The sequence below is a fragment of the Monodelphis domestica genome, chromosome 4 (assembly GCF_027887165.1).
Source record: "Monodelphis domestica isolate mMonDom1 chromosome 4, mMonDom1.pri, whole genome shotgun sequence".
NCBI classification, from domain to species: domain Eukaryota; kingdom Metazoa; phylum Chordata; class Mammalia; order Didelphimorphia; family Didelphidae; genus Monodelphis; species Monodelphis domestica.
Genome location: NC_077230.1, coordinates 326,711,675 through 326,783,763, shown reverse-complemented (window position 1 = coordinate 326,783,763; position 72,089 = coordinate 326,711,675). Strand labels below are relative to the sequence as shown.

General features: G+C 36.7%; 1 long non-coding RNA gene across 1 annotated transcript; it reads left to right on the top strand.

Annotated features, from left to right (window-relative positions):
- The first annotated feature begins 23,497 nt into the window (after positions 1-23,497).
- Positions 23,498-60,424, top strand: LOC130453834 (uncharacterized). The gene is made up of 3 exons (XR_008911418.1): positions 23,498-29,606; positions 54,273-54,426; positions 56,353-60,424. It is a non-coding gene; the product is annotated as an uncharacterized LOC130453834 (long non-coding RNA).
- The last annotated feature ends 11,665 nt before the right edge of the window (positions 60,425-72,089 follow it).

The following is a 72,089-nucleotide window of genomic DNA, read 5'->3' as shown; positions in this document are numbered from 1 at the left end:
ACCAGTAGAAATTAATAGGTATGTGATGTGTGCAAACCTATGCTTGGGGATTCCACTTTGGCAGCGATAAGGAGAACGGATTGGAGCATGGGGAGAGTGGAAGCAGAAAATTCAATTTGGATTATAGGACTAAAAGGGATCTTATAGTTTATCTAGCCCATCTCCATCATCTTATAGATGAAAAATTGAGACCCAGAGATGCTAAGTGACTTGCTCCAAGATTACATAGTGGTAAGTGGGAATTGGGACTCAATCAGATTTTAGGCCAATATTAGCATACCACATTGAATGTTTCTTAGCACTGTGCTGACCAAACCAGGGGACAGATATGGGTAGTGGTATAGATGTAGTATAGACAAGAGTTGGCAATTGATTAAATCTAGGGGTGAGAGAGTAGACTGAAGAGTAGGAGATGGCTTCTTAGCTACAACTTTGAGTAACTGGAAGGATAGGGTATCTGACAGAAATAGGAACATAGGGAAAAGGAGTGCATTTTGGAGTAGTTGTAATGAATTCTGGCCTCACTTGTTGCTTTGGAGAAAATGACAGGATATCTTTTTTGGAAATGTCCATTGGAAGATGGTGTCAGGGAATTGGAACTTAAGAGAAACATTCAGACTAGTTACAGAGGTCTAAGGAATTCTATATTCTATTGGAATAGAGATAATAATTAGACCTATGAGAGCTGATGAAATCATTTAGCTTCTAGATTCAGAGAGAGAAAAGAAGAGGATCTCAGACAGAACCTTGGTTATGGTAGAACCAGCTTGAACCAAGCTCTTGAAAACCAAATACTGAATTTAAATGTGTCAATGTTCTGAATTTGATTTACTTTGTTAATTCTCTAGATATAAGAAAGTGATGGAGAAGATGTTAATAATGCAAATTAAACTCAAAAAGTATGCTCTGTGTATATTTCTTCCCCTTACTGTCAGTTGTTAATCTACCACCATACCACATATGCACAGTAAGAGAATGGAGAATAGTAAGAGAATTCAGTAAATGAGTCTGAGAAGGAAGGGCCAAAAAAAGAGGGAGGAGAGTCAGAAGGGAATAATGTCACCAAAATGGAATAAAACAAAATCTAATGAAGTGAATTTCTTCAGGAGGAGGGGGTAGGCTCAATACTGAAGGGGTCAAGACTGATGAGGGCTCAGAAGAGGACAATGAATTTAGTTCAATGAATTGAATTTGAATTTCAATAAATTCAATTGAATTGAATTAGAATTTTTTAATAATTAAGAGGTGTTAACTTCATAGATTGAAGTTGCAATTGAAAATGAGGTTGAAAGCCAAACTGTAAGGAGTGGAGAGATATTTCAATGAAGATGAGACAGAATCAACTTTTTCTCAGTCTGGCTATGAACAGAAGGATCAATGGATGGTAGCTTAAAAGTATGGTATGGTCAAATGAAGGTTGTACTTACTTTTTTTTTTTTAGTGGAAGGGGGTTGTTTTATTTTTTAGAACAAAGGAGACTTGAGTATGTTGGTTAACAGCAATAGAAAAATCAGTAAAGGGAAATACTGAAGATTAGAACAAGACAGCCTGATTTAAAATCTGAGCAGCTAGAAGAAATGGTAGAGAAAAGAATCAAAGTAAAAATTATTAAGATTGTCCCCACTGAGGAGAAAAGACAGTTCTTCTTCAGAGACTGAGGAAAGAAGGAGAGTATGGGGCATGTTGTCAAGTGGTTTTGAGATGAAGAGAAGAGAACTCACAATGCTAAACTTTGATTTTCTGTCATGCATGAGGCAAGGTCATCTGCTGAGAGTCTAAGGATGTTGTAGAAGGCATCAACAGAGAAGCTTTCAAGTAGCCAGCATGGATGGGGGATATGATGGAGAGTCAAAATATGGAAGAATAAAAACCTTTTCTTTGTGGTCATGAAGACCAAGATGATCACAGATTTCTAGAGAACTCAGACAGCATGAATGGTTCTGTTCCTCTGGTTCTATTCATCATTCCACAATAGAAGCAGGGACTTCTCATTGTACTTTCTTGTAGTTCTCTCATGTATGTATAATCAGCCTCTAACCACCTCTAAAGATAGCTGAATGACTTGGAGGAGGGAGATGACCTGCTGGATATGCAACAACCTAGATACGTTCCTAGTTCCACCTCTAGCCATGCCAGGATACTGGGGAGTTAAGAGGTCTTCTGGTGTGGTAGAGAATAAGTAATGAAAGCAAATGGGTTATAGGAGTAAGCCAACCTAAGCAGAGATATGCCCATGAAGTACAGTAGGGAGCTGTAGACACAGAAGTTATGACTGGCTTAAGGTCAGAACTGATTTCATGTTGTGCCCAGGTTCCACAAAGAAGGAAAGAGCCTACAGTTCTGGGATGATGAGAGCCCGCCGGAGAGCAGAATGGGGCCTGTACCCCATTTTATGTCCTAGCAAAACTGCTTCATCCCTTTCCAGCTATCCATCAAAGCAGCCATCTGCGTAAGTTTGTTTTCCCTTATAGGTTACTTTTAATTTATACTTTATTCATTTATAAAAACAAACAAACAAACAAATTTCTGCTTTTCCCAGCAGAGATTCTAGGCTATGCATTATATTTAATTTATTGCTTATATATCTAGATAAAAAGGAGAGAAGAGCAAAGGAATATTATTTATTTTAGAGCAGAGATTCTTAGATTTTGTATTATGGACTCATATGGCAGTCTAGAAAAGTCTATTGAACTTGTCTGAATACTGCTTTGAAATGTATAAAACAAAATACATCAGCTTACAAAGGAAATTAATTATATTGAAATTCTGTTGCCAAGACTTTAAAAAAGAAAAAAAAAAGATCCTGGATCCCAAACCCTTTTTCAGAGAGAGAAAATATTTAGAATATTATAATAGATCTAGATATGGCTGTACCATGGGGTAGAGTCATTAGGGCAAAGTGGCAGGAAAACCTTGAAACCCAGTTATCTGTAGTTTTGAAAAATCCCAAGTTTATCATAACTTTTGTCTGGGAGAGAGGAAAAGGAAGGCATTTTCCTTTCCTTGTGGGGCAGCCATCTGGCATAGAAAGTTTTAAAAGCGAGACATAATCCCTCAAAGGGAGAAGAAGTAAATTTCTTAAAAAAGAAAAGTCTCATTTCTGAAGGGTAGTGAATTGCTATAAGCTCTAGGGGGCACAGTGGATAGAGTGCAGGGCCTGTAGTCTGGAAGATTCATCTGTCTAAGTTCAAATCTGGTCTGAGACATTTACTAGCTATGTGACCCAGGGCAAGTCATTTAAGCCTGTTTGCCTCAGTTTCCTGTCTGTAAAATGAGTTAGAGAAGGAAATAGCAAACCACTCTAGTATCTCTGTCAAGAAAAGGCCAGATAGTCAATAAAAGATCAGACAGTTTAACTGAAGGTAAGTTCTATCCATATAAAGTTGGGAGGAGAATGTAAATTGGCAGATGACAGATACTTTGTCTGGTTTAGAGGATGATTGACAGCTCAACCTGTCTTGTTCTCTTGTCTTCTCTCTCCTGTCTTCTCTCTCATCTTTCCAGATGGTTATACAGGTATCATTTTCTATGTCACTGTATCTTCGTGACAGCAGGAACCCCATTAAAAAAAAAAACAACAACAAAAAACTTTGTATCTCTTCTAGGACCTCCTGTCTTAAATTCTCAGGACTTTGGTTTCCTCCTCTGTAAAAAGAGGAGGTTGGACTAGAGTGTCTTTAAAGATAATTCTAATTCTAGATCCCATGAGCCTTATGTGTTTATGCAAATAAAGTTCTAGCGAAGTGTGTGGTATTACTATTAAATGTCTTGGGAAAGTATAGTTAAGTGATGAGGCAAAGTCCTCTTCATTTCCCACCATCTACACTTTCTTAGACTGGGCTGCACTTTGACCACACTTCCGGATAAGCTCATTACTAGGAAACTCATCATCCTGTGACACTGCATTAGCTTTGGAACTGACCCCTCTGTAGTACCCTCAGGACCCATTGCCCCTCTGAATGGAAATCTGAAGGGGAAAGCAGAGAGCTCCTCCTATAACTTCCACTTAAAGGAGGATTTCAAGCTAAACCAACTCCTCCATTTTCCACAACTTATACTCTTTGGCCTGGACTTCCCTATGCCCTTGTACCTTTTTCTTCCCTTTTTCAGATTCCTTTTGTGTGTTATCTTCCCCAATTAGAATGTAAGCTGCTTGAGGGCAGGGACTGTCTTTTGCCTCTCATATGCTGCTTAAGCACAGTGCCTGGCTCATAGTAGGAACTAAATAAATGATTACTGCCTGCCTGATATGAAGTGCAAAAGATGAATATCAGAGGAAATGGAAAGTGTACAGCAAAAGTTGCATATAAGAGATTTAAACAAAACATGGTACAGTCGATGCTAAAAGAAGTAGAACTCAAACTAAAGTTAGGAAATGAAATCTTGAAAGTCAGGTCAAACCAACAAAAGAAAAGTTCTCTCTGCAGAGGGAGTGAAGTGAATCCATTGCACAGAAGTATTGCCAAATCCACTCCGAAGTCCTTCCTAGGGGAATAGCAGTAAAAGTCACAAAGTAGCTCAGACCATCTGCAGACACTACACTTCCACAGTCACAGGAATGGAATTGTGATGTGCAAGGATGTTTGCCACGCCAAGGAACCAGAGAAAGCATCCTCCACTTCCTTTACCCCCGAGAGGAGCGAGGAGCTGTTTCATTTGAGGAAGTGCACTCTGGAGAAGCTGACTTCCTAAAAGGATATGGATGATTAGATCCAATCTGATGCGAGCCCCTTTTCTCAGCTGGAACTCAATGGTTTTAAAGAGCATAGCTTCAACTTTGTTGGCTTAGCAAAGTGTGGCAAAGAATTCTGGTACCTGGAACTGTACCAGCAGGAAACGAAAAAAAAAATAACTCCTAGAATTATAATTTCTGAGGGAAATACACATATGTGGGATAGAGTTAAAAGCTCTACCCATAGATTTGTGTTATAATTGTGGCCTTTCCAGCCACTAGTTTGGCAAGTGACTTCACCTTTAGGTCTCAGTTTCCTCATATGTAAAATGGCACATCATTGACTGTTCTTTAAAGTCTTTGATTTTCTGGATTCTAATTTCCTTTCTGCTACTAATAAGCTATATTCAAAGCACTCTTCCAGTCTTAACATTCAATATTAAAAGTGTCTTCATTTATGAGATTCTGTGATTCAGATCCTTTAATGTGGCACCCTGAATGAGTGGAATAGAAAAATTACACTGTATTTTATTTATTTATATTTTAAAAGTCTTACCTCCTATCTTAGAATCAATGAGAATAAATAATCAATAAAGGAGAAGAATGAAGAGGGCTAGGCAATGGAGGTTAAATGACTTGCCCAGGATGGCACAACCTCATCTCCAGGTACGTTATATTTTAATTGGCTATATTATAATATAATGTTCTTGGTTTTATTTTTTTCTTTTTAAAGCTAAATATCTTCTTCAAAGGTAATAAGAATTTGCACATTACTAGCCATCCTGTCACATACTAGATTCAAACCAGTAAGAAGAAGATAAGATAGTATATGAGAAAGGTTGCTGACAGAGCTAAATGATCACCTGCCAGGTATATTAGAGATGGCTTCAAGGGTCCCTGGGTAGCTAGAAGGCACAGAACTTGAATTCCAGAAGAGCAGAGTTTGATTCCTACCTTTAGAAACATTCTACCTAGGCAACCCTGGGCAAGTTGCTTAATGTCTCTAGGCCTCAGTTTCCAGTTGCATAAAATGGGAATCATAATTCCCAGCACTTATCTCCTCAGTATATTATAAGGATCAAATGAATAAACATATATAAAGTGCTTTGCAACTCTTAAAGCACTCTAAAAATGTTAGCTATTATTATTCCATCTCATATTCTGTGAACTTGGCAGATTTATGTATTTGGAAGCTACCTTCACCTTCATCATCTAATGGTGATGATTGGGATATATATGCTGCTAATGGAATACAGCACAAATGGTGTGAACTAAAGACAGGACAATAAGGTTCTAGTCCAAGCTCGCTTTGTGATCTTGGGCAAATTTCTTCCCTTCTCTGCTGCTCAGTTCCACTGCTTGTCAAATGGGGAAAGAGAAGAATTGGGGAAAATGATTCAGTGATAACATGATAACACTAGTCTTAGGGGCATTTTTCACTCACTGGCATCCTTCATTTCCCTTACATGAAAGAAAGATTTGAAAGAGGCCAAACAGAAAAACTCATACAATAACTTACAACTACTTGATACACAATGGAATGTATGACTGTTGTATGGAGGACACCTGCCAACAGAAAAGAATATTTCCTAGATTTAGTGAATTAACTGTTATCAGCAAAGCAAGGATCCAGGTCAACTCCAAGGGGACTCATGACAAAAAAGACTATCCATTGCCATAGAAGAAATTGACAAAGTCCAAAATCAGACTGAAACATAGCATTCATCATTTTATTTCCTTCTTGAATTTTTCTATAGTAGAAACTATAATGTGTTTCATTTCATAACATGATAAACATGGAAAATAAGTATTGCATGATAGTATATGTATAATCTATGTCATATTATCTATCATCTTGGGGGAGAATGGGAAGGAGGGAGAGAACATGGATCACAAAATGTCAGAAAACTATTATTAACAATTGCATTGACATGTAAATTTTTAAAAAATCGATGAATGTTTAAAAATCAATTATAAATACTATTTCATAGATTCAGAATCTTAGAGCTAGAAGGAACTCTAGGAATCATCTAAATTGAGTTTTTGACCTTTTTGGGGGGGTCATAGGTACTTTCTCAGAATAATTTTTTAAATGCATGAGATAAAGTGTGTGAGATTACAAAGTAAATTAATTGCATTGTAATGTAGTTAACAAAGTTTTAAAAATAAAGTTCATGGACCTCAGGTTAAGATCCCCTAATCTAGACCAATGTACTCATTTTTAGGAGGTAAAGTCTAAAAAGGCTGGAGGTAAAGGGACCATAAATGATTAAGATGCAGTGATATAGTAACTGGTATGCCCAGAAAAACAATGGGCCTTATTTGGGGTAAAAAAAAAAACCAAACACTTCTAAGCTAAGGGTATATTCTACAAATGTGAAAATTTACTGTATGTCAGATATGCCTCTGGAAATATGCTGTGGTAGAGAGAATGCTAGGTTTGGAATCAACAACCTTTTTTTTTTTTAATCCCAGCTCTACTGTTTACTATATAAAAGAAAATGAATTGCCTTTGGAGTTAGAGGTTTTGCATTCAAATCCCACCTCTGACACTTACTCTATGTGGCCTATGTACCCTATGTGGCCATGGGGAAGCAGTTAACTTTACAGTATGTCATCTGTTCAATGAGAACATTAAATTGAAGTCCCTTTTAGCTCTACATTTTTTTTTATTCTATGGTATTTTCTGTGGGCCTTGAGTAGAAATTTAAACTCTCTTGGCCTTATTTTCCTTATCTGTTTCCTTAAGGAATTGGATCAGGTGATTGTTAAAGCCTCTTCCAGCTCTAAATCTGAGATTCTCAGTGGAATAAAGTTTTACAAATGAAGTGATATGCAAAGCCCAGGTGAAATGACTTCTATACAACTCTACTGATTGATATTTAAATCACTAAAGATCTTTTATACTCACTAATTTAAATGTTTGCTAGGTTTTTCTAGAAATTCTTGAGTTTTTCCTTGTACAAAAAGATTAGCCAGTGGTATTCCTAAGGAAGAGTTCATAGAATTTAGAGTACAGGATAGAAATTTCAAAAGTATAGACTTTTTTTCAATTTATTTCCCAAGTTCACACAGATAGCTTGGATTAGAATCTTATTCTCCTGATTTCATATAATCTCTTCTGTACTCCATTAGCAGTCACATCCCAATCATCACTATTGGGTCATATTTTCTATTTCCCAGACTCACAAAATGTGAGAGTTGGTATAATAATAGCTAATAGTTATATAATGATTTGAGGTTTGCAAAGTGCTTTACATATATTATTTCATTTGATTCTCATAACAACCTTGGGAGATAGGTACTATTATTATTCCCATTTTATGCATCTGGAAACTGAGACCTAGAGACATTGAACACCTAGCCCAGGGTTGTCTAGGTAAAGTATTTCCAAGGTAGGAGATTTTTTTCCCTCATAATTAGAACTGTCTAGAAGTATACTGGACTGCCTCAAGAGAGAGTGGATTTCCTATAACTACATGTAAGTTTAAGGAGAAATCATTTGGCCTCTTATGGGATATTATCACCATTGAGCTCTGAGGTTCTTCTCACTCTGTGATTCTGTGTAAGAGTCTATAAATGTCTGAAATTTCCTAAAATACTTCTTGATTTCAAATTCACAATTCTATTGTTACTGTAGCTTTATTAGCCAGAGGTATGTGAGAGAGGAGTTTGGAGAAGCTGGTTGATTACCTGTCAAGGGTGCTATATATAAAATTCAGCTTGGACCCAACAACCTTGGAGGTCTCTTTGAGGTCTTAAATTTTCTGATCCTCTTGATGACTAACATGGTGGCCGACATTATCAGTCCTATCTGGTTATGTATACTGAAAAATATAGGCCCGCTCAAGCTGATGAAATTTACTAGGATTCCATTATCTTTCATGGATTTGGAGAAGAAATGCCACAAGTTAATTGAATTCATGAATCATTTATAACACAACTACTATAATTCAAGGCTCTGTAGTGGATTCTGGAGATATAAAAACAACACAACATGAATTGAGTTTCTATGCACACATAAGTAGAGACAAGATATAACCAAAATATATGCAAGGTAATTCAGAGAGGAAGAGCTCTTGAATCTGAGGAGTGAGGAGGGTGGAAATCAGGAAAGTCTCCTTTGCAGGGATGTGAAGAAGTTTAAGAACCAAAAATAAGGAGTTGAGGAAAGAATTAACAAATAAAGCCTGTGCAAAAGAACCCAGAGGGGACATGGAATGACATGTACACACAAATGAAAATATGTAGTAATACCCATCAACCACTAATCACCAAGCATTTATTTGGTGATCTATGATGTGCCAGGCACTGGCATTGTGCTAGGACTGGGGTATAAAGACAATTAAACCTCTTTCAAGGAGTACATTCTACCAATCCAAAAATCCCTTATGCCTAGACTATTGCAATAGTTTACTTGTTGACCTCCCAGTCTCTAGTCTCTTTTCCTACTCTAGTCTATCCCTCACTCAGCTATCAAAGTGATCTTCCCAAAGTGCAGATCTGATCATATCATCCCTTCTTCCATTCAGTACTTTCTAATCATTTCCTATTATCCTTAGAATGAAAAATAAAATCATTTGTTTGGCTGTTAAAACCCTTCATAATTTGTCTCGTTCCCACTTTTATAATTTTCTTATGTTTTATTCCCCCTCTACCCCACAGAAGCTACTAATCCCCAGACCCAAATCTCCTTGTTATTCTTTACAAAAGACGTTTTTTTCTTCCAATTCTGTTCCCTTTCTGTGATTGTCCCCTGTGACTGTGAATGCTCTCATACTTTCCCTTCAACGCCTGACTTCCTTCAGGTGCCAAGTAAAATTCTTCTTTTTGCAAAGAAACCTTCCCTTATCCCCCTAAATGCTAATGCCTTTGCTTTGAGATTGTCTTCCATCTCCCCTGTATTTTTCCTGTGTTGACATTTTTGCTATATTGTAGTATCCCTTGTTACAACGTGAGAGAAGAGACTTTTTTTCCCTCCTTGCTGGCAGAGACTTTTTTGCTTTTCTTATATCCCAAGCATTGTGCCAGCAAGATAAAAGCGATTATTGACTGACTAAGAAATTTAAAGTAATTTTAAGAGAGAGAAAGCTAATAACTCAAGAGAATCACAAAACACTTGAAAAGAAGGTCGAGCTTGAGACAAAAAAGAACAGAATTACTTTTCAGGAGAACCCACAACCAGCATTGTCTTTCTGAGATGCATAATTGTGGGGAAAACCTTAGGATGAAGGCCTGTCTTCTTGTCACCTCATCATTTCCCACATGTCAGCTACACCTTCGTGCTCTATATCTGGCTGAGTCTGAAGATTTCATTCCTGCACAGGTGGGAGGAGACCTTGGAAAGGTTTCTGAATTTCCACTTAACATAAAATGTGTTTATTAGCACCGCAGTAGATGTCTACAATCTGTCTTCATATTATTGTCCTTTAAGGAGATTTCAGCCCCTAAAATTAAGTCTCTTCTTTGTATCACAGTCCCCTCTCAATACTCAGTTCTGTTGTGGTGGAGGGGGAGCAAGCTGCTGACTTGGAACAGGCAGTACCCATCAAAGTCTTCCAATTATATATGGATTCTGCATAAGGTGAAGGAGAGACAGAGTCTGCTTGAAGAGTCAGCTTGGGAAAAAGCACAGTCAATACTTAAAGTTCATCCAACCAGGGGATTTGACAGTCGATGAAAACCTCTAGTATGTAACCAAAATCAGACTGGGATGTTTCCCAAAGACTAATTTCTACCAAGTTAGACCCCTCATTAGCAAAGGAGAGAAGCTTTCTCAGAGCAGTCCAGAAAAAAAGTTTAAAATGGTTGGAAAAACACTGAGAGTTTGTGAATATAAATTAACTGCACACCATTTTATACAAATAGTGAAAGAGAGCTGTGAGATACCTGCTTTCCATTCTCTTTCTTTGTAAGAATAATATCACATAGGGCCCAGGTTCTTTCTGAGGGGTAGGAGAAAGTCATTTCTGGATTTCTTTTCTTCAAAGTCTACATCCAAATGATCTGGGAAAATCACTATGTGTCACCATCCAATACACTGACAAATTGTAAATATGTATTTAGTTCAAGAAATTAAACGAAGGAAGGTTTGTTGAAAGTTCTAAGAATACCTAATAGAACCCGTAGAAAACAAATGGACATCCCCTAATTAGGCATCCTTTCCTAAATATTAATTTAGATTCTCAGGAACTCAGTAACTTATAGCCCTGAATAAGCAGGTTCTTTTTTCTTTTAGCCCACAACAGGTAGCACCTCCCACACTTCTCCTGAAGTTCTTTCAGCAGGCATTGCCCCTTCTATCACTCTTACAATTCTCCATGATTCCCAAAAAATGGTATCAAATATAGCTCTGAGAGTAGGGCAGGACTACCTGCAGATTCACTTTTTGTCTTTCTATTGGGTAGAGTCTTCTCTATAATAGAAGCAAGGTTCTCCAGAGTCATCTCTATCTCTTTAGTGATGGAGTTGAGGACTTTTTCAAATTTAGGTCATTCCTTTTTATTATCTCTGAAATGAGAAACAGCATGGTAGAGGTCAGAGTATTGGGATTGCACAGGAGAGAAATCTGGGTTCAAATTCTAGGATCTAGAACTGGAAGGGATTCTTAAGGGTCATCTGGGCCAGCCTCCTCATTTTAAAGATGAGGCACTAAGGCTCAGAGAAGTTGTGACTTATTCAAGATCACACTGGGAGTAATAAGCGGGAGAGTCATGGTTGAAACTAAGACTCTTTCTACTGTATCATGCTGTCTTCCCCATCTAAGAAATTTACTAGCCCATTTTGTTGTGGGGGGTTTGAGGTGAGGATGGATACCCTTTGCAAAAATGCAAGACCCCAAAACTTAGCTTAAAAAGAAAAAGAAAAAAATATTAATTTAGAAGGTAATGTTCAATCTGGCTAGGAGGACAGAATTGAAGGAAAGCTGCCTCCCTGAAGAGATCAGTTCTGAGGTTTTTATACTCTTTACAGCAGGTGATATGGGACATGAGGAAGAGATTTTAACCCTATGATATTCGGTACATAACCGGAATACACACACACACACACACACACACACACACACACACACACACACACACACACACACATATATATATATATATATATATATATATATATATATATATATATATATATATACGTCCATCTTGAAATCTAGGGAAACATCCAAGGGGGATAATTCTCTCAAGGGTTCTTCTCTTTGCCCATGTTCTTATCAGGAGTTTTTTGAGGTTTTAGGGTTAGTATTCACAAGAATGCAAGGAAGCAGTTTTCCAGCTTACAGTTTGACCTGAAACCTTCTATAATTTTTGGGTGCAATGTCCCATGCCAATTTCACTTTAACTTTTTTTGCCTCAGTTGTTTCATCTGCAAAATGGAGGTTATGAATCCTTCAAGATCTACCTGAAAGGGTTCTTACATGAGATACCACAATGTTAAAAAAATAAAAGGTGCTTTGTAAATATAATCTTCTAATCACTTGTATTGGGTTCTGACCTGAAGGACAACCCTGTGAGGGGCTGCTTTTATGATATGAAAGCATAAAGAGTGGAGGCATTCTTCCTAAATAGCTGAGAGAAGGCTGACTCTGGCACCATGTACTTTTAGAGTTGAGAAGGGACTTCTTGAGACATTGTCGGAAGACTGGGAGAAAGGTGGACATAAGAGGGAAGAGTGAAGTTTTTAAGGACCATTGGGAGCCCTTGAAACCACAGTTACATATGGTATTTGGGCTCCAAGATTTCCCTTGACTTTTCAGCACTTAAAAACCCTAGAGACGCCTTAGAGTAGATTCCCCTGGTGCAATTACTCTCATTCTTTTAATGTGAACCAAAGTTCTTTTCTTTCTTTTTAATATTGCTTCTAAATTGAAGAGCTCTTTTACTCTTACACTTGCTTTTGTCTCCTCTGATATATATAATATCTCCAATGGCTATTTACTGATTACATTGATTTTTTTAAAAAGAAAAAGTAGAGTAGCTATTCATGATAGTCTTTTGTGTAATCAGTATTTGGTGTTGGAGTGAGGGTATGCTGAAGTACAAGCTAAGAATTAACCTCTCCCCATTTGAGAGCAAATGTGAAATTCATGCCAAGCCCCCCAAACTATCTCTGGGTTGCTTAATACTTGAAGTGTGCTCGATAGGTATAGAGAGAGTCAAGGGAAAGAACAGGCACTCAGCCATGGCCTCATCTTGCTCCCTACAAAGGCAGAAATAAAAAAAGACTCCCTTAGAAGGAAGTGGGCCAGTTCCCAGACTGTATTAATACCCTGTGAGCTGAGCCCTATTAACATTTAAACACGAATCATTTACATATATTTTATATAAATTTTAAATTCTATACAAATGCCAGTTACTTAGGATTTTCAGATCAGATGGTTAGACTTGCAAAGGCCTTTAGAGGTCATCCTATCTAATACTCTCATTTTAACAGATGTGGCATTGAGACCCAAGGAGGCCAAGTGACAATCAAGATTCCTCAGTTAGTGGTAGCTTACATGAGATTCAAATGTAGAACTATAATCAACATAGATAGTTTTTACTAAAAATTTTCTCTTAGGTAACCTGGCAGGATAATTCAAATGGAGTCATTTTCTGAGTTCTCTAGTATGCCTTGCCCTAGATGACAACATTCACTTTGACAGCTTAGCAAGGGGTATAGTCCCAGGACTGAATACATAAAAAAGGATATATTTTCAACCACATTTCTTTATATCTGGTGCTCTGATAGGCACAGAACATAATGAATTAGACCTAGTTTCTACACTGACAACTACTTTCCCTTCTAGACAGATGACAATATAGATGGAAAGAGCATATATATGCAAATGAGAAAACATTTTATATATATATATATATGTGGGGAGAGAGAGAGAGAGAGAGAGAGAGAGAGAGAGAGAGAGAGAGAGAGAGAGAGAGAGAGAGAGAGAGAGAGAGAGAGAGAGAGAGAGAGAGAAAGAGAGAGACAGAGAGAGAGAGAGAGAGAGAGAGAGAGAGAGAGAGAGAGAGAGAGAGAGAGAGAGAGAGAAGAGAAAGCCAGTGCAAAGGTAGATATGTAGATATAAGTTCCTTTTTAGGGTTATTTGGAACTGCTGCTAACTCCCACCCACTATCCTTGGGTCTTGCCTCTGGAGTAACATAAACTATTTAGTTCTTCCTCTGAATGATAGCCCTTCAAAGACTTGACAAAATCACAGAATTGGAATGGACTCCAGAGGTCATCTCATCCCAGCTGGTATTTAACTAAGAATCCACTCCACAACATTTTAAAGAGTTGTTTGTTGAGTCTCTGCTTGAGGATCAATATTGAACCTACTACCTGCTGAGAGAGCCCATACTACTCTAGGACATTATAATTGTCAGGAAATTTTTTTCTTTACATTTACCTTTCTGAAACTTTAACCCTTGGCTTGTATTTTTGCATTATAGGGCCAAGCCAAAAAAAGTTTAATTTGTCTTCTATTTGACAGCCCCTCAAGCATGCTCTCTATCAATCAATCAATCTATCTAGTCATCTATCTATCTATCTATCTATCTAACTATCTATCTATCTATCTATCTATATCTGTCTGTCTGTCTGTCTGTCAGTCTCTATCAATCAGTCTATCTATCAAGCATCTGTCTGCCTAGTTATCCATCCTTCTATCCATCTATCTATCCACCTATCTATCTATCTATCTATCTATCTATCTATCTATCTATCTATCTATCTATCTATCTATCTACCTGTCTGTCTGTCTGTCTGTCTGTCTGTCTGTCTGCCTACCTGTCTATCTACCTGCATGTATAGGCATATGTATAAGACACCAAAGTCATCCTACTACATCCTAGGCCATCACCAATTGTCCTGACTTTTATCTTGCCACTGAACTTTGATGACTCTGGAAGAGCAAATGAAGCTCATGACTTTGTACAACCCTGCCTCACTTAAATCAAATTCACTTGCAAGTCATGACACAACCCCGTGATGTCACTGATCTTTGAAAACAGACAAACAACATATGCCGGAGAACCTGGTTTCAAATTTGAATTCAGGCATTTGCTTGATGTGTGACCCTAGGCAAGTTATTTAACCTCGGTTACCTAGGTCTTGCCATATCTTTGCCTTGGAACTGATACTTATCAATATGTAGTATTGATACTAAGACAAAAGGTAAGGGCTTTAAAAAAGAAGGAAACTCCATGGCCTATGACATTTGTTCCAACTCAAAATTTGTACTTTTTTTATTCTTATCTTTTATGCACACAATTGATTATTTTTAAACCTAGATTCAGGATTTTATATGAACTCCTGGTCTTTGTCTGGGAAAAGAAAAGGGAATTAGGAAGGACTTGGGGCTGTTTGGTGAAAGATCATGAGGGGGATGGTGGAACCCTAATTTTTGTGCGATGAGAAAGCTTCTGTAAGTTTCTAAGAAAAGAAACTTATCCTGAAAGAGGTGAACTCTGGGAAACCCTGGGCTATAGTTTGAAGAATGGACTCAGGATACTACATAGTCTTCCATCATTCCATCTCCTTCAGGGGATTATATGTACTGCAGGGTGCCTTAAAAGTACCATATGAAAGCAATTGCGATAACTTTTCCATCCCCAGTAAATTGGAATGTCTACTTTCATCAGCCAAAAAAGAGGACAAAAATACTTCCAACAACCCAGCAAGCTTTATTCAAGGGAAGTATTTCTTCAATAAGCTACATAGATCCAGGATGATTCATAATTACAGTAGATGCTAGAAATAGGAATCCTTTTGTGGCATTACAGTGTGTTCGTACATTCAATTATTGCCTTTTGCATAAGATGCCTAATGAGTCCCAGCAGTTAATAGCTAATATAAAAAGCATAAAGCTACTTGTCACATTTTAAAAATATTCCATTTCTATTTGGTTTCTTTTTGTCATTTCTCCTCTGAAAGCAAAGCCCGACCTCTTTGTACCTTTTCTTTTTACCCACTCTAAGAAACTCATTTCCTTAGAGCTGTGACATCAGATCTAGGTGGATTCCCTGGAGATACAGTAAATCCTTGGTCAACCAGAGTGCTCCAGGAATAGACAGCCTCTTGTTAATTTAATTTTCTGGTGAGAAGAAAGAGAAAAATCTTTTGAGATTTCACAGGATTTAGAACCACAAGCCTGACTCTGCTTGTAAATGTTTAACAACCAACTCTCCTATAGAGAAGATGGTTCTTACAAAACATTTTAAATTGTGATTTGTACTATGACTATTTTCTTCCTCCCGTTCTTAAGGCTAGACAATCAACAAAACAATAAATCAAGATCCAATTTGTAGCATTTATTGATAACCAAAGGTAAACACACCAAAAATCTAGCAATTGGCTTTCATGAGGGTCAGAGTTGGTCCCAGGATCCCCTTGACCACAAGGATCCTCACAACAAAATCCCTTCATTTTGTAAATAAGGAAACTAAAGCCAAAGGAAGTGAAAGGACTTGCTCAAGGCCACACAAAGTAGCAGAATAAATATTCAGTCCCAAGCCTCTTGACTCCTCAGCTCAGTTTCAAGAAACATGTATTTGATGCCTATTATCTGCAAGGGACTGCTAGGCACTGAATGTCAGAAAGAGAGAAATAAAAGTGTTCCCTACATCAAGGAGCTTACAGTTTATCAAAACATTGTTGAAAATTGTTCTAAATTGTGGAAACACCAATTCATGCTGAAGTGAGTTAAGTGAAGTATGGTTAATTTGAAAATAAATACCTTTTTAGGATTTAGGACCTTAGAGTGCTTCAGTGTCATCCTATTGATCAACAGCTCTAATTGGCCAATCTCAGAAATGTCAGAGGTTGTGTGGCATGATGGACCATGTATACTGACCCAATGAGAGTATGATAGTTGCTTTTTTTGGAATATCTATAAGAAATTAGTTCAGCTTACTTATTCTTTAGCAGGAGGAAGGTCTTTTCCTGAGCAGCAGCAAGGCTAGTAGACAGAGAGCTAACTTTGGAGTCAACAATATATGAGTTCAAGTCTCATCTCTAACTCATACTAATTGAGTGGCCAAAACCATTTAACTTTCAGTGCCTTTGACAACTCTCTAAGATAGAAATTATAGAAGAGTTGTTGATCAGTTAAGTGGCACAGGGGTTAGAGCAATGAGCCTGGAGTCAGGAAGACCTGAGTTCAAATAAAGTCTCAGACATCAAATGTGTGACATTGGACAAGTCATTTAACCTCTCCACTTCAGGTTCCTCAGTTGTGAGGATAATGATCACACCGACCTGCCAAGGTTGTGGTGAGGATCAAATGAGATAATATGTGTGAAGTGCTTTGCGAACCTTAAAGCATTATGTAAAATGCTGGCTCTAATATAATGTAGAAGGTAGAGAAAATCAAGCTACAGCTGTGAAGTGTTGCTGTTGCTATAAATAGGCACACATTTCCTCTCCCAACTTTTTTCATGCAGGCTCTTCAAGGCTCCTAATTTCCTCCTTTTTTCCTCTCTGAGAAGAGATAGTTAATGTAAGGATGGCTGCTAATAGGGATCTAAGAATTATGAGTTAGTGTGATTGCTTGGAAAGCCATTAATCCTCCTTTTCCAGACTTATCACCATCAGGGCAAATTCTCCCCAGTGACTTGTTTCTTGAGTTCTAAATCTGAACAATGCCTGGCTCTCTATCTGACCTGATTCATTAAAGAGAAGTTTCATGAGGAGTATTGTTCAGATTTCTTCTTTGAAGAGTTAGAATTTTTGAGGATTCATTGCATTATACCAAATGGTGATGGATGTCATCGGTTAGTTTAGGAGACTACTTTCTGAAAATAGAGAACCTCCTTTTAATCCCCAAATCCTACAGTTATTTGTTTATTGTTTAAAAGAGAAGACAGATATTGGCATGATCTGGTACTCCTCATTACATTCTTTGGTGACTTCGGACTGGGAACATAAAGGAGGAGGTAGAATGGGAACACTTTAGCGCTCATTTTGGTTAGGAACTGACTTGATCCCCATGTTCTTATTTTCCTGCTCCAATAGATCAACCAACAAGCATTTATGGAGCACATACTATGTGCCAGTCACTGTATAGGGCAACAGGAATGCCAAGACAAAAATGCAACAGTCCCTGACCTCAGAATTTACCTTCTAATACATTCTAATAATCTATACAATCTAATCTATATCTAATACATTCTAATAATGTATTAAAATTTTCTTACTTCCTGCTGTCTCACCTTCCACTCCACCCCCAGTTCCTAAGGGAAGGTATAAAGAAATCTTTTTTCTCAAAATAAAGTTTTTTGGCTCAGTATTCAGCCTGATTGCTCTCCCTCATATAATACTCTAATTATCCTCTTTGTGCATTTGCACAAGATGTCTTCCATGCTTGAAATACACTTTCTTCATATCTTCTCCCTCTAATAACACAAAGTCTTCTCCAAATTCCAGCTCAAGCGCTATATCATACATGAGGCTTTTCCCTTTCCTGCCCCCTAATGCCAGTTCTCTCTGGAAATTATCAACTAAAAATCATTTTTCAATAAAAAAATAATCAATATACATTTATTAAATTCCTACTGTATGCTAGGCACTATATGGCTATTTTGTGTGTATATATGTGTGTGTGTTCTATTTATATTTTTACATAGATTCTATAGACTTTATATTAATATGAAGGTTCTATATTGATATATAAGCTCTCTATATTGATGTATAGGCTATATTTATATTATTGCTACATAAGCTCCATATTTATATATGTATAGGCTCTATTTATACTTATATAAAAGCTCTATATTTGTATATAGATTCACTTATGTCTATTTATCTTTGTTTATTTAAGGTTCTTTAAGAGTGCCTGCCATATAGTAGGTGTTTAATAAATGCTTCTTGATTGATTTTTGGTCTTAGTGGCCTTTGCCTATTACTCTTACCTCTTGCCTTGTGCTATGGGAAAATGGAGAATAAGGTGGATTTAGAACTGGTAAACTGGAGTGATTCTACCACCATTTGTGACAGCATCAGTGTCCTCACCTGTCAAGTGGGGATGCGATCTCACCAATTTCAGTATGCCTTTGATTCATATTAAAATAACCTGCCTATGTTTTAATAATGGACCACTTGAATAATAGCCTTTTGGTGGTGAGCTTCTTCAAGCATAGTTAGGTTGTCACTTTGACCTCTCTGGGAGCTGACCTATAAAATAGGGGTAGCTACCACTGAGAGACAGCCTAGCATTGCATTGGGTAAGTAGCTGGCAAAGTGGATAGATTGCCAAGCCTAGAGTCAGGAATACTTATCTTCCTGAATTCAAATCCAGCCTCAGACATTCACTAGTTGTGACCCTGGGAAAGTAACTTGACCCTGTTTGCCTCATTTTCCTCATCTGTAAAAGGAGCTAGAGAAGGAAATGGCAAAAACCCTGAATGGGGGTCGTGAAGAATTGGACACAATGGCAATGACTAAACAACAGCATAGCATTGCACAAAGCATTGTACTCTTTGTAATCAGGAAAATCAGAATTTCAGTCCAACCTTTGATCCCTAACAGATAGACAGAACCTATGTAGGTTGGTTAGCCTCTTGATATTCTAGAAATTCTCTAAGAGGAAGTGCTAATCTGCCTTAGTGGAAAGAAGGTCTTCACACAGGAAGTTTCTATACTAGTAAAATCACAAGTCTGGGGAAAACCATCAAACCTCTTTGGTTACAGACCTGCTGTGAGGAAGGTGATTTGCGAACTACAAAGTGCTATGGGCATGTCAGTCATTCTTTTTTTCTGTCTCTTCAATAACCTCAGACCTAGAAGTAGAAATAGCTTCATAGGTCATGTAGTCCAAGCTTCTCGTTTGGATAGATGAGGAAACTGAGATAGAGTTTATTAAATGACCTGCCAAAGGTCACATGAATGACTTGGAATTAAATCTACATCTTTCTACTTTAAACCAATACTCCAACTTTAAACCATTCTCCACGGTACTAAGCTACTCATCCCCTTCTGCCTTTCTCTGATATTTATAGGTGTTCTATGCCAATACAAAGATATTTTTTACTCTTTTTATGGCTAGATGTTTCTGGTAGATAAAAGATATGTGGGTAAGTGTTCACAAGCATCATTTAAAGTTCTGTAAAGCCAGACAAAAATGTGTACTACTTGCCTTGAATTCAGCCTACTAGAATCCCTTCAGTGTCATTTTCTCTTCAAAAGTTGCATCACCCAGGCAATATTTCACCTAAAAGAGGGATCCAGAGGGTAAACATATCCACCCATTCAAAAGGTTATTGACTATCTCTGCTGCTTGCCATGAAGCAATAGTTTGCTAGATGTGGAGAATAAAATGGAATTCTCAATTATAGCCTTTGGTTTATGAGCCCAATGGGGCAGAAAGTTTACTTTTGATGGGAATAATCACTTCTCAAATTGGACTTCTCAAAATTTTACCATGATTAAAGGTATAATCAATCCATAACTTTTCTCATTAATCAATTATTAGGGGTTAATTAATTAATCGCTTACTGAACAAAAGATACTTTCAATTAAACAATATGCAGTTATTAAATGCCTACTGTGTGCCAGGAACTGAGTTAAGTCCTGGAGGTTTAAAGAAAGAAATGATCCTGCCTTTCAGGATCTCACATTCAGTGAGCTTGGGGGACAGACATGGGATTCCATTATAAGACTCTAGGGAGTCAAGATGGCACCATAGAGGCAGCGAAAGTTCAGATCTCTGAGAACCCTTCCTTATGGATTAAAAACTAAATGCTCCTAGGGGACTGAAAACCAAACCTAACAACAGGACAGAGCCAAGGAATCCTCTTGCTGGACTCAACTTAAACGGTACGCCTCCAAAAGCCTGAATTCGAGAACACTTGGGTTTAAGGGGAAGGAAAAAGGAAGGTCCCAGGATGCCTCCCCCAACTACAGTACTGAGCCTCCAGCAGTGACTGGAATCTATGGGTGGGCAAAGGCACTAGTCTAGAGGGAGTACCTTGTGGGCAAAGCTGTGCCGGGCTCAGGGCTTTGAACACAGGTGGTAGGGAAACAGTTGGAGAAGAAGTGCAGAACAGGTAGCCTAGTCACAGCCAAGACACTCCATATTGCCCTTCCCCCCTTCCCAAGGTTTTGGCCTCAGAGCACATCCAGCTCTTCAAGTTCAACTCAGCTGGGTTTAATTTTATCAATCGTTCAGAGGGCAGAGAAGCTCAAGTTCCAATACCATTCCCCCACAGACTGCTCTGAGAGCCTTGCTAAGCTCCAAGGGTGAAGGTTGATAGAAAAGCCCAAACCCACAGATCCAACACATAATTAGAGGAGCAAGAGTGTAGGCAACTATAGGGGGGAAAATAAGGGTCAAATATGAGCAAACAACAGAAAAAGAAAAAAAGAAATTATAATCTACAGCTTCTATTCAAGCAGTGAACAAAGAACAAATGTAACAGAGGAAGATCAAGGAACACCAAGCAAAAACACAGAAACTCCAGCAAATTGGACATAGGCTTTGGAAAAACTCAAAATGCAATTCAAAACATAATTAAGAGAAGCTGAAGACAACAGGGAAAAGAACTTAAAAAGCAAGATAAGTCATCTGGAAAAGGAAAATAGTGTCTTGAAAGCCAAAATTAACCAACTTGAAAATGAGGCAAAGGAGATGAAAGATGAGGCAAAGAAGATGAATGATGACCTCCAAAGAAAATCAAGCCAGAATGAGAAGGATGACCAAAAAACCAGGGATGAAATTCAGTCTTTAAAAACCAGAATATATCAATTAGAAGCAAGCAACTTCTCAAGGCAGCAGGAAAATATAAAACAAAACCAAAAGAATGAAAAAATTGAGGAAAATATGAAACACGCTCATTCACAAAACAGAAGATTTAGAAAATTGTTTTAGGAGAGACAACTTAAGAATCATTGGTCTACCAGATAACCATAACAAAAGAAAAATCCTGGACATCATTTTTCAGGAAATTATCCAAGAAAACTGCCCAGACATTCTAGAACAAGAGGGGAAAATGGAGACTGAGAGAATGCACAGATCCTACCTGTACTTATCCCCAACTGAGAACACTCAGAAATGCTATAACCAAATTCAAGAACTGTCAGACCAAGGAAAAAATATTACAAGCTGCTAAGAAGAAGTCATCCAGATACCATGGAACTACAGTGAGGATAACACAGGATCTGGCTGCATCTACACTGAAGGACTGAAAGGCATGGAATATGATATTCCAGAAAGCAAGGGAACTAAGTCTACAACCAAGAATTAACTACCCAGAAAAACTGACTATATTCTTATAGGAGAAAGTATGGTCATTTAATAAAATAGAAGAATTCAAAGAATTTGTAAATAAAAGACCAGACCTGAACACAAAATTTGATGCCCAAACACAGAACCCAAGAGAATAATCAAAAGGTAATTAAGAAATGTGGGGGAAGAAAAACAAAACAAAAAAAACACTTTTTTAAGGAACCCAAAAAGTTAAAATGATATGTATCCTTATAAGAAAAGAGGATATTGGAAACTTTTAAAAATTGTTATTATCACCTGGGTAGTTAGAAGAATTATACTTAGAACAGTGAGAAACTGTATAGGATGAAATTCCAAGACATATATATATATATATATACAACTAGAGTTAAAAAAGAGAAGTTAATACTAAGAGAAATGGGAAAAGAAACAAGATGGGGTAAATTTATATGTCATAGAGAAGTAAATGGTGCAAGGGAGGGGTAGAACATCAATACACTGGAAGGGTAAAGAAATTGGAGAAAGGAAATAACCAATTCTTAAGTATATTGAAATTGACTCAAGGAGGGAAGAACAATCAAATACATTGGGGCAGAGAATTGATTTGCACCCTATAGGAAAGTAGAATGGTAACAAACAGACTGGTGAGGAGGGAAACAATACAAGGAAGGGAGAGGATGGGTGGTAGTTTTAAAAGACCGTAAAGAAAATAAGAGGGGAATAAGAAGGGAGAGGGGGTAGAAAGGGAAGTAAAATAAGGGTGGGAATTAGGGGGACCAATTAAAAACAAAACACTGGTGTAGAAGGAATTTGTGAAAGAAGAAAGTGCAGGACTAGGAGTAGAAATCAAAATACTATGAAATACAGAGCTGGTAATCATAACTCTGGATGTGAATGGAATTAACTCACCCATAAAACGCAAGCAAATAACAGAGTGGATTAGAAACCAAAACCCTAGCATATGCTGTATACAAGAAACATACACAAGGAAGGTAGACACACATAGGGTAAAAGTAAGAGAATGGAGCCAAATCTATTGAGCATCAACTGATAAAAAGAAGGCAGGAGTTGCAATCATGATATAGATATCATACAAAGCCAAAGTAAAAATAGATCTAGTCAAAAGGATAGGGAATGTAATTACATCCTGATAAAAGGAAGTATAGACAATGAGGAAATATCAGTACTCAACATGTATGCACCAAATGATATAGCATCCAAATTTCTAAAGGAGAAACTAGTAGAGCTCAAGGATGAAATAGATAGAAAAACTATACTAGTGGGAGACCTGAACCTTCCTCTATCAGAAATAGATAAATCAAACCAACAAATAAATAAGAAAGAGGTAAGAGAAGTGAATGAAATCTTAGAAAAATTAGAGTAAGTATATATGTGGAGAAAAATTGATAGGGACAGAAAGGAATACACCTTCTTTTCAGAAGCACATGTTATATTCACAAAGACTGACCATGTACTAGGGCATAAAAACATTGCAAACAAGTATAAAAGAGCAGAAATAATAAATGCAACCCTCTCAGACCACAATGCAATGAAAATAATAATTAGTAAGGATACATGGAGAGGCAAATAAAAATTAATTGGAAATTAAATAATATGATTCTCCAAAAATTGGTTAAAGAACAAATCGTAGAAACAATAATTTCATTGAAGAAAATGACCATGATGAGACATCCTTTCAAAACCTATGGGATGCAGCCAAACCAGTACTCAGGGGGAAATCTATACCCTTGAGTTCATATATTAATAAATTAGGGAGGGCAGAGGTCAATGAATTGGACATGCAAATTTAAAAATTAGAAAGTGAATAATTTAAAAATCCTCAGATAAAGGCTAAATTAGAGATCCTAAAAATCAGAAGAGAAATTAATATAATTGAAGTTAAAGAACTATTGATTTAAGAAATAAGACTAGAAGCTGGTATTTTGAAAAAACAAATAAAATAGACAAAGAACTGTTCAATCTAATTTAAAAAAGGAAAGAAGAAAACCAAGGTGATAGTTTCCAAGATGAAAAGGGAGACCTCACCTCTAATGAAGAGGAAATTAAGGCAATCATTAAAAACTATTATGCCCAATTGTATAGCAATAAATATGGCAATCTAGGTGATAGGGATGAATATTTACAAAAATACAAATTGTCTAGACTAACAGAGGAAGAAATAGAATACCTAAACAACCCCATATCAGAAAATTAAATTGAACAAGCCATCAGAGAACTCCCTAAGGAAAAAAAAAATCCCTATTTTAAGACTCTATGCTACTTGGAGATTCCTTCTGTTCTATGTATATGAGTTCCCTATTTCTTTTCCCACACTTACCCTTCCTTGCTTCTGTTTTCTTGTCCAGTCCCTACCTGCTCTTTCTATATAATACTATCAATCAAATTACCACTGAGACAGGGCAATAAAGTGATATAGTGTATTGAGAGTCAGGTCTAGAGATCTGGGTTTAGATCTGGCCTCAGACACTTTCTAGTTGTGTGACCCTGGGCAAGTCACTTAACTCTCATTGCCTAGCCCTTACTGATCTTTTGCCTTAGAACCAATACATAGGCTTTATTCTAAGATGGTAAGGTTTTGTTTTTTTTTTCAGTTATCATTGAGAGGGTAATCTTAACCACTAGAGCTATCCAAAATGAGATGCCTCAAAAGAGGCAGTAGGTTCTCCCTCACTAGAAGACTTTGGTTATAGTGGGAAAGACTATTTATACTCATCACTGCTTGCCTGACTTGTGGCAATAGTGTCCTACTTCATTTCCTTGTTTTTGGACTCATTAATCATTGGTATATCTTCCACATCACTTCTAGACCAAACTTCCTAAAATATGGCTTCAATTAGAATCATTTTCCCAGTCAAGTATCTTCACTGGCTCCCTGTCCCCCCAATATCAAATATATTCCCCAACTTGACTTTTACGTTCCTTCATGACCTGGCTTCCTGCTACATTTTCATCTTTTATGTGCCAGGTCAACTGACCTATCTCTTCCCCAACTCATATTGACATCTCTCACCTCTGCTCCTCTATATAGGTTGTTTTCCATGCACAGAATGAACTTCTTCACCTCCAGCATTTGCAGCTTTTAATATCCTATGAGGCTCAACTTAGCTACCATTTCCTATAGAAAGTCTCTTTTATTCTCCCTCATTGTTGGTGTTCTCTTATTTCACAAATTATCTTCATTTGCTTTTCTGTTTATATTCTACATCTCTCAATAGAATATTGAGATCCTTGCAAGCAGGATCTGTATTTTTATTTCTCTCTCTTTTTTCCCTCTGCACTTCACACAGTGCCTATACTGTACTATATACAAATGAAACAAAGTACTATACTGTATAATAAGTCTATACTGTTCATGGAGGGTCTTTTAGCAAAGATACTGAAGTGGTTTTCCATTTCTTTCTCCAGTGGATTAAAGGAAACACAGGTTAATTAATTTGTCTATGGTCATGCAGTGAGGAAAAGTCTGAGGCTGGATTTGAATTCACACCTTCCTGACTCCAGACCCAGTGCCTATCCACTGAGATATCTGGCTGCCTTGAGTGCTGTAGTTGCTTAAGGAATGATTATTGATCACTTGTCAGGTATTTCATAAAGGGAATTTTTGTTCACGTAAGGGTTGGACTAAGCAGCCTCTGATGTCCTTCTCCATTTCCCCCTTCTCTGTGTGTAACTTAACTTCTACCTTGAGGTAGTCAGTCAACAAGCATGTGTTAGGTTCATACTATATAACAAGCATGGTTCTAAGTGAAGACAGAAGTACAATATATCTTTAAGGTGCTTTCATTATAATTGGGGAAGACAATACATAAAAGGGAGCCAAAAAGAGTGCCTTGGAGGTTCTGGGAGGGATTGGCCAACCAGACAGTAAGTAGTTAGGAGTGGAGGGTACTTCTAATGTTAGAAGTAGTCTGGAGGTGGAGATAGTTTCCAGGGTTAAGAGGCTTCTATAGCACATTGGACCAGCTCTATGGGGATGAGTCACCAGGCTAGTCTATCTAGGAGGGAAAGAAAAGCATCTTTGGGCTAGAGTGTTCTCTTTAAAAGTCCTGTAGATATTGGAGGTCATCTAATAGGAATTCTCTTCAATTCCTCCTCAAAATGTCTCATTACATTTCCCTATTCTATCTTCCTTTCCTCATCTCAGAGTTATCTACTTGTGATGAAGGCAAATTACTTACCTATGTCTCAGATTCCTTTTTTTCTCACCTCCCTCATGGTCTTACTCCAGTAGTCATTGTCAAGTCTCTCAGACACTTTAAACTCTCTTGCTCCTTTCTATGTGCCAAAATATATATTTGCTTCTCTCTATAGATACATCCAAACATTGCTCCAAAGTTTTCCATAGCTACATAAGCAAACTTTTTCAGAAAAGAAACAAGATGCTTTTCCCTGTCTCCATTTCCTTTCTTTAATCCTTTGCTGTTATCTCCAGGGTCACTGATGACTGCCTACATCAATAAATCAAATGATTATTTTTATCTCTCACTCTTCTTTACATATCCACTGTAATTTTGGACACTTAACCATTCCCTCCTATCAGACCACAGCTCTACCTTTATTTTGAGATATCACACTCTCTGGGTCTCCTGCTACCTCTATAACTATGTTTTCTGTGTCCTTCTTTGACTCCTATGCCTCTTTAAAAAACCTTACAGTTTCTCTTAGAATCAATATTAAGTATTGGTTCCAAGGCAGAAGAGCAGTAAGGACTAGGCAATGGGGGTAAAGTGACTTGCCCACAGTCACACAGCTAGGAAGTGTCTGAGGCCAGCTTTGAACCAGCATCTCCCATTTCCAGACCTGACTCTTTATCTTTGCCTAGCTGCTCTGCCAATTCCTCTTCCTAATCCCTCAACATGGGTGTTACCCTTGTATCTATCCTTAGCCCTCTTCTTTCCTCTGTGCTTTCTCCCCTGGCATTCTCGACCTTGACTTCATATATCACCTCCATGTAGATAACCTCAAATATTATGTTTCTAGCTCTGTCTTTTCTTCTATGCTCCAGACCTGTTTCTCCAACTGCCTACAAGACATCTGCTACTTCTTCTGACTTCAGTATTTCCATCATAATTCACCAGTGTCTCATTTTGAAACTTTGATATCTTTATCTTTATTACCACCCACATATAATCAGTAAGTAAGTCCTGCTGACTTTATTTCTATTGAGTGAGCATTCTACTGCTAAAAGGGAACATGTGATGTTCTGGGAGGACTAGCACTTCTGGTGTGAAGACTTGTTGGGCCCTCTTCAGGGTTACGTATGCACTTTAGGTGTCCACCTTTCACCCAATTCTCACCTGCGGCTCCAAGAAGCCATAGTGTGCTCAGCAGCAACACCCTGGTAAGTGGCAGACTAAATCTCAAACTTTTTGGTGACTTAGGGAGTTGTTTACCGCAAGCATATGAAGACTTCCCCCAGAAGAATGGAAAGATGAGAACGGTGTTTTTCAATGACCATGAAGGCAACTGAAGCAGGTCCTATGGATGGCTTTAGAGCTTGGACAGACATTGCAGATACCAAGGTCATTCATTGCATCCCAAAGCCATCATCAGTAGTGCTGACTTTTGTTATGCCATTGGGTTCTAGACTCTAGAAATACCATTGAAGATACCATAGTCATTCATTGCATCCCAATGACTCTAGAAGAGAATGAAACTGATGACTTTGTGCAATTCTGCCTCACTTAACTTAAATTCATATACTAGTCAAGACATCACCCCATGATACCATGGGTCTTCTTTGAAAATGAAGAATGAACAACAATAATCACTGCTACTACTCCACAATTATAGACCCTTGTAACTTGTTGGGAATATTGTTCTAGCATCTAAATTGTTTCCTTATTTCTACTCTCTCCCCAACACCATCTTGGATACCAATGATAGCTTCATATTCCTATACCATAGACATGATCATGTCACTCTGATTTTGAAAATCTTTCATAGAATTGAATTGTTATGAATTGTGTTCTAAATGTAGAGAAATACAGTTCTAATTATAATCTCAACTTGTAGATGTCATTTTTTGATAGAGTTGAAAGCTTATTTTGTGCTAGAAAGTTTCCTTTCATCCTTTGTGCTAACTAGGATCTCATAGAACCACACATGACCAATCAAAAGATTTAAAACTAAGCAAACTGAATTCAGATAATGAATTGTATCGAACAATCCCTGCTTGGGAAAACTGATCATCAAATTCACTTCCCTCCTCTCTATAGGAAGGTGGAAGGCTTTGGAGGTTCAGTGGTATACAGGTTGTCACATAAGTTGTGTTAGTTGTCTTGAAGAAATACTTTTCTTTTTATAATGAATATTTTCATAGAAGTTGAGTTAAGGGAATCTGAATATATCAATGAAAAAGTAAAAATTAAAAAGGAAGAAAAAAGAAAGTATTCAGCACACCTGCTTCCCCTCTGAGGTAGCATGAAAGAATAGAATTTTAATCAAATAATATTCAATTTTCTCAGTGTGGCATGTTAGTTAAAAACAAGTGAGCACAGTAGTGCCTAATTGTTAGACTGACATCTCTTAATCAAGGTACAGAGAGCAACTTGAATTACTAGCAACAGAACAGTCTGTAGTCTGGCACAAATACCCAGTAACCATCCAGCCAAGGTGGTATCAATAAAGATGACTATATCTGCATATTTGTATCTGTATACATATATGTGTGTAAGTATATATATATGTGTATATATGGACACATATGTATATGTATATGAAATAGAAGAGAAGGCTTCTGAAATGGTGTCTCTTTGGTTTGCTAGAAGAGAATGAAAAGTAGCAATAGCAGTGATAGTATACATATTTCCTTCTTTCAAACTCATAATAGCTATTGTTATTTAAAACAAAATTCTTCATTTAAGATATAGGATTTGAAGTCTTGGAAAAGAGATGGCAGTGATGATTTCATGGATGCCCTCCATGTGTTATTTTTGATTGGTAAAAATCACTTTTTTTCTGGGTCCTATTCCTGCTTGTTCATCCTATACAGGCAAAATACATGTTTTGGGGGAAGAGCTGTGGGTTATACTTTGATGCTCAAGTGTCACTTCTCATCTCCATCAATTTTGCAAGTGAGAATAGTTTAATAGTGGGATGCTTCAGTGAGGGTCAGTCCCTACAGCATGGATGAGATGGTTTCCAGAAATGAGTGATGGAGGGAGCCATTCCTTCCCTGATTTAGAGATTATCTTATGACTGTTTCCCATTTGCTTATTATGTGGTAAGAAAAAATCTTTTACTTGCACTGAGTGTAAAAAGAAAATCCTCAAACAGACAGAAAAAAAGTGATTCCTCTCTTTCTTGGCAGCATTAGAATGAGAAAGAAGAACTGCTGTAGGATTCTCCAGGTGAGAGGAAAGTCAGGACCATGCTCTCCCCTTGCCTCTAAGTGGTTATGAATACATGGTGCTATTGGTTTTCTCTCAATGTTTTGTTTATTTTTTCTTGATTTTAGTTAAATGAGTTTCTAAGATGGAATGGAGTAGGTGATGACATATTTAGATCCTAAAGTTTGGAAGAGCCACCAGAGGTCCATCACCTGTAGTCTCTGGCAGAGATTTCCAATGAGGAATCATCCTAAGGAGCAATCTGCTTAATCTGCTTGATTAATAGTGGACCAGCCAGGAAGGTGAAGTGCCAGAACCTGCAAGAAAACAGGGGACTCTTTCATGGATGTCTGCCATCTGATGCCATGGATGTCCCAAAGTGAGTTTTGTTGCACAAATGTTTGAGTGGCCACTTTATCAATTGTGAGTCCATTTTCCCCAGGAACCAATGTGTAGCAGAGTGTGCCCCACTTTAGCAATATAATTTTGTACTTCAGATCTTGGTATACATTTTCAGTAAATATCTCTTCTGAAAAACTAACTGATACTAATTGGTTAGTTGGCACTCAATAGTGATCAGTGGTCAATTTTGACTTTTGGGGAATCAACTGATTGAATGATATTGAGGGAATATTCACTCTTGAGTAACAATATTGGAAAAAAACAGGCCACTAAGACTATTCCATATAACTGAGGAGAGATCCAGCCATGCTCTAGGGGGCCTGATCTGCCAGTCTGATAGGAAGGGCATGGAGGAAGGATTGGGAGAATGATCTAAACCTAGCCCCTATAAGCTACAAAAGTAGTTGACATTATTATTTTATCACCAATACTTCAACCAATAGTGAAATAGTACCTGTGTTCAGAGACACATTTATAAGTATATAAATATATATGTTTATGCATACATATATAAAGATGACTCATGTAAAATATACAATTTTGTCTACATTAAACTTAAAAGGTTTTGACCAAGCAAAACTAATACAACCAAGATTAGAAAGGAAACAACAAACTAGGCGAAAATCTTTATAGCAATTCTGCCTGACAAAGGCCACACTACTCAAATATATAAAGAACTGAATAAAATTTTTAAGACATTCTCCAGTTGCTTAAAGACCAAAGGATATGAACAGGTAATTATTATATGAAGAAATTAAAACTATCTTAAATCATATGAAAAATGCTCCAAATCACTATTAGTTAATGAAGTGCAAATTAAACAACTCTGAGGTACCACCTCACACTTATCAGTTTGGTTAATATGACAAAAAATGATAAATGTTAGGGAGGATATGGGAAAAATCAGGACAGCAATACACTGTTAGTGGAGCTGTGAACTGATTGAATGATTCTGCAGATCATTTTGGAATCATACCCAAAGGACCATAAAACTGTGTTTACTCTTTGAGTAAGTACCTTACTCAGCAATACCACTACTAGGTCTGAATCCCAAAGAGATCAAAGATAGGGGGAAAGGTCCTACTTGTACAAAGATATTTATAGCAGTTCTTTTTGTGGTAGAAAAGAATTGGAAACTGAAGGGAGGCCCATTAATTAGGGAATGGTCGAACAATTTGTGATTTATGATTGTAATGGAATACTATTAGGTCATAAGAAATGAAGGACAAGACAATCATATAAAAAAACCTGGAAAGACTTAGATGAAGTGATGGAAAGTGAGGTAAGCAGAACCAGGAAAACTGTGTGCACAGTAATATCAATAATGTACAGTGATCAACTGTGAATGACATTATCAGCAATGTAAGGACTCAGGAAAATTCCAAGACTCCTGATGGAAAAGGCTATCCACTGACAAAGAAGAAACTGATAGAGTCTACGTGCAGATGGAAGCATACCAATTTTCACTTTATTTCCCTCATGAATTTTTTCTAATATAAGCAATTCATGTTTTCTTTCACAATATGGGAAATAGGGAAATATGTCTTGCATGACAGCATGGGTGTACCTTTTATCATATTACTGACATCTCAGGGAGGGGAGAGGGTTGGAAATGAGAGAGAGAACATGAATCACAAAATGGCATAAAATGATTATTAAATATTATATTTACATGTAACCTGAAAAAGAAAAAATATTTTTTTAAAGGAAGAAAGATCACACGTTCCCTCTTCTACTTCTTTCAACTATACCACCAGAGTCATATGGATAGGAAAATAGTGAGACCCAATGCCATTTTGGGCTATGACAAATAATTGGTATTGGATTAGGACCTAATTCACTGGTTTTAAATCCTATTACAGTGTTCTCAGATTAATTTTTCTTCAAAATTCTTATTTCCAATCTCTGTGTTACTAATAGCAGAGGACTTTATCCCATTCTATTCCCATTCTCCATTTAAAAAATATATCAGGGATTATAAGCAAACAAATACCAGGGTTCATAATGTGGTCATTTGGAAGAATGATTCAGGTTTTTCTGTATGTCTCTGGAGGAGGGAATGTGGATGAAGTTACAAGGCAGAATTTAACACATTTATTTAGAACTGTAGCAGACCGCTCCCTAGCTATGGGCAAGGGGAAAACAGTATGTGCAGATTGCTCAGTCTTGGGCATGCTCAGTAGTGCTCATGGCTGGGAAGGCCTCTGACCCTTGACCCCAGTTTCTCCCAGGTTAGGCGGGAAAACAGGTTTCTTTGTTCTCACCTGGTTAAGAGAAACCACACCTATGCCTTGTCATTAACCAATGAGAATCATCCCTATGTACTGTGTATATTTGCATATCAAAAACTATATCTAGCCCAGCAAGCTCCGCCTTCGCTCTCTCTGCTCTCTGCGCTCCTTCTCTTTCAGGCTACCTGATGGCTGTCCTTGCAGGAGCTTGGCCTCTGGCCAAGCTCCATCTTTAATCTTTCTCTATTCACCTCTCTGACCTGCGTGGAATGGATCTCAGGACTGGAAAAGCCTACAGAATTGGTCCTTTGATCAGAGCTTAGCTGTGGCTCATTGATAATTAATAAAGACTCATCCTGAACACCTCACATCTCTATCAGGACTCCGTCACTTCCCTCGTGGTATCAAAACTTCTATCCTGTCTCTATCTTCCCACCTTGTGGCTTCTCTCACCTCTGAGAGAACCAACAAGAACTTTCTATCAATTATAGCTATCCAGCAATGGAAAGACCTGACTAGGAAAAGGGTGAGCTAAATGCATGAGAGGCATTTGATAAATGACTTCAGATCTGACAGGAGATGCCATAGAAGGGATTACTTCATGTATCACTCTATCTCCCAACTCTGTGCCTTGGAGTTGTTGAATCCTAGGTTTAGAATTCATTTCCACTTCCCCTCTCATCCTTGGATTTCCTTGTTTACTTCAGAACTCTACACAAGTACAACATTCTTCTGAGGTTTTTTTATGATTTCTCCGCCACTTCCTCCCATCTAAATTACCTTGCATTTATTTTTATATATGCTTATCCTTCTTTATCTCTACATGTCCTAGCCATATTTTGTTTTGATCATATATTTCTTTGACGACATCCTTCATATAATTTCATGTAATTCCTTGTTTGTTATATTTGGCAACCTGCTCATTCTACTAAGACACTAAGAGTCTCTGACTTGCAGACATACTATAACTTCACAAATAAATGCTTAGTAAAGAAGTTTTTGCAGAAGTGAAAGAAATTAAACTAAACTTCAAAGGTAAACAAAAACTGGGAAAATTTTTATAGCAAATCTCTCTGACAAAGGCTTTATTTCTCAAATTTATAGAGAATGGAGCCACATTTATAAAAAAAATACAAATATTTCCCAGTTGACAAATGGTCAAAGAATATGTTTAGGCAATTCTCAAATAAAGAAATTAAAACTATATTTGATTATATGAAAAAATACTCCAAGCCACTATTGATTAGAGAAATGCAAATTAAAACAAGTCTGAAGTATCACTTCACATCCATAATAAGACAGGTTAACATGAAAAAAAGGAAAATGATAAATGCTGAAGGGGATATGAAAAAATTAGGAAGCTAATTAGCTGTTGGTGGAACTGCAAACTGATCCAACCATATGATAGAGTGATTTGGAACTATGCCCAAAGGGCCACAAACTTGTGCATACCTTTTGACCAAACAATTCCAATACTAGAACTGTGTCCCCAAAAGGTTAAAGATAGAAAGAACATACCTATATAAAAATATAGACTTTTTTCAAGGCATCAATGAACTGGAAACTGAAAGGCAGTCCATCAATTGAGGAATGGCTAAGGAGTTCTGGCATATTATTGTAATGGAAAAATGTTACAGCTTAAAGAGACCTTAGAGGTTCTCCATACACTCCCCCAGCTCTTTAGCATACTGGTGAGGAAACTGAATATTCATTTTTTCAGTATTTCAGATGGAAAACTGTGTCCATTGAAATGGATTATTAGATTGTAAGCTCTTTGAGAGTAGGAATTGAATTGTTCTTTGTGTTTATATTTCTGCACCTGGCAAAATAGTTTTCTCACAGAAGATATTTAATAAATACTTGCTGGTTAATTTAAAAAATTATATGTTATAAGAAATCATGAACAAAATGATCACAAAAAATTATGGAAGGAATTATATGAAATGATGCAAAGTCAAGGGAACAGAACCAGGAGAATGTTGCAAATAGTAACAACAATAACGTATGATAATTGATTGTGAATGACAACTATTATCAATAAGGCAAAGTTCCAAGACAACTCCAGGAAATCCAGGATCAACTGGATAAAAAAGGATATCCATTATCACAGAAAGAATAGACAGAGTCAGAATTCGAACTGAAATATTCCATTCTTTATTTTTTTTCCTCCATGAATTTTTCTCCATTGTAAGCAGTATATGTCATATCACTTGCCTTCTAGGAGAGTGGAGAGGAGAGAGAGAATATAGATTTAAAATATCAGAAAACATTTCAGAAAAATAAAAAAAGCAAAATAAATAAATGAATGCTTAATAAATACTTTCTGACCAACAGTTAACTGACCTGAAAAATATTGATATAAAAAGGGGCCTTTGTTCCAGAGAGTATCTTGGAGTCTCTAAAAGAATTTAACAATTTCTAAAAGGTAATTCAATTTGATATCCTTTTCCTATTTAATTCTGAGTCTAACTCCTTTTATGTGTGTGTTTGTGTGTATGTGCGCCTGCAAGTCTCAACGCCCACTGTTCTGATCCTGTTTGATGGAGGCTGGGGTGAAGTTGGTGAAAACAGAATCGAGGAGAGGTTCAGTCTCTTCAATCTCATCTGGTCTCTTGAATTTCTTTTGACTCTGCAGTAGCTATAGGTGTTTTTTAATTCCTAGCTTTGAGGGAGAACATGGGTGATGGCAATCCCACTTGAAGTAGCTGAAGAAGGAATAAGATTCTAGGAAGAAGCCAGCATGAAAGGAGTAGGCAGTTTCCATCATGTCCTTGTCCTTAGCTTGGAATTTCCCTTTGGGTAAGATATGAGACTTTTCCTCTTTGTTGAACAGAGTTAATTATCTTATTCCCAATAAGAGAGCTCCTTTACTCTGTATTTTCTGGTGTATTATGTATACTTTCTCTAATTTGTGTTCTTCTCTTGACTTGGATAAATGGGTTTCTTTGCTACTTTCTTTGAGTATTCATTATGGAATTGTTTTTCAGTGGAAAGGGAGTTAAGTCTTGAATATAAATCTTGGGTCCTTCTTTCCCCATTAATGAACAGTGATTAGAAGTTTAGCTTCAACCTGAAAACTATATCCTTTAGACTATTTATTTTTTTATTTTATATATATATATAATATAATATTATTTATTATTAGACTATAATATTTAAATGAATAGATAAAACACTTGACTGATACCTGTTATTTCTGAGGAGTGTATATTGGCTAAGCTTCTGGCCCCAACCTCTTTTCTTACCCTCCTGGCAAGTCTTTAAGCCCCCTTGGAGAAGAATTGGGAGAAAAGAGGCTAAAGAGTTTTATTATATATATGCATATATGTAATATATTTACATACACAAATATATATTATATATATGCATGTATATAATAAAACTGTCCTACATATATAGCACGGGAATTGTGTGTCTAAGGAAGATAGAATAGACATCTTTAGCCTCTTTTCTCCTAATTCTCCACATTCACAGAATATCCATATAGAAAGATGTATATATGAATATCCACATGTATACATACATATATAGATACTAATATATACATATAAACAAACTTGGGTCATTATCTCTAGATCTATCTGTTATTTAGAATTTTGTTGTAAATTGCAAAATTCTACCCTCTTTTATAAAGTATGGATTGGTATTCATTGCTAGAAATATATCAAGAGAAACTTGTCTCTCCTTAAAGCAAAGTTTCTGTAATCTAATAATCAAAAAATATGCCCCAAGGTCATGTTTCATATTAGTGGTCAAGTTATTTAAAGATAACCAATTATACTAAATAGTTCTCTGTTAGAAGCTCATACTAATTGCTTACTCTTCTGTATAAGTAATTTATTGAATATTACTTTTTCATGTGCCCCTAAATTGCTTTCTTCTTTCCAAAATTATGATAACAATCATTTCAACCTGAGAGAAATACAGGGTTTTTTTGTTATTGTCTTTTTTGTTAAGTGTCCTATTTCCTGGATCTAAAGATAATAGACTTCTGAGAGTATTGTTATCATAAATTTGCCATCCCATAGAGCCAATTGCTTCCCTAGAATCCCTGAAAACTGAGACTGAATCATCTGTGAGTTGTTGGAGATTTAATTTTTTTTCTGTATAAAAAGGGAAACCTGGAAACCCATTTTTCATACTTCAATCACTGTGAGCCATCTGGGAGTTGCTAACCCCCCTCCTCCAGATGCTAATCTGAGTCTTCAGACCTTTTTGCTACCCAGATAGCTGGTGGAGAACCATCTTTTGGTAATGGTATCCAATTTGGATTGGTACCATCTTTTCTTGGCTACTGCAATAACCATGAGCCATCTGGGAGTTATCATCTTCCGCCCCCACTAACTGATCTAAGACCTCTTTACTTTAACTGGTAGAGAACCATCTTTCATGTTATTGCCCAATCTGTGATGTTTCAATCCCTTTTATCCATATGGGGAACTGCCACCCTCCACCTGGTACCCAGAACATACATTGGCTAACATATGCCTCTCTGCTGCCCCCATAGCTGGTGAAGACCCAAGGGAAGAATCAGACCCAAGGAAAATACTGTCTCCAACCCTTATCCAAGTTCAAAGAGAATCTTTCAGCATACCTTTTTGGGATATGTGAATTCTTTAAATGTGGTTGATTTTTCTTCTCCCTGAATATGGTGATTCATTTACCATAAAATCAAATATTTAGTGGGCAGTTGCTTCTAAATTCACTAAGAAATGTAAATAGGATCAGAAGATAATCAATGTAAAGAATTTTGCAAGCCTTTAAGCATATATGTGTTGGAAGGAGCTAGGTAATGCAGTAAATAGTGCATGCTTGGCCTAGAGTCAGAAAAACTTGAATTTAAATTCTTCCTTTGACACTTATTAGCTGTGTGACTCTGCTCAGGTCACTTGAACTCTCTTTTGAGACTCAGTTTCCCTATCTCTAAAATGGGTATACTAATAGCAAGCATCAAATAAACTAAGCATTTGTGTCATGGTCATGTTAACTTTAATACATGCTCTAAAAAGTATATACACAAGAAGTTCACAGTCTCATATACAATCACTTTTTCAGGTTTGTTTATTGAAATATTCCTTTTTGTTGATGTTTAAGTTCATAATAACAATAATATTTTTTAAAAATTGTATTTTTTGATTCAAAAATCCATTGTTAGGAATAGGCTTTGGTGGAAGGAATTTCCACTGTGCTGAAATTATCTTCTCACTGGTTGTTGGACAAGGATCCCATATTAAGCAAGAGGAGATTTATCATAGTGGAAAGAGAGCTGACTTTGAAGTCAGGAGACTTCATTTTCATTTCTGACTCTGAAACTTATTAGATGTGTAATCTAGGACAAGTTCATGCTTCTGCTCCTATTCTTTTACAGCTTTTTCTTTAGTGAGATAGCGGTTGTCTCTACCTTTAAAGGTAGTTAGTAACATAATGGATCAAGCACTAACTCGAGAGTTGGGACAACTTGGAACCAAATTACCTCCCTGATGCACTCTGATTCTATGACCCTTGACAGGTCACTTAACCTTCTAGTATCCAAAGTCATTTTGAAAGACCATAAATTGCTGAACAGTTGCTAATCTGAATTGGTGGAGTGGGCTTCTTCTCCCAGAATACCTTTCACTGAAGAAACCACATGTTCATTTTCCACCCAGCTCTTCTGCTTTAGACTCCTCCATTACACTACTAGGAACCTCATCATCACAACAATCACATCAACCTTGCTACACCCAAATAAAAAAAATCAGTATCTTGGACCTCTAGGTCCTTTCTAGAAGGTGGAACAAGGAGTCTCTCTGCAAATCTCTATTTAAGCAGAGAACCTAAGTCAGTCATCTCTTCATTTCCCATCTAGATGTATTCTACTTTCCCATCATCCTCCCCTTCACATGCCTTTCCTAATTACCCTAATTCCCTTTCATTAGATTGTAAATTCCTTGAGGACATGGGCTGTCTTTCATTTTTTTTTATTTGTATTCCAATCATTTAGCACAGTGCATAGCACATAATAGACAATAAATGCTTATTGACAGACTGATATGTCCAAAACAAAACAAAACAAAATGAAAAAAACCCGAAGCCTCCAAACTACCCTAATTTCAAATTGTTTCTGGAGGGAGAGGTATTTGCAAACCTTAAAATTCCATATGCTATCATTATTGAATACAAACTATTAAACTCATGTCTGTAGATGTTCTAAAAACAATGGTTCTTAGCATCCTTTTATCCCTTTACTACTTCCTGGCTTAAGGGGTGACATAGAATGAGGGCAATGTTGCATATTAGGTCTTCTGACCATTGTTTTTCCCACTATACCTTTGCCTTTCTTGTCTTCGGAGGTCAACAAAACAAGTATTATCCCCTCATCCTCATGATGTTCTGAGAAGCTATATATATATATATATATATATCACCATGAGTAACCTGTGAAGACATTTTGGACAGAAGAAGTTATAAATCATCTGATGACAGCTTGTTGCAGTGAAGAGAGATCCCCTACTTGCTTTCTTGGCCACCTGTGCCATTGGGTAACAAATATCAATCTTAAAGATCATATTCCTATGTAAATACCCCTGACAGATTAATCTTTTGGAAATGGTTTTCTTTTTCCTGATGTGGGAAATGGATGTGCACTGGCTTTTGACTTGTTCCTCAATCTTTGACATCTGAAGTGCTGGGGCTTCCAATCCTCATAAAAATCTAGACCTGCAGTACAGAAATGGGTTACTTCATTTTAAAGGAAATTAAGATCTTAGTCATTGAAATAGAATATAGAAAGGTAGAAATAAATGAGTGATGGAGATTGATTATCGATCAATAAATAGATAGAGATAGACAGAACTTTAATTAAACACTTTGTACTAAGCTCTGTAAGAAGTGCTATAGATATAAAATTAAAACATAGTTCCTCCCATCAGGGAACTTACAATCTAATGGGGAAAGATAACAGGCAAAGGTGAACTGGGTGGCAAGAGTGATATCTGATGAAGGATCACTAGAGGTAGGCTAGCGATGCAGGGGAGAAATCCAAGAAGAGAATCAACCTGAGAGTGAAATGACCATGGCTGGTATCCCTTATAAAATGCTTGTCTGGGCAAGGGACTTGCCACTCAGGAGAATAACTCTAAAGGCAGAGATTTCATCACATTAGGAAGTCAGTTGGTGAGGAGGAGAAGTCCATAGAGTCAAGCCATGAGTGAATCAAAGAGAGAAAAGAGAGAAAAGAATAAATTCAGGAATTCAATGTGTTAAAAGAAAAAAGCAGCTTCCACTTATCAATGGGTTATTATCTCCAATGCATGTATAGGATACGGTCAATCAGTTTCAATAGAAGATGCTCTCTTTCCTAAATCCAGGCCTGGTGCTCTATCTACTGCACCACCAAACTGCCCCTTTGTGTTTCCTAAATGCCGGTTCTATTGTTTGATGAATTATTGGGCTGCCTGATTCAAGGAACTTTCTCAAAGATTTATAACTACTATTAAGGACTGGGACACAGTTCTTTATTTAAATCCTTGAAGTTAGCTACAATACCCTCTCCTATTTTCCTCCTTTTCATTGTTCACCACCCCATCTCCCTCATGCAGACTTCATATTGTATGGTTTTAGAGGGAAAATGAAATATATTGACCTTGTAAAATTAGAATTTTGTACCCCAGGGCTCCATTTCCCAGAATCCCACTTTCATTCTCAAGTTGAGTCCTTATGTTTTGGAGATAAAGTTTCTGTGACCTCACCTCTCACTCTCTTCTCCTGCTATCACAGTTGGGAAAACTTCTCTTTAGTCAGTTTTTACTTTTGTCTTTTCATTTCCTCTACTTCAAGTGATTATTAATACATCTTATAAAATATAATATGTGGAGTTATTGGATATTAATTTTAATCTTACAACCTATAAACATATATGATAAAGCAAATTATCTAATCTACTGCTATGAAAATTGTTTCTTGTCTTTGGGTAGGATACAACTGTAGCCATCTCTGTAAGTATCCATGAGTGTGGCTATAGGCCATCTACATTTATGGAAAATGGAAAATTTCCATCTTATTCTACCTATACCAATTTGTCATCCATATCCCTCTATAGCCTTATTATTACACTATTAAATGTTCCCTCCATTTAATACCTTATAGATGAAAAACCCTTATAACAAGATCCTTTAATAGCTTAGGCCTTAAATTCAATTGGATGGAGACCAAGATAAGTAATATTACCATGAATTCTGCCTTCTAGTTAGTAGTCAGTGTGGAAAGGAAACTAGACTAACACTTGGTGGGGGAAGGGGCAACTGGGAGTGGCAGTTGGGTCAAGAAAAATTTATTGTGTTTAATATGTGATAGGAAGCATTAGAGATACAAATAGTGCTATAATGAGGATTGAGTACAATATTAATACTTCAGTACTGGCCCAAAGATCTTGTTGGTATGATATTCCCTCTACAAGAGCATATTGCAGCCCCTCAAAGATTTAGTCTTTAAGAGTTTCTATGATTTAAAAAAATCATCACCCTAAGACCAATCTACTAAGAACTTCCCTGAATTTAGCTAGGGTGGTCCTTGAATGATAGATTTACTGGTCACTGGGCTTGCTTGGGAAAACCTTTCTAATTTGGTTGGCCCTACCATAGTTTATGCTTCTTTGATTTAGCCTTTGGAAACCCAGAGTCACTTCAATGCAAGCCGAAGGAACAGAAAAAGGAAGAAAAGAAGAAAAAAGAGAAAGAGGAGGATAATGAGGAGGAGGAAGGCATTTGTGGATTATAATCTCTCATTTCCCTTAATCTTTACTTGACCAAGGGCCTTGGGGTTTATCAAAGGATTAACACAGTTTTTTGAGATTTTCCAGAGAAAGACCATCTTCTCCCCCTATAAGTCTGGACCAAGGATCTATAAACAGGCACACCATGAATGTGCAGTTGATCTAAACAATCTTTCCTGATTGTTCTCCAGGAGTTTGCCATACTGTAGATTGGATGAGATGGGAACATAAGTGACAATATGAATTATAATATCATCAGCATTAGAGAACAGCAGTGTAAGATCTTGCTATCAAGAACAACTACACATATAGAGGGTTCTTAATATGGAGTCCATGAACTTTTTTCTTAAATAATTAGACAATAATATTCCTTTGTTATTTTACATATTTCATACTTTAAAAATCAATTCTGAGAAGGGTTCACAGGTTTCACCAGATTGCCAAGATGCTCATGACACCCAAAAAGTATTTAAGAACTCATGTATTAGATGTTCTCATTAAATGAAGGATGTAATTGAGGTGAAGCCTTTATGAATCTGCACATACACAAGAAGTATATCTTTAGTATAAGCAACATTTAAAAAGTAACTCTTAAATTTGATAGTCATCTTATGCTCAATTTGGGACAGCAGTTCCAAACAGCTGTTCATTTTCTCCATGCTTTGCACTTATTATTCCTCATTCCTGCCATGTACTCCTCTCTTCTCCTTTATCTCTTGAAATCTGTAACTTCTTTCAAGACTCAGCTCAGGTGTTGCCTCTACAAAAAGCTTCCCCCCCCCCCCCCCCCCGATTTTCCTTAGTTGTTAGCTCTTTCTTCACTTCTCTCCATCTCTCTGCCTCTGTATCTGCCTTTTTCTGTTTCTCTGACTCTCTCTATCTCTATCTTTGTCTCTGTCTCTGTTTCTGTCTTTGTCTTCATTTCTGCCTCTGTCTTTGTTTCTTTCTTTGTGTTTCTCTTTGCTTCTGTCCCTCTATCTCGTTGTCTCTTGTGAATTTTAAAAGTCTCCATCTTGGTCTAGCACCCAAAAATTGTGCACACCCACCTACACGGGCATGCGCTAGTCAATGACTAATCAGAAATAACTAACTGCCCACCTGGGCTGTCCTAAGCCAAGCTAGAGCCAACCATTGGATTTCTGGAGAGGGGCAATTGTCGTTGGTTCATTACCCTGCCCACTTTCTAATTTAGTTATCCTATCTATTAAATATCTCATTTTTTTCTTCATTTCCTCCATGTCATCATCATTTTCTTTCTCCTTTTCTTCGTTTCCCTTTAAAACATATATAGCTGTTTTTCGCAATTCTTCAAGGTCCATATCTGACCATCTTGGGCATTGTGTTTTGAAATAATTTTTAATTGCTTTGCAAGAATTGTTTACAAAGATTCTTCTAGCTTGTCTTATACTACTCTCTTTAGTTAAGTCCCAATCTAAGTATCTGTCCCCAAACTCGATAATTCTGTCCATAAATCTGGAGGGTGTTTCATTTTCCTTTTGCTTAATTTTTTCCAGTTCCATCCACTTATCTGTACTGTCCGCACATTCCTTCATGGACGTGAGGATGGCCTCTCTACAACGGTATAGTTGTAGATAATCCTCAGGATTGTTATAGTCCCATTCGGGATCCTGAGATGGCCAATGTGCTGCATTACGCCCCCTGGTTTTGTTGACATGAGCAATTATTTTATTTTTTTCACGTTCACTTAAAAAAGCCTGGAGTAAGCTCTCAACGTCCTTGTAAGACGGATTATACTGAAAAAATATGTCTCCCATCTTTTTTGTTACTAGAAAAGGATCTTGTTCATATGTGGGAATATTTCGTGTAAATTCATTTATTTCTTGGGGAGTAAACGGTATCCTATGTCTTAAAGTCACCACATCCCCATTTCGTCCTATTTCAGGTACTTCTCTTAGAGGAAACAGGCCTCTAGTTGGATTTTGCACCTGTGGGTCAGTTTGACAAGGACAGGTTTTTCTAGGGGGACAAGATCTCTCTTGCATTGGAATTTGGTTTTCTGTAGGAGAAGGAACATGAGAATCTGGGATTGCCGGGGAAGGGTTTTGGGGATTAAATTCAGACAAGATTTGCACTACACGAGAGAAGCAGTCTGTTAACTTGGCTATAGGAAAGGTATTTTCCATCTCTATTTCAGGGAAGGAAATTTCCTCATTCAAAGGTTCAGAAACAGGTCTATTTCTGGTAGAGTGGTTGTTTGTCAATTGATCCTGTAAGAAACTTTTTAGATCTTCTAATTGGGCTTGCATTTTATCCTCAATTTTTCCTATTTTATCTTCCATATTTCCCATTTTATCCCCAATATTTCCTATTTTATTCTCAATATTTCCTATTTTATCCTCAATTTTTTCTATTTTATTCTCAATATTTCCTATTTTATCCTCAATTTTTTCTATTGTATCCTCAATTTTTTCTATTTTATCCTCAACATTTTCTATTTTATCCTCAATATTTTCTATTTTATCCTCATTTTGCTTTATTTCCTCCTCATTTTGTTTTATTTTCTCCTCATTTTGTTTTATTTTATCCTCAATTTTTTTTATTTTTTCATCTCTAAATATAGTATTGAGGAGTACAAAAATGACAGTACCTATTAATATAAAAATTTGGAGGTATCCTTCATTCCTCAATGCCCCTACTTCTTCAGCTGCCTTATAATTGTCAAAGGATATAGTACTCATTTTTATATGTATATTTTGTAATTTCACAAAGCAAGTGGGGAGCAGGGCAAAGCAGCAAACTTTCCACAGGCTTTTTCTTTTTACAATAGGTGGCTCTGAGTCTACAACCCTATACAGGCTAAGGGCCTATTGTATTGTAAATTCTCCTTCTTTACAAAGTGTATGTGGGTGGGTCCCAGCAATCTTCTTTGGCCCTCAGGCTAAAGCCGCTATGACCATGTGCTATCTTCCTTGAGCAAAGCCCACTTAAATTTTTAAGACTAGAAAGGCCAGGAAACAGAAAAAAAAATGGGTTTTAAGTTAGCTCCCTAGCTGTATTCAGCTGTTTTTTGCGGGCTAGGAGCTCCTAAGAGCTCCTTCTCCTGAGGTTCCTCCTTGCTTAGTTGATTAGGTAAGCCTGGCCTGCCTCTCTCTACTGAGCCACCTCCTTAAAGTAAAAGGAGATGGAAATGAGAGACAAAGAGGAGAAGGAAAAAAAAAATCCTGTTGACCCCAATTTAACTTAAGGGGTAAAGGGAAAAGAGAAAAGGTGTTTTATACTCACCTGTTCTGGCAGCTGTGTCTTTAAGCCAAGGTATTTGGTAACAGGACTGAGGGAGTGAGCAATAAGTGGGTTGAAAAGGCAAGAAAATTCAGGAAATTTATTGAGGTTCTAGAAACCTTCCAAGCACTAAGGCAGGGCCAAGAGCCGGGGGGGGGGGGGGGGGGGGGGGGGGGGGGGGGGTAGCCGGGGTGGGATTTCTCCCAGGTGATAGTAAGGAGATCAGAAGACTGATAAGGTTCTTTTTTCCCGTAGTGGTTAGCCAAACTGTAATGGGGAAATTTAAGGCTTCTGGGAGAAGGTTATAATATAGTAATGGTTACAAATGTGGCTACAAGATTTATATAATATTTTACAATGGCCGCCAAGGAATTTACTTATGAAATTCCTAAAATGAAACACTCAAGTCAGAATGAGGTTTATGGAGGTTTAATCACACTGGGAGTGGGGAAAAGGTTAGGGAGAGAAGGAGAGAAGAGAAAAGGGAAAGAGGCTACTCAACCTCTGACCAAGGCAGAGGGAGTTTAGGCCTAAAGGCCCAGGTGGAAAGAATCAGTCCTTAACTCACGTGACCGATCTGAAGGAAAGCTGTCTGCGGGCGTCCTCTCTCTCCAAGCTCCTAACACCAACCCCTCTCTCTAGCTCTCCCCACAGGAAGTTCCGCGAATCTCAGAGGCTGTTCCCTACCTCACTTCCTGTGTCTCACAAATCCAATGGTTGGCTCTAGCTTGGCTTAGGACAGCCCAGGTGGGCAGTTAGTTATTTCTGATTAGTCATTGACTAGCGCATGCCCGTGTAGGTGGGTGTGCACAATTTTTGGGTGCTAGACCAAGATGGAGACTTTTAAAATTCACACTCTCTCTGTCTCTCTGTCTTTCTCTGTCTCTGTCTCTGTCTCTCTGTCTTTCTCTCTCTGTCTCTCTCTCTCTCTGTTGACTTTTGAATTTTCCTCAGTATAATGTAAGCTTCCAAGGAAGGAGTTGCATAATTTCTTTATTCGCATTCTTGGTGCCTAGCACAGAGTATTGGTGTATATATATATATATATATATATATATATACATACATATATATATTAGATATTTAATAAATGTTGGATTAAATTGAGTTTCATTTTTTTCAGTTCTCCTCTTGAGTATTCAAGTTCAGTACATCCTAGTCATATGATGGGATCCTAGCATCATAGATGTAGAGCCATAATAGTCCTTAGAGATAACCTAGTTCAATCCCTATAATTTCCAGTTGAAGAAACTGAGGTCCAGAAAAGTGATATGACTTTTCAATAACACCCAGGCAGTAAGTGGAAGAACTGACATTTGAAACCAAAAATCCTGCCTCCTAGGCCAATGATCTTTCCATGTTGCAGTGGTCCATGCTGCAGACATATTTGAATACAGAAACAACATGCAATGGATAACAATTGCAAGTGATTTGTTCAACATGAATGGCAAGTAGCCAGCAACAATAGTGCTAATAGGTGTATAATGAATCGTTCTTCCGAAGATGACTAAAAGCAGAATTTTATAGGATCACCAAGAAAGTGAAAACCAAAAGTGGGTAAGTACTTTAGTTCTTCAAAGATCTGTAATTGTGACTTTATGTGGGAAATAGAGATTATAACCCTTAGACTCATTGAAAACTGCACTAACTGAAAAATTCACCCCCTTGTGGCCAACATGATGATCAAATTCTAAGTAACTATTGGTTAGTCCTTAGAATCTAAGGCTTAGATGATGAAGACAAGGCCTTTCACCAGACTCAGACTCAAGGCCTTTTTAGCCAGATTGGACCTGTGTGACCTTCTGTTCCACTGACTTGGAGGCTTTGAAAACCCAACAAGGCATCTTAGACAAAAGTTGGTGGAGGGCAAGAAGATGGTATTTTTTTTCAGAGTGGTTTGTATAATGTATACTCCAGACAGAACTGAGGCAATCTTGTTTTCATTTCATCTAAGGTACAGAGTATAACAAGTCAGCTGAATTACCTGGCCTGACAACTTTGTTTTAATTCACTCAAATAATTGTAGGATGTGAGTGATGAGCCATTTTTCAAAGTAATTTTTCATTTCTTCTTCTCTAGAGGATCAGAGATATTCCAAGGGATTAGAGAAGGAAAAGTTGGGGGGGGGGGTTATTGTTATAATTTTTAAAATAGTTTTGAAAAAAGGATGTAAATAGCATCTGCACAATGTGGATCAATGAGAACAGAATCAATTGCTGGAAAAATTCTAAAGCATAATATCCAAAAGAGAGTTAGTAAACATCTAGGGAATAAAAGAAGAGATCACAAGGAGCCAATAAAGCTTTATCAAGGACAGGACATGCCAAACAAATAGCATCAAAGACAGGGCATGCCAAACTAATATTTCCCTTTTCGATAGTTAATAAATATATATCTCAGATAATGCTTTAGGATATGTTAACTGTTCCTAACTATTAGGAAAATATCTGAAAACCTCTAGAAAAGATGGAAAAAGTTTGGCTAGAAGATACAATCAGATCATTTTAGTAGCCAAATGGTTGGACCCCAAGGTTAGTTATTCTATATCAACTTGGAAGGAGATTTCCAGTGGAATTCATCCTGGGAACTACAATTGTATCTATCCCAGTCATAGATATCATTAACATGTTTGTTAAATTTTCATATGACACAAAGCTGGAAAAAATAGGTAAAATATTTTAAAACAGAGTTGGCATTCACAAAGCTTGTGATAGATAAGAACATTGGACCAAATGGAATCAAATTAAATTAAAGGGGAGTAATGTAAAGTTTTATGCGTGGGATGACCAATCAACTTCATAATTGCAAGATATCGAAAGCATAGCTAGATGGAAATTTCTCTAAAAAAAGAGTTGAAAGTTTCAGTGGGCACCAAGCTTGACATGAATTAATACTGTTTTATGGAAGCCAAGGAAGTGCATGTGATCTTAAGTATATAAAAGAAAACATGAAATAAAGGAAAAGGAGGTTGTAATTCTGTTGAACTTTGACTTAGCATATCATATTTCTAGGACTGTTTACAGATTTGGACATCATTTTATAGGAAGCATATCATAAATTTGGAGAATGTACAAAGGAAGGCAATTAGGATGGTGAAGGACCATGAGTATTGTAATGTTGGATCTAGAATGGACTGAATGAGTCTTTGCCTCAGGTTCCAACAGTAGGTGGCACCCTTCTTCCCTAGGATGACATGTTTTCCAACCTCCTCTTTAAGGCCACTGCTGTCCTTGCATACTTAAGTTATTCTCTTAGAGGTTGTTGTTCAGTCATTTAGCCATGTCTGATTATTCATAACCCTATTTGAAGTTTTTGGGTAAAGATTTTGAAATAATTTGCCATTTCCTTCTCCAGCTCACTTTAAAGATGAGGAAACTGAGGAAAACAGGGTTAAATGACTTGTTCAGGGTCACATAGCTAGTCAGTGCCAGTGCCAGAGGTCAGGTTTGATCTCAGAAAGAGTAATCTTCCTGGCTCCAGGTGTAGCAATCTATCTATTGTGCCACTCGCTGCTATGGGGCTCTGAGAACCAGACCACCTCATTTTGTCAGTGAGTCTCATATGACTGTACCCTCCACCTGGCTCTTCCCTATCCATCCCAATCCAATTTATTCCAGGCACAATTTTAGTTGGTTATTATTTTTGAAATTCTTGCCATATGAAGATCAGTTGAAGGAAGCAGAGAGTTTTGCCATGGAGATGTAAATACTTGAGAACAATATGGTAGCCGTCTTCAATTATTTAAAGGGCTGGCACATGGAAACATGATTAGACGCACTCTTCTTGGACCCCTAGGCAGAACTCTGAAGTGAGTGACATTGCCAAAAGATGAAAGTATGCAAATTTGGAACCAGATCAGTGCAAACCTTTTAGAAATGAGAATGACCCCAGAGAGGGAAAAGCTGCCTCTGAAGCCGGACTGTGTGAGGTGGCTGCTCTTTCATTTATAAGTTGCCAGGCACTGCTGTGGGACTACTTGTAGGGGGACTCATTTTCAGGTATGACTTGGAGTAGGGCATCAGTCAATAATTTAAACTATCATTTATTAGGCACCTACTACATACCACACACTGTACTAAATTGTGAGGTTACAAAGGCAGGCAAAAGAAAATGTGTCTAGTCCTAAGTTCTTCACCCTTTAAATGGGGGAGACAACATGCAAATGAGCATGTTTAAAAATAACATACATGATAAATGTAGGGGTTAGTCTTGGGGTGGGGGGACAGCTGGATAAAGCATGAGGCTTAGAATCAGTAATACTTATCTTCATAAGTTAAATCTAGCCTTAGACATTTACTAGCTGTGTGACCCTGGGCAAGGCAGTTAACCCTGTTTGACTCAGTTTTCTCATGTGTAAAATGAGCTGGAGAAGAATATGGTAAACCATTCCAGTATCTTTGCTGAAAAAAACTAAACATTTATTAGCTGTGTGACTCTGGGCAAGTCACTTAACCCTATTCAACTCAGTTTCCTCATTTGTAAAATGAGCTGGAGAAGAATATGGCAAACTACTCCAGTATCTTTGCCAAAAACAAACAAACAAATACCAAAGGGATCATGGAGAGTCAGATACCAATGAAACAACTGAACAACAGTCTCAGAGGAAAAGCAATAAATTTAGAGAGGACTGGAAAAGGCATCTTTCAAAAGGTGTGACTTTAGCTGAGACTTGGAAGAAGCCAGGGGAGTTAGGAGATGGAGATGAGGAAGGAGAGTGTTCCAATTAAATTCCCTTCTAACTTTGAAATTTCATGAGCTTGTGATTCTCAAATTCCCCCTTTTCATCTTTAAAATGGATAAATGGTATTTGTACTCTTTCTCAAAAGATTTTTGTGAAAATAAATGAAGTAATACCTGCAAAAGCATCAAAGTAACCAATAGAGATTTATATAAATAAACGCCAGCTAGTTTGCAAGCAGGAACTTTAACATTCAACCAGGCCAACCTCCTCATTTTACAGCAATCAAATCTGTAGCCTCAGATTATGTACAGTAAATTATTTAACTGCCAATGGGCAGTCTTTGTCTCTGTGCAGTGTAGAAAGGCCATCTCAATTTAGCGACACCTACACACAGAGGCGTGGGCTTAGGCTTCCTGTTTCCCTGCTGAATTTAATTCAGATCTGCCATACTTAGATGTTCCAGAAGAAGCTATTTTTCAGTTTGATGTACTGCTGTGAGCACAGGCTTCTAAGGCTGTCGCATTCAGGGTCTTAAACAATTTCATTTATGTTATCAGCAAATCATGCTTAGCCCTGGGCTTGCTTACAAAGCAATGAATGGACAAAGATGCTCTGAATCTCTCTCCTCTCAAAGGCAAACTCCTTCCACCAAGCCTGTAAGGTTGCCAATTGGAGGCAAAGAATATTTATTATGTTTTTGCTCTAGACAAGGCATGATTTTGTGCTGAGGATGTATGTGAACAAGTAAGATTGTCCCTGCCCTCAAGGAACTTATTGTCCAGGACAAGGAGTAAATTAAACATCAATAACTATAATAAAAACAGCATGATCAGGGCTTTGGAGAGGTTTGACCTTGTGACTGCATTTTTAAAAGGCAGGTAATATATGAGCTTTGGTCAATGAAATAGATCAGAAAATAAAATTCTCCATGATTTCTCCCATGTATTGAGAGGAGAATTTTGCTGATGGGGTAATATAATCTTTCTAAAACACAACGATTTTCTCCAAGTTACATTGCTAGTAGGTGCCAGGTCTATGATTCAGATCAGACTTTCTTATTCAATAGGTTACAGAGATTGCTTTTACTGTATTTATTAAGTACATTCCACAGACGTGGACACTTCTGTCCTCCTTTATCAGTTCTCCTGACCTCATTTGGCAACCAGAACCTGAAAATTAGTGTAATGCCTTGGAAAAAATGGTGTCTTGTGCTACGGGGCCCAGTGGGTAGAGTGCCAGGCCTGGAGTCAGAAGACCTATCTTCCTGAATTAAAATCTGGACTCAGATATTTACTTGCTGTGTGACCCCAGGCAAGTCATTTAATTCCGTTTGCCTCAGTATCCTCATCAATAAAATGAGCCTGAGAAGGAAATGGAAAACTACTCCAGTATCTTTGCCAAGAAATCCCTTAATGGGATCATGAAAAATTGGATATAACTGAAAATTATTGATCAACAAGAGGATTGAATTATGGGACCTCTTAGGTCCTTTCCAGGTTTAAAACGTATGATCCTCTGTTTTACTAAGAAATTTAATTCCTAGCAAAGGGAGCTGTATGTACCAGCTTCTTAAGAAAAGCCTACTACAGATTAGTGTTCCTCTAGGAAAAATTAAGTCCCATGAGGTCTCTTGTATGCTGAGTAGCAGATTGCTTTATGAAATGGGTCAGTATTCAGCACCCAATTTAAAATTCTTCCAGGGAGCAATTGCATCCACATGAATCATCTCTAAATTAGAACCTAAAATTATGTGATAAGACCATCTGCAGGACATAATTTCTGTTGAAAATATATTGCACAATTAATTAATCAGGGGCCATGTAAGTAGCCTGCCTGGCACAATGCCAGACACATAGTAGGCACCTAGTAAATACTTGTTGATGAGTTGATTAATAGAAAAACACAGAATTTAAAATGAAAAGATGAAAGTTTACTGATTTTTCTACTCAGAGCCAGAATTAGGAATAGACTCAGGTAGAGAGGGGTGAGTGCAACAAAGTGTGGGGTTGAGTCCCATATGAGGTGCCAACTGAAATAAAAAGACTTGGAAACCCCTCTGGGCAAAGATCTGGCTTTGTGAGCAATAAAATCACAGGACTAGAGGTCTACTGACACCTCAGATTGAATTCTGAGACTCCCAGTTGCAAAATATACCCTCTTTTATAGTTTCATGTTTGTCCCCAACACCCTCAAACTTCATTCCTCTTCCCACGGTCTTTAAGACCTCTTAAGTGAATTAATTTGCTAGAAAGTACATTATAAGATAAATTCACACACTTAATATTGATATAGTAATGTACTTATGATTAATATAGAAGTACCTACATTTAAGGCTATTATTCAGATACTATCCTGTGACTAAATACGTAATCTTATTACATACACAAACCCTTGTTTAGGATTAGATCCTTGGTACAAATAACACAGCTGCATCTTATGACTTTAGTAAAATACTCTAACCACTCTCAAAGCATTTATTAAGGTGTTGATTATTGATTCTGTGATTACATTCTTGCTCACAATAAAGACAGATCTTTGCCCAGAGGATTTCCCAGTCTTTTTATTTCAAAAGAATGTTTTTTTAAACATAAAGACTTACCAATGTGCTTTTTTAAAAATTGCAGACAATTTCCTCCCTTATGAAACATGGATGTCTGCATGTAAGGCCCCTAGGTGGATACTATGAGGGTGTAGAGAGAGAAGAGATCATTTTCAAATGCTGTCTAGGACATGCAAATTCTTTATTTCACCTCTGTTGCTAGTGGGGAGACCATTTTTAAGAAACCTTCATCAGCATCAGTTTTCCTATCTCTAAAATGGAAATTATAATATGTGTACCTCCAGGCTCAAAGGGCATGGAATGAGCTTTGGTGAAAATAGCCTGGGATTTGGAAACGAAGTGATAGGTTTGCATTCCAGGTCTACCCTTTGATATCTATATGTCTATGACCAAGGTCTTCGTGTCCATAAGCGTAAGATGAGGTTGATGGGTCAGAGAACCTTTGTGGACCACTAAAGCTCTATGAGACAACAAAGAGTTGGACAAGACTGAAAAATGACTAACAACACATTTGTCCTTCAACTCTTTCACCTCTGAATGTGATGGTGCTGATTTTTTTAGGCATATGGATTATGTAGAATTATCCAGTTAAATTCTTGGTTTGATTTCAGGTTCCTTACTCCTCCACTGACAGCAATTCTACCCTTTTCTCTCTAAGCTACATTTAATAGCATCTTAATCATATAATGATGGTTTAATAATATGAATTATATTCCCAAATGAACATGGCTATATACTAATATGTTTAATTGCCTATAATATCTTTACCTCTTACCATAGAATCAGAAGGAATACAATAAATAATATTGAGTAACAGAGGATGGGGTGCTGGAGTCAGGAAGACCTGAGTTCAAATTGGCCCTCAGATACTGACTAGCTGTGTTTCCCTGGGCAAATCACAAATCTCTCTCCTTTTACTTCACCAGCATCCATATTCCCTCTATCCTTTCAACTCCTTCATTCCGTTACAAACCCTTCCTCATCCTCTGTACCTCTTCAATCCTCTACAATTCCTTTGACTATTACAGGGGTCATAAAGAGTGGGGCACAACTGAAATGACTGAACAACAACAACAACAATATACATATTTTTATATGTATGTATATGCATGTGTGCATTTATATCATCTAGGAACAATTACAAAATGCTCCATCTTACATTCAGCGCTCTTCAAAATATGTTCCCCTCCTAGATTTCCAGACTTCTTACACTCTATTCTTTAAAATAGATTCTTCAATCCAGTAACACTGGCCTGTTGGCTATTCCCCAAATAATATACTCCATGTCTTGGCTATATGGGCATTTTCTCTGCCTGTCTCCCTTGCTTGAAATGCAAAAATGAAATTCTTTGGTTAAACTATTGACCTCCTTGACTTTCTTTAAGTTCAAACTAAAATCCCATCTTCTACAGGAAGCCTTCTTTAATCCCTTTTGATGCCAGTATCTTCCCTCTTTCAATTATTTTCTATTTATCTTGTATAAAGCTTCCTTGCATACATTTGTTTCCATGTTTTCTTCTCTATTAAGAAGCCTCTTGAGGGCAGGGACTGTTTTTTGCCCTTTTTGTATCCACAGAACTTAGCACAGGTCCTGGCATATAGTAGGTGCTTAATAAATGTTTACTGGATTGTATGTACACATGTATAAGTAGGTATACATGTGTATGTTTATCACATGTGTGCATATATACATACATGCAAATGGGATACATAGCATAGATACAATGTTTATTAACGCATGGCTTTATATATTTTTCACTTCCTTTTATATGTGTACCCATAAATGATTCCTGTAATATATGTGAAAATGTTTTCACAGGCACTTCGACTTCCAGCCTTTCAAACTTCCCCAGTTTTTTGGTTTTCAGACTGTAAAGTATTACAGAAATATGTTTGGGATGAATTTTTCTTCTTAATTTACAGTTGCAGAAATACAGTGCTAGAAGGGCTTTCAAGACATAATTTAGTGCCTCATACAATGGTCTAAACGTGCACAGCCGGGTCCCAAATAATAGGAAGAATGAATCCCATGAAATGGCTGTATCTATTTGGGCTCATGCTACTCAAAGTTTCCTGTAATGTAAAATATTGTCATTGATGCCATCCTAATAGAAATGCAGAATGTGAGTTAGAATAGAGACTATTTCATTGATTCATTATTCATACCAATCAGGACAGAGCAGCTCTCAAATGAATGTTTCCTGATTTTTAATGATAATGACTCACTTATATTGTGATATGAATGCCTATGTATGTATATTGTGTTACAAAGTGTTTTATATATATTATCACCTTTGCTTTTCACAGCAACCCTCAGAATTAAGCTTTAGCATTTGAAGATAAGGAAATTGAGTCTCACCAGTATAACATGGCAATATGACATTGCTTGAAAAGGTATCAAGATAAGTGAAAGAAGATATAGCAATATATATATATATATATATATATTTTGCTACAGGAAAAGTAATTTCACTAAAGTAAAAAAAAAATCTATCTGCTCTTCACACACACACACACACATTAACTAGTGGGTCATGAGAGGTCACTTTCATATTAAAAGAAAATTTAGACCAAAAATAATCTTCTAAGGAGTGAAACTTTCTATGGCATTTGATATTGAACTTGGTCAGAATTGCAGTTGTCCTAGACCACCTTGAACTGAAAGGTGACCTTAGCTGCCATTTGTTCTTCTGAGCCTCTTTTCATGTCATCACCACCCCCACCCTCCCCTGTACCCCTATAAATCCTTCTAGTATACACACCAAGAAGCAGGAAAAGTAACCCAGTCTATGCTGGCATACTGGGCTGTTCTATAACCTAGACTTTTGAGTTTGGACTCAAACTTTCTAAGTACTAAGAATCAACTAGGACCTTACAATTCGCCTCTGAAAGCTGCCCAAGATTTCATTTGGTTAATCTATTTTACAAATGAGGAAATTGAGGATAGTGATTTGCCCAGTCATATGGGAGTTACTGGTAGGACAAGTTTTAGACCCCAGGTCCTCTGACCTAAAATCCTTGTTGCTATATCATGCTGCCTTTTAAATAAACTCAACTTACTTTCTCTTGCTTTAATTCAGTGAAAGAGTCCCTGGTAATCTATGATTATATGTCCTCATTTTAGCCTGTGATTTCTGACTTGGAGCTTTTCAGTTTTTCTTGTTTTGTTGTTCTTGAAGGGCACAGGAATCACTTCCCGAGAAATCGTTGATATCCATGGTCTATTAAGAAATCGGAGCTAGGAGAACAGCTGCCTTCTTTCAAGTTGACTAAATTGATTGGAGAGTAGCTGACCTAAGACCCTGTTTTTCTTTTTTCATGGCCCAGACCAAGGTAATCTGTTGATTGTCACTCAATGGCAAAAATATGTATTTATTTAGGGCATTTTTCTGGCTTCTTGTTCTGCAATGACTAAGGATGAAATTTTTAACTGAAATGGGATGAGATCTGTTCTCAGGAAGTACCAGCAGACATAGTCTTCTCACCTGTTCCATTGCCAATATTAGGAATTGTGGATGAGTAAATTGAAGAAAACCTGTAACAGAGGCAATGGATGAAGGTTTGCAAAAGCTGTCAATCAAGGAACATTCCTGAGGAGAATATGACCAGGAGAAGACTGTTAAAAAGAGGCATCCAAACTGTTGGAGCTCTCTCTTTCTCCTGAGACAGGAAGGAGTAAGGACTGAGAAGATCCTCTTCTTACTGATTTTTTCTCTTGTATCAGGAAGTAACTCAAAGATCCTCAACCTGTTAGCCACAACCCTCATTCAAGACTGTACAATATTATTCTCAATTTAGGATTATTTAAGATCAGGGAAACCCTAAACCCTCTCTCCTATCCAATTTCCTTTTCCTCCTCCTTCCTTAAATAAACCCCTTGTTTCAACCATTCAAAGAGTGAGTTATCTATTAGATATATCAGGAAACTTATTCAGAAATGAATTACAGTTTGTCATCAACTGAAGAGATGAACTGAAGAGGGAGGGAGAAGGAAGGAGGGAGACACAGGGAGGAGGGTGGCAGATTTGATTCCTCATTACCATAATCCTTAAAGAACAATCACCTAATACAGAATCTCCTATAAACCTCTTTAATTTTTTTTAGGATTGAAAATTTTTATTTATTTAATTGATTTAGATTATTTTTTAATGGTTATATGACTCATGTTCTTTCCCTCCCCTCCCCCAGTAGCCAATCAGTATGAGTAATTCCCCTGGGTTTTATGTCATTGATAAGACCTATTTCTATATTATAATATTCACACTAGTATGATTGCTTAGAGTCTACATCCTCAATCATGTCCCCATCAACCCATGTGATCGAGCAGTTGTTTTTCTTCTGTGTACAAACCTCTTTGATAAGATATAGATCCGATATAATATCCAGGCCTGTATTTAGACAGGGATAATAATGCTTATAATCTCTACTCATGGTTCTTGAAATCACAGCATAAATCTGAAAGTACTAAAAATGATTGGTTATGGTGATGAAGATGATGATAATCATGGTGATAAGGATAAAGATGATATTTTAAGTATATAAAGGAAAATGATATTTAAAGAAAACATGTAGTTCTCATGGATCAGTAATAACTACAGTAAAGACACAGCAAAAATAAATACACACATATCAACACACACACACACACACACACACACACACACACACGATAGCATGTGTCCCTCTAAGACCAAAGGGTTTCTTATTTATTTCCTGAAAAGGTGCTAAGTAATGGCCCTTAACACAAACCCATGAGATTTGTTTACTAGTATCTTGATCTTAATTTATTTCCTCCCTCCATCCAACATAATAGCCATGGTGTTTGCTTATACATGGCAGCTGGAGTGTGCATTTGTCCAGGGAAACCTGAGTAGAATCTCAATTCCCTGGATTCTCATTCTGCTTTGGGGTTTTTCCCTTCCTTTACATAGGTGAGGAAAGGGTGATCCTAAAGTAGAAGTTTTCAGCCCGGGACTGTAACTTCTTGAAAGGTCTGGAACTCTTTGGTCCCTCAGTCAGTACTAGCTGCACATAAAGAACTTCCTGAGCGACCACAACACGTTGTGAAGGAGACAGTCCAGAGTGGAGATGAAGGGGAGATGTATTTTCATCTCTGTCTCATTAATGTTTAAGCTGTGATGTTTTAAGTATTCACCTTCCAGCAATTTCCAAAGTACTGTATCATGTTTTCAGCCTTCATTAAAACATGCTTTTGCACCTCTTTTGGCCTTATATTTCATTTTTTCCCTTTTTTTCTAGTACCATTCCTCTGGAATGCTGAAAGAATGGAAGACGATTTTACCCTTCCCTACAAGCATAACTGCAACTGGTTGCAGAAACCAGTGGCTGAATAGGACATGGGCTTGTCCACAGAATCTGAAAGGAAAATACCTAAAAGTGGACTTTGCCCAAGAGATTATAGCAAGTGAGGTCCTGAGAGTTCCCGAAGATCCACATAACACAAGAAGCAAATGTGTTTGCCTACATGGACTCAAAAGGGAATTCTTAGATAATATTCCTGGATTCTTAACCTCTTGGGCAATAGCAGAGGAGTAGTTTAGTTTCCAAGACAGCATGATTCCAGCTTCTGACTAACCTAAAGCATCCCAAGTCCCCTAACCTATATCCTGAATCTGTCACCTGTGGATTTATCTGGAACATTTGAGGGAGTTATTTGTATTTTTTGCTTGGGCCATCTCTGGTGGTAATAAACTTCCTAAGTTTACTACCCAGTGGGAAACACAATACTTCCTCCTTTTTTTCCCAAAATGTACCTTTTCCATTGGGATCCCTGTTTTATATCTTGAACTAACTAGTGCATGTATTTTATCTTTTTTTTTTAAACCTGGAACTAGTAGCAGTAGCAATGAAGCACTAAATTCATCCAGAATAAAGACCTCCTTGAACTTTTCCCCAAATATGTTACCTAACAAACTCAAAATCCTAGAAGTTTTCAGTTTAGACACATTTTAATCTTACTTGGAATTCCTGGGAAATTAAGGAGGTACTATCAGAATACTTTCAGATAAATTATTCTTCCTAGTGCTAACATGGCCATGTTCACAGGAGTCTAGATTTAAGCCTACACAAGATATGAGATCCAATCCCCTCATTTTACAGATGAGGAATCAATCCAGATGGAGAAACTGCTTGTCTAGTTCCTTTAGGAGATAAGTGGCAGAGCCAACATTCCAATTCATGGGTTGGTTTCAAGCAAGCCCTCTCTCCATTACATCCCACATACATCTTACACTGTTAAAGGGCACAAGAGTTTTATTAGTCATTTTCTCAAAACAGTACAGTGAGGAAAACATCAATTACATTATAATAACTATTTTGCTATGGAAAAAATAAATCTTGCAAAAGAGGAGTGATTTCCCCAAGGCCATACAGATGATATATTACAGAATCAGGATTGGTCTCTGGATCCTCCAAAAATATATTGAAATATGTGACAATACTAAATATACATAAGGGCAAATATGTCTTGAAAATCTAATCATATTTTTGGAAAGATTCTAGCTCAATTTGAAATTTGGGGTTGTTGATTTATTTTTCTTTTTGTAAAAATTCAATTATTTCCTATAGATACAACACTTGAATGTTGAACAATTGTATTAAATTAATGATTTTATAAACTCCTGGCATAAAACTATCCCATCCATAAAACTATCTCATCCATAAAACTATCCCATCCATACCTAAAAGTGTTTGGTGCAATTGTTAAGGATAATGACAGTAAAAATGTCTTGCTTGTTTGATATCAGTCAAATTTGCCTTTCAGAAACAGAGTTCAGTAGCATTTGTTATCACGTGTGTAAGAAGGAAATTTAAACAGCCACTCGATTATATTTATTTGAGAATCCTTTTAGTTTGTTACCTTGTAACTGTTTAATTTATAGTAAGTATACTTACTACACATTACACAGTCAAGAGTCTGTGTATGTAACCAGATTAAGGATTTGCTCCCAGGATAATACCCGAATTATAATTTCAAGTGTATGTGTGTATTGTTATTTATATTGTTATTTGTGTGTTGTAATATTAATCACAAGTAAATTACTATGTTAATCCTAAATGTGTGAATGCATTGTATTTATATCAAATTAAATCAAATATCAAATATCAAATACCAATTCTTGTAAGAAATCACAGGGACCAGAAGTTCATCCAAAGATCATGGAGACCAGGAGGTCCAGAAATAGTCTTAAAGACCAGGAGATCTGGAAATGTCTCAGAGAATAGAAGGTCTAGAAATGGTCTAGAAATAGTCGGAGAAACCAGGAGGGATGGAAAAATCTTTGGAGACATTATGAGGTAGGGAGTCTAGGGAAGGGGGAGCTGAGAGTGATGGGGGACAGACATTAAACAATGAAAGTTGAGGAATCTGTAGACTTCTGGCCCTGGGATTTCTCTGTTACAATAAAGCCAGATCTTTACCCACAAAGGTCTCCCAGCATCTTATTTTTACATGTGTGATTCAAGTGCTTATTCATATCCCAGCTTTATGCCAAGGTTCATGACTGATTTCTGCAAACAGAATCCAATGGGACCTAAAATTAGCAGAGAGACAGACAGACAAACAGAGATAGAGAGATAGAGATAGATTAAGGGAGGGGGAGAGAGAAGGAGGGGTGATGGAAGAGAAGAAAATCAGTGGTCAAAGTTTAAAGCTGAGTTTCAAAGCCCAGGCTTAGAAAGGACTAGTCACCATAGCAACAGAAACAGCAAATGCAGGAATTGGGAAATAGGAAGTGAACCTAATGCTCAGGACTTGAAGGATCAGAAAAAAGGGCTAAAGGAAAAGTGAAGCAATAGGACTTCTTGTTATAATGGCTGGTGAGGGGTCACAGAGAATCCTATTTCTCCTATATTCACTTCAGCAAAAATATAAAAAGAGCACCAGACCAAATAATGATGAAGAAATTCAAAGAGAGACTAGAGCAAGTGCCTTCATTCAGCCTAGGACTGTACAAAAAGATAACCAGAAGCCTACATCAGAGATGTAATAGTAATAGATGAAGGTAAATAAGCCAGGGAAACCTGAAGCCTGGAACACCACATCTGGGTAGGGGGAGGCAGGGCAGAAAGCATTAGAATAAATCAAGGGAGAAACTCCTACATCCTGCTAAAGCCACAATGCTCTGACCACTCTGAAGAGGTACCTAAGAACAGATATAGGCAGAAATCTGATCTTGGTGCCCTAGAGAAGCTCAAAGTCCATCCTGCTTTGACTTGAGATACTCCAGAGGGCCCTGAAGCTTGCAGTACATTCTACTGGGAAGGGTAGAAGTCTGGAAGGACCAGGTAGAGAAGCAGAAGAGGAGTCAAAAATCCATATTTCTTTAACTGGTAGGTTAGGGAAAAGAAGCCAGCAGAACTTTGATAAGGAGGCCACAGAGGGTCTGGAAGTATTCCAGAAAATAATCTAAGATACTCCAAAGGGTTCTGAAGATGAGAGAAATGGCAACTCAGATGATCTAAGAAGATTCTAATACCTGTAAGCAAACACACCAGGAGCAATGATAGTCAGTGGCAGAACTCCAGATAATCAAGGTAAAGTAGGGGAAAGGAAGACAGAAAAGGATATATTTATATAATTTAGCCTTCTATGTATCAAACACTTTGCTAATCATTTTACAAATTTCTCACTTTATCCTCATGACAGCCCTATAAAGTAGCTACTATTATAATCCATATTTTACAGTTAAGGAAACTGAGATGGACAGAGGTTAAATGACTTTCAAAGAGAGGGTTACACAGCTAGTAAATGAATGAAACTATATTTGAGTTCAGGTCTTCCTGACTAGGGGTCTAACTCCTCCAAATGGGGCTTGACCATCCCATCTGAGAATGTGAAGGGGGAAGAATCTGGTACTGGAACAGAGTTCCAAATCAGGGACTAAGCTTAGAGATATAAATAAACATAAAACATAGAATAGTCTAAAGAAATGGTATGTCTCAAGAGATGTCACAGGAGTATAACCAAAAGAAGAAAATGAATCTATAACAACTCAAGACTAGAAGCAGTGCCTCAGAGGGGGAAAAACAAACAGAAACAAAACCAGCCAAATAAATAAAAAGATTGGCCACAAGAAACACAAGATTACCTGGAAGAAATAAAAGAAGACAAGTAATAAATGAAATGAGAAAGAATTCTAGAAGAAAGAATCGAACAGCTTAAACCAGAAGTTATAAAACCTTATCCAAACAATGGATTCTCAGAATATTAGAATGGGTCAAAAAGAACTCAATTATTCCATCACTCATTAAAAATATTCAAACAAAATTCAAAATTCAATAAAGTGAATGAAATGTAAAGCATCTATTTTTAATAATATCAGACCTGGAAAATAGTTTGAAAAATAATTTAAATTTATTATACCTTTTGACAACTATGATCATTTTTTTAAACTTGGAAAGTATATTTTTAATTTTAATTTTTATTTCTCTGAACTTGTCAAGCATCAACTAAAATGAACAGTTTTATATGCAAAAAAGAAAGGTAAAAGAAGCTTGTCCATAAATCTATATTAATTAAGGATTGGGTTTTTAAACTTATAAAATATATTCAATATCTTACTTTGAAAATTATCTTGCTCCATCTCTCTCTACTTCACTTGTCTCTTTGAGCCTGAAAAGTGTGATTAAAAAAAAGATATCTTTTCAAGAAATCACAAATAAAAACTACCTTTGTGTATGAGAAGGAGAAGACAAAATTAAAATAAGAAGAATCTGCTGGTCACTTGATAAAAACAAATGTCCAAATGAAAACTTCCAGGAATGTAAAGTCTACTTCTAGAACTTCAAAGTCAAATAGAAAACAACCAAAAGAAAAGAAAGGGTTGAAAAGTATTAACAGTGAGAAGACTTTATAGCTACTACTATAATCTTGGAATAAATTATTATAAAGGCAAAATATAAAGGATCAAACCAAGAGTAACTTATTTTTCAAGACTGAATATATATATATATGAATACATGTATATATTAATATAGGGAGAAAGGCAATTTTCAAAAACATTCCTAATAAAAAACAAATAAACCAAAATAGATACTTTTAAATGCAAATATAGGACTTAGATACTATGCCATTTAGTATATATATATATATATCAGTTTATAATCTAATAAAGTAGATAAACCATTTATATAAATAATTGTGATAATAGTATTAGAAAAATTTTAGTGAAAAGGAGAGTTAAAAGTAAAATCCTATGAAAAATTTAAGGAAAGGGAGTTTAATTTCAGTTAAGGCAATTAGGGAACACTTCTGGAGTCAGGAAGATCTGAGTTCAAATTTGATTTCAGACATTTATTAGCTATATAACTCTGGGCAATCCACTCATGGCTATCTGTCTCAGTTTCCTCATCTGTGAAATGAATGCAATAATAGTATCTACTTTAAAAAGGTGTTATAAGGATCAAGTGACATAATATCTGCAAAATGCTTTGCAATCTGAAAATAAGCTATTAAATGCTAGCTACTGTTACTGTTATAATAATGACAATTATTAATTACTCATCCAAATTAATTATTATTGATTATGATTTAGTATTAACTCATCCTACTTCTAAGAAGAGTTGAGTTTCAATAGACAGTGATTATTCTGGGAAGAAAGGCAAGTAGATTCTATTCCAATCATGAGCATCACCATAGGACTGGCTCATGGTCATGTAGATGGCATGAACAAAGACATAATAAGTATGTCAGAAGGAAGGATATTTTCAAATTTTATTACTATATTCTTTTTTGATCAACACAACAATCCTTTGAGGCAAATCAAGTATCATCCCCATTTTAAAAAAGAAGAAGCCAGGTCTTGTGGTTCAATGACTTGTTTATGAGTACACTCATTGTAGGTTTCAGAGACAGTATTGAAATTCCATTTATTCCTGACTCAAACTGTGGCATTTGCTCCAAACTACCTATGTCAATTCTCAGGCATATTCCTTTCAGAGCTAACATTATATGAAAATACCATGGAAGGAGGAGGGAAATGGGCAAGAATTTTAATGACTGAGGTTGTTCATTTTCTTGGCAGAATGATCCTCTAATTAACTCTGCTCCTTTACCCCAGCATAGCAAGTAGTTCAACTCTGAATTGAAGAGAGAACTGTTGCCCCACAGGGACACCAACCGCTCTCTTTCAGCACCCAAAACATTCCCTGGAAGGTGAGCAAATGCTACATACACTGAAGGAGGAAAGAGCCTTCTCAGGCTTGGTATGCCCCTGCCAACAACCTGGCTGGTACAAACTGCTTCTGAAACTTCTAAAGAAATGTTCACCAAGTCAGAAATTCCTCATTGCCCAGAAACCATTTTCATTTGGCCACATGGAGGCATTTAGGTCACCAGTGAATTAATCCCTTTAAAATTATAGAAATATTGCCAATCACCAATCTTCTACAGCCCACTGTGATTTGGAAATGCAAAGCTTAGCTCTTCATAAATGGGAAACAAACTGAGGAAATTGCTTTTAAAGAATTTCTATGGAAATAAAACAACCTGATTTTATATTTAGAAGTTTTATGACCTATAGCCAAATATCTCTTGTTGTTGCCTGTACTAGTAACATGTAGGGGCAGAGGACATGTGAACTCAAGTTGGTTTTTGTCAGCTACTCTCACTAAGAGAATTGTTATAGGATCTTTATATCCCTCTTTCATAAAAATCAAGGAAATAACTATTTAGACCCATGGAGTTGTTGGCCTTATTAAATGAGCACTCTGGAAAAATTCAGAGAGATATATTTCAAGTCATATATGTTTTTGGAGGAGAAGGAAGATTCCAGGTTATATTTTATATGCCATGCAGACCTTATTAGCTGACTAAGAACCAGACCAGATTGATACCATGAGGCTGCCAGAATTTGGCAGGGCTGCTTTTCAATACAGTCTCATGATGGGATTTATAAGCTCTGATTTACCAAATCACAGGACCTCAGACCTGAAAATGATCTCAAAGTACCTAAACTACTACATGTAGTTGAACCAGAGTTGGACCACCCTTCCCATCTCAAGTAAGGGTTTGAACAAGCTTTGATAGAAGACCTGGAACTAGGGAGAGCTTACTACATTTCTGGAAGAACATAGTACTCTTGGAATAAGTCAGATTGTTAAGGAATGTTCTTTTTGGCAACTCTTCATCCTGGCACATAGTAAGTAAGCTCTTTATAAATCCCTGTTGACCAATAAACGAACAGATGGCTTACTCTCTGAGATGAAGAGAAAAGATCCAAACCCCTTCCTACATTACAGTCAATCACATACTTGAATACTTTTTTCATGCTCCAGTGCCAAATCTTCTCCAGGCTATACATTCTCAGCTCTTTAGTTTCTAGCATAGTGCTTTGCTCTTTAATAGGGAATATAGACCAGAATGTAATATCATTGCTACAAGAATCTCTTTGTTGAAGGAATCATTTCTCTCTTTAGCATCTTAAAATCCTAGAAGCCTGTAAGGAGTTGACATGCCCAGACTCACAAAATCAGTTTGGGTCAAGAACTAAGACTTTCTGGTTTTTGAGGCAGGCTTTCTCTCTTCTTCACTAAACTGCTTCTCACTTTGCCTGTATTTAAAACAAATCCCATTGAATTTAATGGAGTTCACCCATTTCTTCTAGTTCTATTTTTGTGGCTTTTTGTGACATCAACATGATTAGGCTGATCACATTTTTGAAACTAGAGTGCCCTGTGTTTGCACTTCCCTGAAGGTCATCTAAAAATTATCTCTCTGATTAGTTTTTTATTCCTACAATAAAGGTTCTTTTTTTCCTCTAACCCCAAACCACTAACCACATCAATGGCTTCCTAATTGCAAAATCTATAACATTGCGCATACCATAGCCTTAATAAATATTTGTCAAATAAATAGGTGAACATACAGTAGAATTCATAACTCACATATCAAACTTCCACCATTACATGGTACACAAGGCTTGCCATCCACATGTAAAAATGGCAAAATGAGTCATTGAATGAATTTGCTCTGCTATGAACTCATAACTCTTATAGAAGGAAGCCTGGAAAGAGAGACTAAGGAACAGAAGGGCTGAGTAGCTACTCAAAGAAATAAAAATGACACTAATTCTGTCCACAGTTTAAAAACATGACAACTGAACCCTTTTATGCTAGTTTTTAAAATTAAAAGTATGCTATATTGTTATAGTAAACAGGCTAAAATTCACTCAGAACTTTGATTTTTTTCTTCATATATTATATTGCTTTGCATTTTTGAGCTGGGAGAAATCACTTGGTGTAGAGGGCATGGACAGGTTGCAATCCTTGCCAATAGAATGAACAAGCAAGCTGATAAAATGTTGGACAGCTTTTAGTTTAGTCCTAGAATTAGACCAAGTCTGCTTTCTCAATATCAGCCTACTAAGTATAGAAAGGCTTTTCACTAGAAGAGTGGTCACTTAATGACTCTTTGGCTATAGTAAACCCATGAAATAAAGAAGTGTAAATAATATCCTTCATCTCTATGCTTTGTCAGAAGGTCTGATTGCAAATCATGCTTTGGGGGATTCACTTGATGCCTATTAATTTTTTTCCTACTCTTCATTTTTTATTTGGTGTATGTTCTATTTTTTAAACTTTTTCTTGTAAGCCACAGATTGTGGGGCTTGGTTTGGTTTTGTAATCTGTCAATCCTTTTTTCTCCATTTTATTGGATTGTTTAATCCATTCATATTTGAAGTTATGTATGAAAGTTAGATTTTTCTCCTCTTTTCTCTAATAATGATTCTTTTTTTCAAACTGTGATTATAAAACTTGAAACACAAACACACACACACACACACAAATTGATTTACCTATTGCTAAGTATGTGATCCTGGGCAAGCCATTTTACCTTTGATTGCCTGAAAAAAGGATACACTGGAGGAGGAAATAGCAAACTTCTCCAGTATTCTTGCCATCAAAACCACATGGATAGCTATGCTCCATAGGAGCCCTGAAGAGTTGGACATGATTGAATGACTGCACAACAATTGCTAGATGAATGAAAAGTATTACCAGGTTCTACTCATATACCTCAGACCTGGCTCTTCACCTCCACCCGTGTCTTCTTCTGTATATTTAGAAAAAATTTCTTACCTGATCTCTCTGATAAAACTGTATTCATCTTAATATCCTTGGTTGCTACTTTATTCACTCTTCTTGCATTTCTATGAGTTTTTGTTTGTGAGTATTTGCAAAGTAAATAATCTCTTCAGTTCTGAATTTCTTTCTATTATTGAGCACTGATCCTTTTTCATTTATAGTTAAACCCAGATTTACAGGATAGGTAAATCACCCTAGGATGCATCTTGAACTCTATTGCTCTTCAGAACACATTTTTCTATCCCTTTTGGTCCATTCAGAATAGTCTGGCATTGTTTGAATTTCCTTTCCTCTTTATTTGGCTATCTTTTTCTTAATCTTTGAAGAACTTGCTTCTGAATTGAAATGTTAAATGTGACTACTTTGTTTTGGAGTTAATAGTCTTTATTTTTTTTCTGAAGGTGATCTGTGAAATCTTTCACTTTTGCTATTTCATTTTCTATGTGCAGAAATTTTGGGTAGTTTTCTTTGATTACTTCCTGCATTATGGTATGAAAAGTTTTTGTCCTATCATATTCTTCTAGAAGACCAGAAGATTAGATTGGCTTTGTGCATTCCATCTTTAAGATCTATGTTTTGCTTGCATAGTGAGAATATTTTCCTTTACTATTATTGTTTTTTCCTTCTCTAGATTGTCCTTCAGTTCTGTAAATTTGCATTCTCAATCCAATGTTCTGTCTTTTGTTTATTTGATGAATTTTACCTTTGGAAAATTCAGTTTTTCTATTATGCCCATTGACTTTATAGTGTAGGACATAAATTCTGCTCTCATTCTCATTTCTTTTTAGCTACTCAGGATTATTCCCAACAGTCTATTTCAGGTTTATTCATAGGTTCATGAACTTGTTTATTATAATTATACACATTTCCTTCTGGTCTTAATGTTTTCTTTTTTATTTAAATTGCTTACATTTAAAATCAAGGAGTTTTCTTCATCCTGAGATTTTTCTTTTCATAATTCCAATCCCTTTCCCCTTCTACTTTCTCCCATTCACTTTCAGACTCTGTCCTCTGGCAGTTTCCTTAGGTGCTAGATCTCAAAGTGTCTCATCTTCCTTTCAAGCTGGGCAATTCTTGACTCACTAGTTTAGATTTTTGCCCCAGTTGATTTTGGCATGCCCAGAACTGGCCCCAGGTTAGTCAGGTGCTGAGTATTTTCCCTTCAGCTTCAGAATGCTATACACATACATCCTCCCATTCCAATACACAATGTCCTGGAGTCTTGTCCTACTCCCTCTGTTCCTCAGATTTCTGGCTTTGTATCAGAAGTTCAGAAAGTTTCTACTCTGGTGCTAAAGGGTTACCTATTGTATTGGAGGCTTTTTTACCAAGGTATTTAAGGTAAAGGAAAAGGGCTAGAACAGTAACACCAAGAAATAAGGCTAAAGGTGAGATTGAATTCTCACTCCTCTTCCCCCCACCCACTTCCTGTTCTTCTGTTAGTCTTAACAGCTATTCAGTGTTGGTAAGTTGATAGCCATTTTCAAGAGACTAATTTCACGTTAAAATACTTTAAAAAGGGGATTTATTTTTAAGGAAGAAAAGATAAGGAATTGAGATAGGATAGAGGGAATTTATGGTTTCCCTAATCTATTATAAATTGACTATAAAGAAAGTAAAGGCTGGATTGTCTTTAAGGGGATATTGTTAATGACTTGAAAAGATCCTGAGAGCCATGCCCCAAATCTTTCAAGAAGAAACCAATAACCAGAAGTTCAGAGTAAGTCTTCTCTGCCAACTTCTTCCTCAGAGTCTCAAGGAAGAAGTGAGAAAACCAGTTTCTGTGCCAGCTTATTTAAACTGCCTTCTTCCTGGGCACATTCTTCTTTGGAATCTTCTTGTTTGATAGGTCTTCAAACTTCTATTCTTGCATTTGCTTGCAAGTCTTTCTGTAGCAGTAATCAGTTCTTCACACTATCCTGGCATTTTAGTGCTTTGCTGTGCTGGTGCAATGGAATTGTTGCCCCTAGCAGGCTTTTGCTCCTGAAGGGCAACCACCCTCCAAACTGCCTGTCTGTTGCTGCTAATGTCTCCATGTCACTGGAAAGCGGGTGTGTGGAGTTACTAGTGAATCAGATTCTTGGGTCTGCTAGTGTAGACTTTATGCTTGTAGTAGGAGAAGGATATTAAGATCTCAGAATCAGTGAGCATCATTCCAAGGATTTTTAATCCCCTTTTGGATTTGTGAAGTTTTAGACCATGTAGACAACTGAAGTTGCTTAATCTTTTGGCACATAACTTCTGTTTTAGAGAAGTCTGAAAGATTATAGGGATCAGAGTAAAAGCCTAGTGCCTCATCTTGTTGTTCATGTGATCTGGGAGTCTTCTAGTCTTTATTCCTTTGTGACCTCTTTCTACTTTCTGTGCAAATTGACTGAAGAGGGTGGGAGAAGTGTGAATCTTGAAATTTCTCAGACTTGTGAATGTTAAAAAATTCCCCATTGGGGAATTCTCCATTGGGACAATTCCCTATTAGGGACCATTCCCCATCTAAAATGTGAGAACTCTACTTAGATCAGAAATGTGAAGACCTCTACTCCACCCATACTTAAGCCTGCTTTAGGGTAGAAAACTCCTTGCTGAACAATGAAAAATACTTACACCCATACTTAAGCCATGCCTATTTTTTAGAATTAATACAAAGGGGTGCTAAGTACCTATAAAGGTCAGGCAACTTGTGAATTTACAAGGAACAAAGAACTAGGAAACTTACTCAGAGCTTTCCTGGTGTGAATTACTCAAAAATACACACCTTCTTAGGTGTGGACTAAGAATGGTCTGTCCTTTAAAAAACGTCTACTGTGATTGGTAGATGTAAGAATTTAGGGGAGGTGACAAAGGAAAATTTCCCTTTATAAGGAAAGGAAAAGCTGAAAAACAGGAGCTCTGGAACTCTAAAAAGACAGTCTCTAAGGAGGTTGTTGAGAGAAGGACAATCTCTAAGGAGGTCTCTCAAGGGAGGCTGACTCTGGTTGGAACTCCCTCTGGGGAGACTCTGTCCCCCTGAATCCTCGCTTGAACAGATCTTATGGTGAGTGATTAGGACTGACTGATCTTTTCTTTCAGGGCTTAGGCCTGGGTTGGCCAAGGCTGCCTGGGCCAGCCTATTCTTTTCTCATTTATTTCCTTTTTTTCTCTCTCTCTTTCTTTGATTCCTCATTGTATTATTAATTAAAATCTCTATAAAACTCAGTTGAGTTGGGTATATTCAAAATTGGGAATATTTCCCTGGCGACCACCTTAAATATTTGATTTAAAACAAGACACTGTGGTGAAAACATATTTCCTGCGGTCACAATTTACTCACCCACTCTTTTATCTACAATTTATATCTTCCACTATTTTTACTCACTACAGTTTACAACCTCAACCATTTTAATTCTTACAGTTTATGGCATCCACTCTTTTAAATGCCACAGCAGAAACTACTATTGATGACAATGACAAATAATAATAATAATGGTGACGACAATGATGAAAACTCACATTTATATATTATTTTAAAGTTTTCAAGATACTTCTTGTGCATTATCTAATTTTATCCAGCTCATTTGTATGCTAAAAATCATAGTTTATACATCATCTATAAATTTAATATTGGTTGTTGGTACTTTAAATGTGAGATTCTTATTCAATGAACAATGAATGAATGTTCTGTTGAAGAAGCTGAATTATATTAATCTTGACCTTCTAGCTATAAACAAAACCAGAAGAAAGAAGGAAGTTGCAACTAAACAGAAAGATTACTCAAAGGAACTTCTTGGAGAGACAAAGAAAGGAATTGATGGAGTTGTTATTTTTCCACTTCTGTCTGAAAGCAATAAGAAACAATTTCATGAGAGCATTTGATCATTTTATATTGCAGTCCTTATGATAAGGATTTACAAAAAAAATAAATATGAAAATTATTGTAGTCTATACAATATCAATTGTAGAAGTTAAAAGAATAGAGAAATTTTACCCCCCCCAAAGTTGCAAAGATCTTTCTTTCAAATTAGATCAACATGAACTGATATCTTATGACTTAAATGCAAAGATGTGAATAACCAAAAACTTGCTTTACATATCAAAGAGAGAAAGATGATAGCCAAAAGCTACAGCAGCTTAAAGTCACTTATTAAATATTATGGATGTTGATGATAGAAAATTATGGGCCTCATAAAAGAGAGAGAAGGAAAAGAAAGTAAAGCCAACTTAAGGAAAGTTTGTCCAGAGATTGAACTAACCAAAGTTAACCTCAAGAGCAATGAAAGATGAAAATGGAAGGCAAACAACAAATAGAAGAAGAATGGAAAGTATTTCAAATATATTTAAACAAACTTAAAAGAGTTTGTTTTAATTATCAAAGAAGGTGGAATTACCACCTTACAACTTCCAAATCATAGCCTAAATGTGCTTCTAGAGGAGGTAGAAATGGCACTAATGAGAATAAAGACAAGAAAAGCATCCAAACCAGATCAAGCAACCAGAGAGTATATCTGTTCTGGAGATGACCCAGTTGTGATGACACTGAGGAACTGATGCACTAATCATTTGAAGGTAAAGAAGATAGCAAGAATGTGGGGGAAATTGGAACTGAATTCTGAACTATAGGTGTATATACACATATGAATTTTTGAAAAAAGCAATTAAGAGAACAATAGCAAGTACATGCAAGCTTTTATGACTGTACACTCTTTTTATGAACATAATCTATATATGCATTTAAAAGCATTCTTTAATGAGGACATCAGAAGAGAAGAAACAGACTTTTGAAAACAATAATACACAGAGGAACATTTCTTTACTATCATGAAATTAAGTGAAAGATGTAGAGAATACAAAATGCTATTGTATTTACTTTTTGTTGATTATGAAAAAATGATTTTATAGAACAAAAGGCTTATTTAAAGACCCTCTTTTGATAAGGTGCTTCTCATTCATATTTCAAAATCATTCACCATTTTGTAACTAACAACAGCAGTAACCTGCTCTGATGACAAATATCACAAGAAGCAAAAAATAAGAAGTTTATATGCTTCCAAAGATGGTGCCATTATTACAGAGGAGATCCAGCACAAAGTCAAAGAATGATTCATTTTGGATGTTGATGTCCTCCAGATTTTTCTGTCTGCACACAATTGGTTGCATTAAGCCCTGGAACATTGCAAAGATTTGTGGGAGAAATCCATAATCTTCATCTGTAAAATGGGATAATAATAACACCTACCTTCCAGAGTTGTGAAGATCAACATATGTAAATATATAATATATAACATATGTAAAGATAGCATATGTAAAGCACTTTGAGAACCTGAAAATAATGTATAAATGCTGGATATCATTATTTATCATTATAATGTCCTATTCAACAAGATTATAGATTAATTGGAGTATATTTTGAAGCAAACTTTTATTGAGCATATATTATGCCAGGCATTGTATTAAGCACCTTTCAAATGTTATTTCCTTTGTTCCTTAAATCTCTAGGAGGTAGTTGCTATTATTATCCCAATTTTATAGATGAGAAAACTGAAGGGGATAGATTAAGTGATTTGCCCTGGCCACACAGTTAGTGTATATCACAGAGAGGATTTGAACTTGGGTCTTCCTGACTCCAGCCCCAGTGCCCTATGTACTCTGATGCCACCCAGCTGTTTCTTCTAGTTGAACAGGTGAAACCATTTCACTTTGAAAAAAATTAAATCTATTTTAAATCTTACTATTTTGAAACACATAATCTAAATCAGTGAAAACCAATTATACACTTAATGTTACTATTATTTAATACTTTAACTGAGCTTCTTTCTGCATTTTGGGCAAGTCTTAAGTTTCTGTTCTCAAGTGAGCCAGCTCTTGTACATGGTCTTAATTTAATATATGGCTATGCAGTATAGGGTGAAACATGCCTTGAGATCTTGATCTGAATCCTCTTTTGAGTAAGAAAAAATGGTCACACGATATCATTTCACATGACTTTTTTCTGTCCCTGTAAAGCAAATATCTTAGACTCTTAAGTTAAGTGGGACCTTACTGGTCATAGAGACCAAAATACCATGTCAAGTCAGAAGTTTTGTATTCTCAGTTAGAGGCCACATACCTAGCTTCTAAGTGAATACTTCCAGGAATGAAGAATTGTCTTTTTCATGAGACATTTAAGTAAATTTTGGGCAACTTCAATAGGTAGCACATACCACTGTGGACTTTTAGAGTGAGATATTCCCCCCACCCTCTTTTTATTCTAGTGAAAGTTGTGCCATAGGGAATGATGTCCATGGGAAAATCATAATGAAGAAATTTGGAAGTTGTAATCTGTGGTGACTACAGATAAAAGGAAGAAATGACATATAGTAAGAGAGTAGAAGTAATTTGACTTCTAGAGAGAGGAAATGGATTTTTATAAATGCTTATTGATTATTGACTCATTGATTGATTCTCATACTCTGTGATTTTTGTCCACCCCCTCCCTTAAATCTCCCACATAAGAAGTATTCAAAGAACTGCAGGTCTTCTTATGATTCTTTAATGTTGTGGAAGTTGTAAGTGTAGTATTCTGTTGGTCCAAGTGCTAGCCTTCATTTTCACTGCAGGAGAGGCAGACCTTCTTTTTGCAAACAAACATGTCCTCAATGTCAATAATACCATTTTCCATGTTCAAGTCATCACTGGAAAGATGCTACTATCTACTTAGATTCAATGGAAGTTATTATTGCTCTTCGAATTATTTGTATTTCTGATTCTTCTTGGATTACAGAATTCTATTCTTTTTAACCAATGAACTTCAGCCAAATAATTTTGGTATCAAAAAGATGACATCTTATAGCAGAAAACTACTCTGAAACTGAAAATGGCTCACTGCAATTTTCCAAATGTAATACAGTCCACTCTCCTTCCCATCATCCCATCCAAAT